The 72,089-nt window shown below is 44.2% G+C and overlaps 3 protein-coding genes across 5 annotated transcripts in view; 2 read left to right on the forward strand and 1 right to left on the reverse strand.

The window, feature by feature from the left end:
* The first annotated feature begins 4,116 nt into the window (after window positions 1–4,116).
* On the forward strand, window positions 4,117–23,559 carry wdr44 (WD repeat domain 44). Its single transcript, XM_083634337.1, has 20 exons — window positions 4,117–4,510; window positions 5,376–5,409; window positions 7,425–7,499; window positions 7,599–8,190; window positions 9,548–9,669; window positions 9,784–9,879; window positions 12,187–12,323; window positions 14,931–15,014; window positions 15,104–15,210; window positions 16,197–16,348; window positions 17,074–17,212; window positions 17,351–17,415; window positions 21,224–21,340; window positions 21,424–21,546; window positions 21,950–22,141; window positions 22,368–22,469; window positions 22,553–22,668; window positions 22,990–23,117; window positions 23,220–23,354; window positions 23,437–23,559. The coding sequence occupies exons 1-20, from the start codon at window positions 4,434–4,436 to the stop codon at window positions 23,523–23,525; spliced, it is 2,682 nt and encodes an 893-aa protein (XP_083490463.1). The 5' UTR covers window positions 4,117–4,433; the 3' UTR covers window positions 23,526–23,559.
* A 1,368-nt stretch (window positions 23,560–24,927) lies between these two features.
* On the reverse strand, window positions 24,928–44,140 carry LOC310774272 (U2 snRNP-associated SURP motif-containing protein). Of its 3 annotated transcripts, none has more exons than XM_083634318.1 (24): window positions 44,060–44,140; window positions 42,673–42,757; window positions 42,276–42,387; window positions 40,346–40,455; window positions 40,142–40,212; window positions 39,929–40,035; window positions 38,928–38,995; window positions 38,680–38,845; window positions 37,634–37,833; window positions 36,780–36,823; window positions 35,019–35,123; window positions 34,861–34,927; window positions 33,298–33,476; window positions 33,052–33,214; window positions 32,843–32,922; window positions 32,652–32,739; window positions 32,437–32,565; window positions 31,672–31,861; window positions 29,999–30,079; window positions 29,847–29,910; window positions 29,580–29,730; window positions 28,376–28,486; window positions 25,161–25,342; window positions 24,928–25,063 (listed from the first exon to the last, which is right to left on the reverse strand). In XM_083634318.1, the coding sequence occupies exons 2-24, from the start codon at window positions 42,748–42,750 to the stop codon at window positions 24,943–24,945; spliced, it is 2,667 nt and encodes an 888-aa protein (XP_083490444.1). In that variant the 5' UTR covers window positions 42,751–42,757; window positions 44,060–44,140; the 3' UTR covers window positions 24,928–24,942. The 3 variants fall into 3 exon arrangements, 2 of the variants coding, with proteins under 2 accessions (XP_083490444.1, XP_083490443.1); XM_083634317.1 differs by having other exon boundaries at window positions 29,580–29,754; XR_014552589.1 differs by lacking the exons at window positions 24,928–25,063; window positions 25,161–25,342 and having other exon boundaries at window positions 28,378–28,486; window positions 29,852–29,910.
* Window positions 44,141–49,931: 5,791 nt separating this feature from the next.
* The window catches only part of lrch2 (leucine-rich repeats and calponin homology (CH) domain containing 2), a gene marked incomplete at its 5' end in the record, with an annotated part of 78,641 nt that continues 56,483 nt past the window's right edge, over window positions 49,932–72,089 (forward strand). Inside the window, one exon of the mRNA XM_083642951.1 lies at window positions 49,932–50,169. Within this exon, the coding sequence (XP_083499077.1) occupies window positions 49,932–50,169 (238 nt within the window). The remainder of the gene's footprint in view (window positions 50,170–72,089) is intronic.

Here is a 72,089-nt window from a genome sequence, read left to right on the forward strand (position 1 = left end):
GGCCAGTGGTTCTCAACGTGGGGTTTGAGGGACCACCAGGGGTCCTTGAGGAGGTTCCAGAGGGTCCCAGCAAATTGATGATTTGTTAAACTTCAGCATTATTTCATTTACAGGAAGTTAACGGAATTGGAAAATGTAGAAGGACGACTGTTTTGATCCTAGTTTCACTGTTATCTCTAAACCTATACAGATAGTTTCACTGTTATCTCTAAACCTATACAGATACAGTAGATACTGTTATCTCTAAACCTATACAGATAGATACTGTTATCTCTAAACCTATACAGATAGATACTGTTATCTCTAAACCTATACAGTAGATACTGTTATCTCTAAACCTATACAGATAGATACTGTTATCTCTAAACCTATACAGATAGTTTCACTGTTATCTCTAAACCTATACAGATAGATACTGTTATCTCTAAACCTATACAGATAGTTTCACTGTTATCTCTAAACCTATACAGATACAGTAGATACTGTTATCTCTAAACCTATACAGATAGTTTCACTGTTATCTCTAAACCTATACAGATAGATACTGTTATCTCTAAACCTATACAGATAGTTTCACTGTTATCTCTAAACCTATACAGATACAGTAGATACTGTTATCTCTAAACCTATACAGATACAGTAGATACTGTTATCTCTAAACCTATACAGATACAGTAGATACTGTTATCTCTAAACCTATACAGATACAGTAGATACTGTTATCTCTAAACCTATACAGATAGATACTGTTATCTCTAAACCTATACAGATACAGTAGATACTGTTATCTCTAAACCTATACAGATAGATACTGTTATCTCTAAACCTATACAGATACAGTAGATACTGTTATCTCTAAACCTATACAGATAGATACTGTTATCTCTAAACCTATACAGATAGTTTCACTGTTATCTCTAAACCTATACAGATACAGTAGATACTGTTATCTCTAAACCTATACAGATAGATACTGTTATCTCTAAACCTATACAGATACAGTAGATACTGTTATCTCTAAACCTATACAGATAGATACTGTTATCTCTAAACCTATACAGATAGTTTCACTGTTATCTCTAAACCTATACAGATACAGTAGATACTGTTATCTCTAAACCTATACAGATAGATACTGTTATCTCTAAACCTATACAGATAGTTTCACTGTTATCTCTAAACCTATACAGATAGTTTCACTGTTATCTCTAAACCTATACAGATACAGTAGATACTGTTATCTCTAAACCTATACAGATAGTTTCACTGTTATCTCTAAACCTATACAGATACAGTAGATACTGTTATCTCTAAACCTATACAGATAGTTTCACTGTTATCTCTAAACCTATACAGATAGTTTCACTGTTATCTCTAAACCTATACAGATAGTTTCACTGTTATCTCTAAACCTATACAGATAGTTTCACTGTTATCTCTAAACCTATACAGATACAGTAGATACTGTTATCTCTAAACCTATACAGATAGTTTCACTGTTATCTCTAAACCTATACAGATAGTTTCACTGTTATCTCTAAACCTATACAGATACAGTAGATACTGTTATCTCTAAACCTATACAGATAGATACTGTTATCTCTAAACCTATACAGATAGATACTGTTATCTCTAAACCTATACAGATAGATGTTTGATTATTCAAATCACACTCTTGATTCTGTCCAGTCATGCCAAAATAAGATAGGCTAGCATAAACCCTGTTGGCACACACACACACACACACACACACACACACACACACACACACACACACACACACACACACACACACACACACACACACACACACACACACACACACACACACACACACACACACACACACACACACAAGTAATCTTGCATTTACAGACTTGTGGTTTGAGCCAAGGACGACAAAGAGCCGGAGATGTGAGAGGGAAAAGCAGGATGAAACGCATGGGGAGCGGTTCCTGCAAACACCCACTCAATCCTGGAGCTTATAGGCTGGGCCTGGGGAAGGCTCAAGGCTGTGCTTCAGGCAAGGGTTTGGCCCAGCAGCGTGCATGTTTCAGGCTGCATCACACCTATAGCTCATTTAGCACAGAGCTCATGAATTTAATGATTGACACACGTTAATTAATTTTTTGCCTAGAAGAGCCTCAGGGGCTTGCTGACTGACTGACTGACTGACTGACTGACTGACTGACTGATTGACTGACTGATTGTCTGTCTGTCTGACTGACTGACTGACTGACTCACTCACTCACTCACTCACTCACTCACTTACTGACTCCCCATTGTTGAAACACATGCGTGGGTGTTGAGCAGCAGCAGGCAGCTGAATGGAACATGTGACACAGGTGAGGGGTGTGCAGGATTAGTGGCTATGGACCTTACCATGCATTCCATTGCACTCGGAATTTCTGAAAAAATGACCTCTGACAGGAAAAAGTGCAATGGAACGGTCATTCAAGACGGAATTCCGAGTCGGAAACTTGGGCAGCATCCACCAAACCCGAGTTTGCCGAGATAGACACTCGGACATCACAATCAACATGACGGCACACGCAGTTACTTTTCAAAATTGTGAACTATATGAACATTATTGAACTATTTCATTCTAAGCTGTATGAATTGAACTTTGAGGTAGCTCTTATGTGAACTTGCACAACAGTGGACAGCAGTCTGGGTCTGGCTTAACTAGGCTTGCCTGGTCTTATTTATGTTCAATGCACTCTCTGCAAAAGGAGGGCGAGTTGGGCAACCATTCCACATTTCATATACAAAAAGGCTTGTGTTCACATTCATTGGCAATGTGTGTCGAATAATGATTAGGCACTGGTGTGTATCTGTATGACCTACATTTAGCATTTTTGGGGGTGACTTTTGGCATCATCAAATCTGACCCCAACAGTTAAGTTAAGTTAAGTTAAGTTAAGTTATCCCCATGGGGAAATTCATCCTCTGCATTTGACCCATCCTCTACTAGGAACCTTCCTAGAACTAGGAGCAGTGGGCAGCTGCAGTGCAGCGCCCGGGGACCAACTCCAGTTTTTTTGCCAGTGCCTTGGTCACAGGCACTGACAGGAGTATTAACCCTAACATACATGTCTTTGATGGTGGGAGGAAACCAGAGCACCCGGAGAAAACCCACACGAACACGGGGAGAACATGCAAACTCCACACAGAAAGGACCTGGGACGGACCGGGGTTCGAACCCGGGACCTTTTTGCTGTGAGGCAACAGTACTAACCACTGAGCCACCGTGCCGCCAACAGGGAGAGAAAACAACCACTCACAAAAAATATCATTCATTCTCCCAGTGCCAAATGCAAATTAATGTCATGAATAATTAGCTGCATGAAAATGATAAGAGTTAATGTTGTATAGATATCAGTGTAATATTATTAGATGAATATAACATAAATTCATTAAAATCCAATGTATATTGTTTTAATAATACAGTACATAGTGTCAATGAAAAAATGAGCAGTCATTTTCATGAAAAACTATTTTGTTTTTTTGTCGATAACATCTTTGTCCGATAAACCTACAATAAATTAGCTCTGATAAACTTTTAGATAAGTTATGTTTAGTGCCCATCATTACAGAGACAACCCTATAAATCTATCAAATTCTGGTGGGGTCCTGAAGTGCTGTGTGGACAAGAGAGTAGTAGGCTACACTAAAAAGAGTCTACCTGAAGATGATTTATTTGTTTCTCTGGCTCCATTGCACATATAACCGCAACAAAAACAGCAACAACAAAAATATATTCACCCCTTTACTCTTTTCTGTATCAAGAGAGTCTCTGGACCATTGATCTGGAGTCGGACCATACTGTTATAAAATACCTAGACATTCTTAAAGGTTCCAGTGTGTGGCAGTAATGAGCAAAGTGAATGAATGCCTGCCACCACAATTCACAACAGAAGCAGAAGACGCCCGTGCCCCGCCCTTTGACAGAGGCTGCTCTTTGGATGTACCTTTTTGTACCACTCGTTTGTTTACGAGGCGACTTCTCTCCTAGGGCAGTTACTGAGTCAGTTAGCTTTGCAGGCTAACCAGCTGTATGCTGTTTTAAATACGTGACTTTGAGAGTCTGGTTTCATGGAGGACACTGCGCTGTTATTCCCGAGGCTGTTAACGAGATTGATTTAACGCTAAAGGGCGTATAAAGCTGTAACGTTAGGTGGTGGCCAGATCAAATGAATAGCCTAGCTGTGGTAGGCTAGCTTACTTTAACGTTATGACGTGACGTTAGACAGGAAAGAGGTTTTTTGACGACGTGTAGCCTGGACCGAGGCTTTTTGACGATAGCATCATTTGATTGAAAACGCAGAAATTGGAGACAAGCGCATGTGTTTACTTTGCAGCGCTAGCAGGTTAGCCTGAGACAGCTAGCGGGCGACTCACTTGTATCTGTAGCTAGCTAAATTGACGTTAGCATGGCGTCAGACACAAGTGACACAGAGGAATTCTATGATGCTCCTGAGGACGTTAATTTCACTCCGTCACCCAAAGTGTAAGAAAACCTATTTTGGTCATTCAGGGCTGATAACGTTAGTTTGTGCCAGCTGTTATCTGTCAAACTAGCGTTAGCGAGCTAAGCTAGGTAACTTGGTAATCACACTGAGTGAGAACACAGGCTTACACACTTATTATTTTAGTAACTCTGTTTTGAAGACAAAGTGCCTAATCGGGTGTCTAGTCAGTATTGAAAATTGACATAGTGAGATCAAAAACAACTAAAATGTCAGAAAGTGACAGATTGTACTCTACATGCTGTTTGGCGTTAGAAGGGAAAGTCCACCTTAACACCCAAGTCACATGATGTTATTCCTATAGGATCTTGGACAGTTGGATAGGGTTTTTGCACAGGAACAGCTCTGTCCAAAGCTGGGACCGATGCCATGTTGTCAGCACTCTGTTGCTGTTGTTAACCAAAAAACACCTTCCCTGAGCAATGTTGTAATGTTTAAACGCGAGGAGGAAAATACGGTGATGTCATTTCGGGGGGCTAGCTAATTTAACAAGTCAAATCAAACGTTTCAATCATTATTGACTAACGTTATCAAAACTTCATAATATTATTTTTATGATCATGTACGATGCGTTTTTGGCTCAGAACATGCAGCACACTGCTGAGTCATCTTGGTAAATGCTCAAAAAACAATATAGTATGACTGTCAGGTCGGAGCACCTCCAGAAAGTCTTGACATAGAGATCTGAAACATTCAGTGTATTTTCATTTTGAGAGAAAGTAGTTCATTTTTACAAATATTAATTGAACTGCCAAAGGTAACAGCAATGAAATTAGCCATTGAATCTTTCATGTTAGAAGATGAGTTTTGTTGTATTCCTGAACTGTTTCCTTGTGTATTTCTTAGGTCACCTGCAAAGTTTGTCATTCCCCTGCCTCAGGTATGTTTATCTAAAACCAACCAACAAACAACCCATGGTTGTTTAATTCACTCCCTATTGGAACAGAATTTGCACCAAATAGCTGTGTTGGCTTTAGCTAGGGCATACAGAATCATGGAATTTTGTAATAAAAATTTAATCAAACATGGAATATTGCAGAATTATCCTTAATTTGGCTGAAATTGCTAAAAGTAGGCCTAATTATCAAAAGTAGACGTAATTATTGTAGTAACCTAAATGATTTCACAATTGTAAAATAAGCCTAGAGAAATCATTCAGTTTTCGATCGGGGTGTTTTGAGACGGGGGTCATTCTTGCGTGGGGCCCTTATGTCACCTCACAACTTCTTCTTTTTTCACTTTGAAAAACATGTTGAAGATGTCTGAGAGATCCAAGTCCTAAAAAACAAACCAAAATATATCGATCCTAACCCTTGAACTACAATTAAAATGGAAAAAACTGAATTTGGGAAAAAATAAAATGGGATTTGGAAAAAAACTAAACCGATTTGGCCCTACTTTAGCTTGACTGTTGCCAAGGCTCGAGTAAATGTTTAAAATAAAGTGCCCCACTATCTAGAGGTGACTGCAATGTTGATAGTCCTTGCAGTTGCACCTACCTTGACTCACTTCAAGGGAAGATATTAATGCCCTATGTGAAAAACATTCAAATGTATATATTTTTTTCTGACTGCGACAGCAAAGTTCTACCTGATCGGTTTTGTAGGTTTTCACTCACTATCTGCTCTCCAGAGGTGGCAGAGACACACAGACTTGGCGGTAGACCTATATAGAATTCTGTGGCTGGTCGGAACTGTTAAAAACATTACCCTGGAGTGGATGGGAGAGTATGCACATCTGAATTTAAAGCGAAAAAGTGAATTTTTATCAAGCCTCAAGCTCATCTTGTGCAGCATGCCCACACTTCCCCTTCCCCAGGAAGTGGCAGGGGCCGGTTGCACAAAACACCTTGAGTTAAGATTGTCCTTAAAGTCTGAGTTAAGGTTTCCATAAAATAAAATTGGTTGCACAAAACAGTCTTAAGTCTTCTCCATAAGGTGAAACATTTTAAGGAAACCATAAGGGGAAGATTTAAGGGTGTCTATCAAACACATTCTGCCATTTTTACAATGCAACACCTCAAACCGATTCTGAAATGAGTCCAGGACTGAACCTGGGTCTCACAACTGACACTATCCTCATACACCACATCTACTAAAAAATAAACTGGAAACACTGGTTTAGCAGTGAGAGGTAAAGGGAATCTTGGGATAGCTCTTCATGCTCCAGGGTCATTTTTGTTGACAGTTCAGCCCTCTGCTGCAAATCAAATCAGATGAGAAATGCTGAATGAGGAAAAAGTTGAGTGAAAAAAACTTCAAGTGCAGTGGAGTTTGGCAGTTTTGGGCAAAGGAAATCAAAGAAACAACCTTAACAATTACAATAATTTAACTTTTTTCTAATTATTATTAGGGGGGGGTTTCCCCCCCATTTTCTCCCCAATTGTTCTTGGCCAATTTCCCCCTGCTATCCCCGTCGCTGCTCCACCCTCTGCATGCGCAGTTGCCAGCCGTTTCTTTTCACCTGACAGCGGGGCGCTTCACCGGCAGGACATAGCACATGGTAGGATCACGCTATTCCCACCAGTTCCCTTCCGCCCCGAACAACCAGAGTTAGTGCAGCGACCAGGACACATACCCCTAATCCAGCTTCCCACCCGCAGACACAGTCAGTCGTGCCTGTATGGACACCCGACCAAGCCGGAGGTAACACAGGGGAGCGAACCTGCGACCCCCATGTTGGTAGGCAAGGAATCTCCCGCTACACTACCCGGACGCCACAATAATTGAACTACATTATTTATTCTTCAAATTGGCTTCCCTTGGTGTGGATGTGTTTCACAGTGGGCGTTACTAGCCTACTACAAAGTTGGCATGTCTACTGCTTTGTTGTGTTGTATATTTAGCTGGTTGAGGATCATATTTGTGAGGTTTGTTTTCTGAACATCTCTTGCAGAGGTCGGTGAACACTGTACAAGATGCCACCAGTGGACTAGCCACACCCGACACTCATCAAGATGATCCCCTTCAGGTACAGTTAGTACTGGCCCACACTAGTTGGGCGACTTATATCAGATTCTGTTCATTGTTAAATCGACTTAACTGTTATTTCCTGTTCCTCATACTGTAGATCATTGACAGCATCATTGAGGAGAGTGTTGGTGAGGTGGCTGAGCTGTTAGATCAGCTGCATGTTGATGTAAGGGCAGAGCCGGAGCTGAAGAGTGACAGTAATGCTCAGGAAGTTCCTGTGGAGCCTGTTGTGGAACCCCAGCTTGTCGAGAGGCCACAGGAACCAGAGGAAAGTGCAACGAGGAACGGAGCATGCTCTGTATCTGTCCCTGAACCCACACATATCCCAGGCCCATCAGCGGGGCCGCAAGAACACGTTCAGCCCCCAGACATCACCAGCACCCTAGGCCAGAGGCAGCCGGATCTGCCTCCTGCAGGTGCAGAGGTGGAGTATGAGCAGAGACCTGCAGACATCTTAGATCAGGTCCCCCTCATGGACAGGCCCGCTGACTCGGACTCCTCTGGGCCCACCAAACCCCCACGGCAATTCACAGTGGAACCAGACATTGTAGCCAGCACCAAGAAGCCCCCTCCCACACGACCACCCCCACCTGGTGGTGCTCCACCACCGAGGCCTCCTCCTCCCTTCAGACCCACTCTACCTCCTGGCAAGAAGTCTCAGGAGTCTCTCAGGCCAAGTGGACTTGAAGGTAGATAACACAGTATGCAGTCAAGGGCACGAAAGTTGATAAGCGTCATGTTGATCTTTTTCTTTTTTTCTTTTTTTGCGATGGAACTGAACAACCTTTAAAACAACAATAGAACCGTCTCTGTGTTAAAGGATTCGCTGTTGCAGGTTGGATGGCAATACAGTAGTTATTCTAAGTTCCAGTTTCATGAACATAAGCAAGGCAGTCTTGAAGGTTATGCTTTTGGTTTAGGTGCGGCAGGTAGCATGACTGAAACATTTTCATACATGCAACCAGCGAATAATCTGCCAGTATTAAACCCACGCTATGTCAGTCAGCTCAGTCTGTTGCTTACCGTGCCAAAATGTTAGAGAGCTGTTATTATAACTTGAATTGACCTGCCTCTGCCTTATTTAGACTTAGTACATGCTTTCCCACACATGGACCTTGGACATGGACCCACTGCTGAGGGAGAAAGCAAGTATTTGGGCCCTATGCTGGTATCTCCTGGGCATAGTCATTTGTGTCGTCTGACTACTCTCACATCCCTCACAGCGTACATCACAACCTCTTCTCTCACTTCTTTTCTATAGCAGTGGACTAGTTGATGTAGACTGCTAGCTCCGTGTTAAAGAATAGAGAAAAACACTGTCCAGTCCAGTGACCAATACACTAACCAATATGCTGTATGTCACCTGGTTTTGACCTGTGACTGTAGTGCCCCTCCCTTGGGCCAGTCAGTGTCATTTTGAAAATGTCAGAACACAGTGGTGAGATGCAGGATTCCCGTTAAGTTGAGTGTCTTGAGATACCAAACATACAAACAATACAAAATCAATCAAAAAACAAATAATATTATTAATAATAAAGTTTTGGTTGGCAGAATGCAAGTAGGAAATGCACTGTGCTTACATACTTGATATTGACTACAATGAGAGCAACCCACTGCACGGATATGGACAGGGAGGGAGGGATAAACTGGAAGGATTTTCACTCTATTCCCAAAAGCACTTGGCTGCACTACTGTTGTTTTTTGAGGGGGGGCGGGGGAACGCAAAAAATCTGTTCATAACACTAGAGAATGGCAGTGTGGCTGAATACAATCTCTTTGAAGAAAAGACAGAATCACATCCATTCCTGATTGTAGTTAGACTCTAACTACAATCAGGAATGGAACTGTAACTGTTAGAGAATTGTAGACTGTAAACACTTGAACTACTGGGATCTGCGCGAGTGGGTGTTAAATTCCTGAGTATCTATATATTATCGAGGGTGCCATGCCAAGGCCTGATGTCTTTTGACTAAAATCAGGTGTTTCTTAATGCACTTGTTTTGTTGTGATATTGTCCAGTGTCTTTACCCATTGCAATCAACGTAGATGAGCTGGAGCCATCCGGCCTGGTGTCTCCCACCAGCACAGTGAGGAGCATCACTAAGGAGCTGCAGCATTCCCTGGATCTGGCCAGTGCCACCAGCGGGGACAAGGTGGTGACAGCACAGGTCAGTGATGGCATCTAACTGCCCAACCAGAAGTCCATGTTGGGAGATCAGACTACGTAGCGTGTAGGACTTCTGTTCTTATCTGTCGTACCGGTGGTTGGTGTGTTTCCGTAGGAGAATGAGGAAGAGCAGGCCTCAACTGCCAGTGGTGGAGACACTCCAGGCGCCCAGCGACCTCGTTCAAACTCCGGTAGAGAACTGACAGACGAAGTAAGAGTCCCTGCATGTTTTAATTGTACTCTTTTATTGCCTTTATTCATCTTGAATCCAAACCATAACCCAGTGATTCCCAACCAGGGGTACTTGAGCAGCTTGCAGGGGGTACTTGGAAAGATTGGGGATTACAGTTTTTTTTAGAAAGAAAACACCAACAAAAAAATTGTACTTTCATAAGCCCATTGCTAAAATGGTACGCGCGCACTGCAACTAGTTACCCCCGGCAGGTGTCAACTGTTAGGCGGCGTGCACACCAAACGTGTGTGAACGCTTTGGAAATCATGTTTTTTTTTGTGTGCTTTGTTTTGTTTTCCCCTGCAGTCGCGTGCAGTACAGTTCAGGTACAGATACACAACGATCACACGGACAGTAGCCAGCTGGTTTTGTCCGTTTGATGTTGTTTACTGTGAACATGAAAGCCAGACAATGAATTCTTAGGTAATTGTCGCAGCAGCGATCCCCCTGAGAGGAGAAGAGGTAGGAGGAGTGAAAAGACGAGCAGCACCTTTTTCCTCCAAATGTTGAACTTTTTTCAGCTTGAGACGCCCAGAGCGCTCCTCCCCAAAAAAACACTAGACGCCACCAGCGCTTAAGCAGGGCAGGGGCATTCCTTGAAAGAGGAGCGCGCTAAGCGCGTCCTTACCGCGGGGACACACTGGTACGCAGAACTTGCGCGTATGCGTCGCGCAGTGCACCTCCGCACAGAAGCCGCTTAAAGTGTGTGCTGTTGTAGAGAGAAGGCGAGTCCTAGCTCTCTACTTGTTGCTCTGCAGGCAACGAGCCCCTAGAAGCCGCTCCCCCTCTGCAACTGCTCTTTCTCTCTTTTCACACTTCCAAAGGGGCAATCAACAACGTAAATAAACATTATTTCACTTTGAAATTGGTTTTATTTATGACGAATGTCCGGTTTCGGAGTTCCTGTCTGCCCTGATCTGATCTGTTCTGCTTGACAGAGTCGCTCACGGGCGCAGACGGCCGCGCAGGAAAATAGAAATCCAGGCTGAGTTGCGCGCCTTGAGTGTCCGCTGAGCTGAGCTGAGCTGCGCGCTGCGAGCAAATCGGTGTGGACTGACAGATCTCTTAACATGGTGTCCTAATGAAAACTGGCTGCGCACAAGGTCGCGAATGGTCGCGCCGCGCAGCTTACGTGCAGGAGTCGCGTGCTGTTTGTGTTTTCACCGTTACATAGAGAATGAATTGCAGAAAGATGCTGGCAGCTCAAATAAAGGCGTTGGGTCTGCAGGGCTGCTTACACTATTATGTTACTGATAAATGGCTCAAATGTAAATGTCCAGTTGCAGTCGCTCTGGATTCAGGTTTAGGGGAGCCCGGTGACCAACTCTCTAACCAGTGGTGGCCCAATGGGTTAGAGAAGCGAGCTTGTGACCGGAAGGTCGTCGGTTCAATCCCCGGGACAGGCAGGATAAATCTGGGTGGGGAAAGTGAAAAGGCAGTGCTTGACACTCTCCCTCTTTACCACCACCGAGGTGCCCTTGAGCAAGGCCCTGTGTATAATAATAATAAGATAATAATGAGATATAATAATAATAATAGTTATAAATGGGATCTGGGGCGGTGTGTCTCTGTCCCACTGATGACATCATCAGTGATGTCATAAATTCACAGTGATGATGTCATAAATTGTGACATCATCAGTGATGTTAGAGGCATTGAGACATCATCAGTGATGCACACATACACACGTGTGTGTGTGTGTGTGTGTACACGCACACAAATGAGACAGACAGACATGCACGCACAAACACACACAAGGACAGACACACACTAATGACATCAGTGATGATGTCATTAGTGATGATGTCGTCTGTGATGTCATCAGTGATGATGTCATCGTGATGTCATCAGTCTGAGGCTCACAAGAGAGAGGAGAGGGAGGATAGAGAATCCCCCCCAGCTTGGTGAGCTGCAGGGTCAGCTTGGTGAGCTGCAGGCTTGGTGAGCTGCAGGGTTAGCTTGGTGAGCTGGTGAGCTGCAGGGTCAGCTTGGTGAGCTGCAGGCTTGGTGAGCTGCAGGGTCAGCTTGGTGAGCTGGTGAGCTGCAGGGTCAGCTTGGTGAGCTGCAGGATGTAGGAATCGAGCGCACGAGATGCCTAGTACAACACATTTAGGAGAATAATCAACACGCACGAGTGAGGGGGGACTATTAGCATCATGACATACAGCTCAACAAGGCCAGGGTACATGAGACAAAACATGTTGGGAACCACTGCCATAATATCACTTACAGCTTTCTGTGCATCTGTGTCTAGGGATCATATTGTGATGTGTGCTCTTAAAACAGGAAATCCTGGCCAGTGTGATGATCAAGAATCTGGACACTGGGGAAGAGATCCCTCTAATCCAGGCTGAGGAGAAGCTTCCTGCTGGGATTAACCCCCTCACCCTGCACATCATGAGGAGAACCAAGGAGTATATTACGTGAGGGCAAAATGCTTTTTATGTCTTAGCCGCGCTATTCTATGAAAATAGTTGAATGTGTGTGTTTGAGTGCTCAACACAGATCATGTGTGTTTGAGTGCTCAACACAGATCATGTGTGTTTGAGTGCTCAACACAGATCATGTGTGTGTGAGTGCTCAACACAGATCATGTGTGTGTGAGTGCTCAACACAGATCATGTGTGTTTGAGTGCTCAACACAGATCATGTGTGTGTTTGAGTGCTCAACACAGATCATGTGTGTTTGAGTGCTCAACACAGATCATGTGTGCGTTTGAGTGCTCAACACAGATCATGTGTGTGTTTGAGTGCTCAACACAGATCATGTGTGTGTTTGAGTGCTCAACACAGATCATGTGTGCGTTTGAGTGCTCAACACAGATCATGTGTGTGTTTGAGTGCTCAACACAGATCATGTGTGTTTGAGTGCTCAACACAGATCATGTGTGTTTGAGTGCTCAACACAGATCATGTGTGCGTTTGAGTGCTCAACACAGATCATGTGTGTGTTTGAGTGCTCAACACAGATCATGTGTGTGTTTGAGTGCTCAACACAGATCATGTGTGTGTTTGAGTGCTCAACACAGATCATGTGTGTTTGAGTGCTCAACACAGATCATGTGTGCGTTTGAGTGCTCAACACAGATCATGTGTGCGTTTGAGTGCTCAACACAGATCATGTGTGCGTTTGAGTGCTCAACACAGATCATGTGTGCGTTTGAGTGCTCAACACAGATCATGTGTGCGTTTGAGTGCTCAACACAGATCATGTGTGTTTGAGTGCTCAACACAGATCATGTGTGTGTTTGAGTGCTCAACACAGATCATGTGTGTGTTTGAGTGCTCAACACAGATCATGTGTGTGTTTGAGTGCTCAACACAGATCATGTGTGCGTTTGAGTGCTCAACACAGATCATGTGTGTGTTTGAGTGCTCAACACAGATCATGTGTGTGTTTGAGTGCTCAACACAGATCATGTGTGCGTTTGAGTGCTCAACACAGATCATGTGTGTGTTTGAGTGCTCAACACAGATCATGTGTGTGTTTGAGTGCTCAACACAGATCATGTGTGCGTTTGAGTGCTCAACACAGATCATGTGTGTGTTTGAGTGCTCAACACAGATCATGTGTGCGTTTGAGTGCTCAACACAGATCATGTGTGCGTTTGAGTGCTCAACACAGATCATGTGTGTGTTTGAGTGCTCAACACAGATCATGTGTGTGTTTGAGTGCTCAACACAGATCATGTGTGTTTGAGTGCTCAACACAGATCATGTGTGTGTTTGAGTGCTCAACACAGATCATGTGTGTGTTTGAGTGCTCAACACAGATCATGTGTGTGTTTGAGTGCTCAACACAGATCATGTGTGTGTTTGAGTGCTCAACACAGATCATGTGTGCGTTTGAGTGCTCAACACAGATCATGTGTGCGTTTGAGTGCTCAACACAGATCATGTGTGCGTTTGAGTGCTCAACACAGATCATGTGTGCGTTTGAGTGCTCAACACAGATCATGTGTGTGTTTGAGTGCTCAACACAGATCATGTGTGTGTTTGAGTGCTCAACACAGATCATGTGTGCGTTTGAGTGCTCAACACAGATCATGTGTGTGTTTGAGTGCTCAACACAGATCATGTGTGTGTTTGAGTGCTCAACACAGATCATGTGTGTGTTTGAGTGCTCAACACAGATCATGTGTGTGTTTGAGTGCTCAACACAGATCATGTGTGTGTTTGAGTGCTCAACACAGATCATGTGTGTGTTTGAGTGCTCAACACAGATCATGTGTGTTTGAGTGCTCAACACAGATCATGTGTGTGTGAGTGCTCAACACAGATCATGTGTGTGTGAGTGCTCAACACAGATCATGTGTGTGTTTGAGTGCTCAACACAGATCATGTGTGTGTGTGAGTGCTCAACACAGATCATGTGTGCGTTTGAGTGCTCAACACAGATCATGTGTGTGTTTGAGTGCTCAACACAGATCATGTGTGTGTTTGAGTGCTCAACACAGATCATGTGTGCGTTTGAGTGCTCAACACAGATCATGTGTGTGTGAGTGCTCAACACAGATCATGTGTGTGTGAGTGCTCAACACAGATCATGTGTGTTTGAGTGCTCAACACAGATCATGTGTGTTTGAGTGCTCAACACAGATCATGTGTGTGTGAGTGCTCAACACAGATCATGTGTGTTTGAGTGCTCAACACAGATCATGTGTGTGTGAGTGCTCAACACAGATCATGTGTGTTTGAGTGCTCAACACAGATCATGTGTGTGTGAGTGCTCAACACAGATCATGTGTGTGTGAGTGCTCAACACAGATCATGTGTGTTTGAGTGCTCAACACAGATCATGTGTGTGTGAGTGCTCAACACAGATCATGTGTGTGTGAGTGCTCAACACAGATCATGTGTGTGTGAGTGCTCAACACAGATCATGTGTGTGTGAGTGCTCAACACAGATCATGTGCATTTGAGTGCTCAACACAGATCATGTGTGTTTGAGTGCTCAACACAGATCATGTAGAAACACAAATGGTACATTTTCCAGAGGAGGTTGATCTGTTGTTGTTCTTTCCTCTCAGGAATGATGCAGCACAGTCAGATGATGATGACAAGGCTCAGGCTCAGCTGTCAGACACAGATGGAGGAAAACTGAAACAGAAAACGTAAGGACGTGTTCTAAAATTGACCCACCACCACCATCACAATCTAGCATTGGATACAATCATTTTCTTGTCCCTTATTACTTCCCCAGGACCCAATTTAAAAAGTTCCTGGGCAAGTCTGTGAAGAGGGCCAAGCATTTTGCTGAGGAGTATGGAGAGAAGGCAGTCAACAAGGTGAAAAGTGTGCGTGATGAAGGTAAGATAAAGTGTCATTTACAGCATTTTTACAGATACTTGAATTCCAGGAAAATGCTTCAAATTGTACCGTGTATTTTTGATGCGTCAGAAAGTGCTTGAATTAAGAATAGAATACTTTTAAAGTACATTATGCAGTACATTGTAGGTTTATATTTTATGCAGCCATCCAGATCTACTTACAATAACTAGGCATCTTCTTGCGTGCTCGATGTCTAGGCTCGCCCCGTGCGCGGCCTCGCCCGTAGCTCGGCCGCTGCGCAGCCTCACCTGCCCTTGTCCACATACTCAATCTTCTAGATAGATTGCATAGTAAAAACTAGTGATAGGATGGTTGCTCTTTTTACAAGTGGAAGTAGAGGAAGATAAAGAGCTTAGTTAAGTGCAGGCAGTGGAAGAGATTTGGGTGAGGTGGCTTTTTTTAAATGTATCATTCTGGGCACTGAGGCCTGTATATAGGATACAGAGATGGTGTGAGATGTGCAGGAAGGAGTGGAATTGTGTTCAACTTTCCGCTGTCATAATCAGAAATACTAGTCAACTGAAATGAATAAATGACAGCACCAACAAGCCGTTTGTGGGTGCAGACGGTTCTGACCTCCTTTTCACTGTTCACTGCACTTTCAGCCCACGTGTTTCTCTGCTCGCCTCGTTGACTGCATGTTTCATGAAGTAGATGTATGTGTGGTAGTATTCTGTGATTAGTTGCAGACTTTTACAGATCAGCCAGTGTCTGTTGAATTGATATTATATATTCTACAAATATTTCTCAAAAATGTTGCCAGATTTTACAGAGTTGCTTTGAGGAATGCAAGTGACACAGGATGTTTCACAGTTGCATGTGTGGCAAACACAGAAAAATGAGGTGGTGAAAAGGTTTGCAAAATCAAGATTTGCAAACCTTTGACCTTCTCCATAATTGAAGGGCACTGTAACAAAGCTTTTGGTATCCTCTCACTGTGCTCTTTTTGGGGGTGGGTGGGTCAGTATTCCATACAGATCAGGACGATCCATCATCCAGTGACGATGAGGGCATGCCCTACACCAGGCAAGCCAAATTCAAGGCAGCGCACAGCTTCAAGGGCCCCTTTGACTTCGATCAGATTAAGGTTGTCCAGGACCTCAGTGGGGAGCACATGGTAAGAGGACCACTGTTTGCTATTTTGTTTGTTTGAATGATGTTTAAAGGAACATGTATATTGGGCCACTTTGGTGATTTTCAACCAGCTTTGTATCCAGGCTGGGAATTTTGTCATTTTAGGGGCATGGCCATCTGGCCTTCGAGGTCGAATTTGTTTTTAGGGCACAAGGCCACATGCCAGGGCACAAAGGCCATTGCTCTATTGACATCATGAAGAGCGATTTTTCTGAAATGTGTTCAAATGAGCCAATTACACCTCCTTTGCATAGTGCAGGCTACATTAAACTGAGACCACTGACGCTTTTAAAGCAACTGACAGTAGCAGGCTGCTAGCAGGGCACTGCCAAGGTGGCCTTAGGGATCTCAGGGCATCACGGCCAGAGGGAGGGGCAATGGAGGCCATGGCCTCATGGCCTCCATGTAATTCCCACCCTGTTTGTATCATTACAAAATCAGTCGTATATCAGAAAACTGTCAACTGTTTTGCAGACATTCATTTAGTTTGGCAGTTATTGAGAGTTGATTTGAGTTAACTTGTGGACCAGTGATGTCATTCATTTGAAATGACATCACTGGCCCACAACTGAATTGTCAATGTCAAACTAAATGAATGTCTGCAAAACAGTTTACAGTTTTCGGATATACGACTGATTTTGTAATGATACAAAGCTGGTTGACAATCGGCGGAGTGTTCCTTTTAACGAATCATTGTCTTGTCTTCAGGGGGCAGTTTGGACCATGAAGTTCTCTCACTGCGGGAGGCTGCTGGCAACCGCAGGGCAAGATAATGTGGTTCGCATCTGGGTCCTAAAAAATGCCTTTGACTACTTCAATAACATGAGGATGAAGTACAACACTGAAGGTAAACTCATCTGTCAACCTCTGTCACAAATGTGGACTATGTCTTTCTTTACTGTATCATGATTATCATTTAATTGTCTTAATGTATTTGCCAAATCTTTGGTGATGGTAATCATTCTTTTGGTTTGGGCTTATCCAGGTCGAGTTTCGCCTTCTCCTTCTCAGGAAAGTTTGTGCTCTTCTAAATCTGACACAGACCCTGGGGTGAGTGAAATTAGGAACCTTCTCATTTGTGGGTGGTCTAACGTCACCTGGAAAACCTTATTAAAGGGATAGTTCCGATTTCTTTTGACGTGGGGTGGTTACATGCAGTAGAATGCAGCCAGCGCGATCTCAGTTTGGAGAAGTGGAGACCGGGCACTCAGGGAAGTAGAGCTGTCTGCTGCTGTGAACAGGGTCCCGAGCAAAACCTTCATCAAATCCTTCCATACTGCTCACGTGGCGTAATCCAAGTCTCCACAAGCCCTGAGATGCCAAGTTGACTTGAAAAGACGTCATTTACATGCTTTTTTTTAGCTTAGATCTGCACTGTACCAGGCTACAGTAATCCGCTGGCCACCTTCTAGCAGCACCTGGCTACAGTGAAGATTTCAGCTAAAAACAAGGTGTAAATCGTCTTTTCAAGTCAATTTCTTTTAGGGCACAAGGCCACATGCACAGGGCACAAAGGCCATTGCTCTATTGACATCGTGTAGAGCGATTCTTCTGAAATGTCTGTTAAAATAATTCAATTACACCTCCTTTGCATAGTGCAGGCTAGATTAAACTGAGACCACTGATGCTTTTAAAGCAACTGACAGTAGCAGGGCACTGCCAAGGTGGCCTTACCGGCAATGTACACCAGGGGCCCTATCTTCCCCCTGGCCTTAGGCGCTAAACTCGCGTTAAACGCAAACAAAAACACGCTTTGCGCCTGACTCGGGAAGATAGCATCATGTTTTTAGGCCCCGAAATGCGCTTTACACCGAAGAGGCGTGGCGCAGTGCCAGAATAGGCCAGAATGGGCGTTTTGACCTTAAATACCGGCCTAACGCTATCTTCCCCCCTGGCGTTAATTTAGCGCTTAGCGCTTTTCAAAACCAGGTCTTATTCAGTGCGCCGGGGATATAGCCAGTAACCTAGGCCTATACTGCAAAAGTTAACTGTTGAAAATTCGATGTCTGGTTTTGTCACGAGTAGCATCCAGCTGAAGTCTCTCGCCATCAAGCAGACAGTGACAGAAGCATGTTTCTTTATGTGCGCCAAGGGGAAAATGATGGACTAAATTGGTGGGTACTGCGTGTGTAATTATGCAGCGGAGATGCAGGAGAGATGCAGATTCAGCGCGCCGGCCCCAGGGATGCACTCACTCTCTCTCCCCCCTCTCTCTCTCTCACTCCCTCTCTCTCGCATGTCAATTCAAATCAGATCTGAAATCACCAGAGAAGGACAGAACCATCACTATTTTGGGGAAAAGGCCACTAATTTATAGCCTATGTAGACATTAGGCAGGCACAAAGTTAAAAAAAAAAGTTGTTATACCGTAGTTTTGAGCCCCTGTCATTCAGAGGCTGTTGCATCATCCTACTGTACCTGTGCAGTGGGGGAGAAGAAAAGGTAGCGAGAGAAAACGATATTCTGCCCAAACCTTCACCAATCTAATCTCATCATGACACAAGGAGCATAATATGGAATAATATATATGGAGATAGATGGGGATGAAAGAGGGAGGGGGGGAAGCTCAGAGCGTTTTGGTTGGCCTTTTCTGACCGGAATTGGAGCATGAAAGGGAAGCTTGTGATTCGTTTACTGCAGTTCTCCAATGAGGACATTGTGAATAATTCTACGCTTAAATGGTGTGGTTTATCAGAATCAGAATCAGAAAGACTTTAATGATCCCCGGGGGGAAATTGGGACAAGTTGCAGTTGCTCGCACTCAGGCATGAATATCCACGTAACACAACACAGCATAACACAGTATCACACAGTATCTCCCTACACGTAAAAAACAGTCAATAAAATAAAATACAATGAAATAAAAGTAGAATAGAATAAAATAAAAAAGGTGCTTACTGGAATTAAATTAAATCAAATTGCACATTACGTGTGACGTAACTAAGGCACAGCTAACCTATCGGCTGACTCAGTCTCAGAGAGACTGAGTGTCTCCGAGGTGCTCTTCTTAGTGAGGCGTTAAAGAGTCCAATGGCCACAGGCAGGAATGATTTCCTGTGCCTCTCTGTGGTGCATCTGGGTGGGATCAGCCTCTCACTGAACGTGCTCCTGTGTTTGACCAGCACGCCGTGGAGTGGGTGAGAGTCATTGTTCATGATGGAGCGTAGCCTGGTCAGCGTTCTCTTCTCCGACACCGCTGTCAGAGAACTTAGCTCCAGGCCCACAGTGTCCCTGGCCTTACGGATCAGTTTGTTGAGTCTGTTGGCGTCCGCTGCCTTCAGCCTGCTGCCCCAGTACACAATAGCATACAGGAAGGCACTGGCCACCACCGACTCATAGAACATCCAGTTTATTGTCAATGTACACTCCAAGGTACTTGTAGTCCTCCACTATGTCAACACTGACCCTGTGGATTGAAACAGGGGTCACCGGTGCCTTGACCCTCCTCAGGTCCACCACCAGCTCCTTTGTCTTTGACACGTTGAGCTGCAGGTGGTTCTGCTCACACCATGTGACAAAGTTAGCCACCACAGACCGATACTCTTCTTCATCGCCATCTCTGATACATCCAACTATCGCGGAGTCGTCAGAGAACTTCTGAAGGTGGCAAGACTCTGTCTGGTAGGTGAAGTCCGTGGTGTAGATGGTGAAGAAGAAGGGAGAGAAGACCGTCCCCTGTGGAGCTCCCGTATTGCTGACCACTCTGTCTGACACACAGTTTTGCAAGCGCACATACTGTGGTCTGCCAGACAGGTAGTCCACAATCCAGGACACCAGGGGGGCATCCACCCACATCGCTGTCAGCTTCTCACCCAGTAGAGCCAGCCTGATGTGTTGAAAGCACTGGAGAAGTCGAAGAACATGACTCTCACAGTGCTGGCCGGGTTGTCAAGGTGGGCGTAGGCGCGGTTGGTCAGGTAGATGACCGCGTCCTCCACCCATCTGTTAAGTGGTTAACACATGGGTTTAGCGCCGAGGGGAAAATATGGATTGCGCTTGACCACGCCCACAATTTGCGCTGCGCCTGGCCTTAAACGCTATTTTAAGGCCAGGGGGGAGATAGGGCCCCAGATGCGTTCCGGCTGCGTTGTGGATCCGGTACAAACTGCTGGATGGACTCTCGCCCATGTTAATAGATGGCCGATACATGCGGTACAGAAAAATTATGCACCTGTTCTATTTTTGTCAGATCCCGCATACGTCTGACAGATGAGTATGGGTCTGTTCGCAGCCGTACCGGAGCTGTACCGCATCTGTTCCGGAGCTGCCTAACCTTTAGGGATCACGGCCAGCCGCCAGAGAGAGGGGCAACAGAGGGCCATGGCCTCCATGTAATTCCAACCCTGACTGCATGTACTAACTACACTGACTGCAAGTACGCCTACCTCATACAACCCAATGGTAAAAAAAAAAAAAAAAAGTAGGCAATATTCACATTTGAATGCATGAATAACCGGAACTAAAGGAGCTCCGGTCGGCAGCGGAAGAAAATCCCTTTCTGCTCCCTGCAAGCTCTGCCATTGGCTCCAACCGACCAGCTCTGACCATTTATGGATTTCCTTTCCGCTTTCTGTGTGTCCCTCTCAAATCCCTCCGTCGCTATGGAACAAAAACAATGCTAGCGGGTTGCTACCGGTTGCTACATGCTGAAAATGGTATGTTTTACTCCACACCAGTTGACTCGGTCACATTCACTCCATTTTGATTGGGGAAAGCGCAGCTTGCCGACAAATCTTCGATGCGAGTCGTAAGTCTTTCTCGAGAGATTACATACAACCCCACGTCAAAAAAAATCTCAACTATCCCTTTAAGATTATAGATTTTAATGTATTCCACCCCCCCCCCCCCCCCTGCCCAGGCGAGTTGCCCTCCAGAGGACCCGGACACAGAAGACAGGAACGCCCCCTTCCGTCAAGTCCCCTTCTGCAAGTACAAAGGTCACACGGCTGACCTGCTGGACTTGTCCTGGTCAAAGGTGATGTCTTGTCTCCACCGTCACACCTTTCAGATGCCTCCGACTCATCTTTTATTTCTAACTTTTTCCCCCTGTCCATATAGAACTTTTTCCTGCTCTCCTCTTCCATGGACAAAACGGTCAGATTGTGGCACATATCAAGGAGAGAGTGTCTCTGCTGCTTTCAGCACATTGATTTTGTCACAGCCATTGCTTTCCACCCCAGAGTAAGTTGAGTCACCTAGTATTTACTGCTTTTAAAGATCCCATGAAATGGCTTCTTTACTTCCTGGATTTGATGCGTTTTGCATTTGATGGATTTTGGGATCGGACATACCAGTAATGCAGTAAGGGATAATTCAAAAGTCTACTCTAAACCAATGGCATATGAGTCAGGGAGAGAATTGAATTTGATGGGAAGTGTGTGGAATTGTTCAAAAATCTTTTCTTTTTTTTTTGTTGTTGTTAGAAATACGTTTAGTAGGTCACCACTAACGATTCAGTGTTTTCCAGGAAGTAAAAGTGATCGGCATTCATTTCATGGGGATCATTTAACACAAGTCTTAAATAATATTTTTCTTTTGGCTTCACCACAATATTTAGAGTAACACAATGTCTCTCGTCTCCCAGGATGACAGGTACTTCCTCAGTGGTTCTCTGGATGGGAAGCTGCGGCTCTGGAACATTCCAGACAAGAAGGTGGCGCTGTGGAACGAGGTGGACGGCCAAACGCGCCTCATCACTGCTGCCAACTTCTGCCAAAATGGGAAGTACGCTGTCATTGGCACCTATGATGGCCGATGCATCTTTTATGACACAGAGGTACCCAGCCCAGCTACTTCCTCTTTTCTTTTTAACCGCAGTTCTGTTTTTGGTCTGTGTCATATCAGAGGTGACCAACCAAAATAAACAAGCCTTTCCTCTATTATGGGCGATGTGTTTATGCCTTAAATGTCACATGGCTTATTGTAAAAGTTCAATGTCAAACGATGTTGTGTAGATTGACCAATGATGGTGCTCAGTGGGGTTTTCTGTTTACATTCCTTAGCGTCTCAAGTACCACACCCAAATTCACGTCAGGTCCACCAGAGGTAGGAACAGAGTTGGACGCAAAATCACTGGCATTGAGCCGCTACCTGGAGAGAATAAGGTAAGGTTGAATCTGCTCTAATATCTTATCTTTTTGGTTTCTTTGTAACATCACAAATGTCAACATTTTCTTCTTCCCCTCAGATTTTGGTGACCTCCAACGATTCCCGCATTCGCCTGTATGACCTGAGGGACCTGTCTCTATCCATGAAATACAAAGGCTATGTGAACAGCAGCAGCCAGATCAAGGCTAGCTTCAGGTCAGTGTGTTGATGGCTAGGCCTGCGGGTATTGAGCATTTTGGGATGTGCTGGTTAGGATCTGTGGCGCCTCCAAATGTGGCTAGTGGAGATGTGAGGAGTCGCTCTGCCTCGGGTGTGCAGCCTTTTCCTCTCTTTGTAAGCTTAACACTTTGTGTTGTCATTCATTCTCCATGTTGAAGTTTTCATTGTAATTGGATTGTGTCATCATACAGTACTCCAAACTCTGTCTCACATCTATGAGTTTCTTTAGTGTTGGTGTCCACTATTAAACACGGGCAAACACAAAAACAGACTTCAAGTGTCACACTCTTTCTACAGCCATGACTACTCCTTCATTGTCAGCGGCTCAGAGGATAAGTACGTGTACATCTGGAGCACTTACCACGACTTGAGCAAATTCACCTCTGTGCGACGGGACCGCAATGACTTTTGGGAAGGGATTAAAGGTAATGTGTGTGGAGTGCTAATCAGTTTATTAACAAAAATAATAACCTGTCTTAATTTGTTCATTCCATGTGATTAAAGCTTTTTCTTTCTTTTTTTTTTAGCGCACAACGCAGTGGTCACCTCAGCCATTTTTGCACCGCACCCAGGCCTTATCGTTCCACAAGAGGCCGGGGCAGAGAAGCCTGACGCAGAGTGTAAGAGCCTGGACTCCACTGACTCTGAGACCATTCCCTCAGGTATGTTATGTTAACGAGCATCAAGTGTACATAATGTAGAAATATCAGTAGGCTGCAACTAAAAAAAGTGTGTTCTTTGCAGGAGCCCTAAAGACGGATCACACAGAGGTTTTACTCTCTGCTGACTTCACTGGCGCTATCAAGGTTTTCATCAATGTCAAAAAGTATTGAGCACTTCAGCGGCTTTTGGCTCTTGCCACATTCAGGCCCCGTTCGTCTGCGTTCAGCCCTACAGATGAAGAGCACCCGGTCAGTGGCCTCAAACTCAAACTACTACCTGCTGGCAAGTGCTCTGAGACTAGGAACTTTTCCCAGAGAACAGGGACCCCTAAAGGGTGGATGAAGTGGACTGTAAAAAGCAGACAAGATGTGGTTTTCCCCGTCACATTTCTATTTTTTATCTTTAATACTAAGCCAACTGTGAACTGTGTTTTGCATTAAAATAAGTTGCAAACCAGAGCCGGAGAAGCCAAGTCTGGTTTCAGCAGAAACTGAATCTGTTCACAAATGTGTAATTCACTGTTGGGATATTAAGACTTGGAGTTTGGAATCTACCTGTAACAGTATAACGTATTAGGACTGTGTGGAATCTTCCTGTAGGAGTACAACGGGCACCTTACCAGTTTCACTTGATCCCATGTCTCAGCAATTTCTGCAAGGAATAACACTCAGCAAGTGCAAGCCTTATGTCAATTACAAATCTTAATGTGTCTTAATTGTGCATAAAAGATGTAATCGTTTATCTTGAAAACAAGGATATTTGTTTGAAATATTTGTCATTTACCAAATAATCGTTTGTGCCTACAAAATCTTGCATTTCTAAATTTAGATTCTTTAACAGCTTTCCTCTCCAAGTGTATCGAACATTTCAGCTAATGACATTATCAAAAACAGGGATCTATATGTGGTTACTATTGATTAGGGCTGGGTATCGGAATTTTTTCAAAACCCAATACTGGCTCTTACGTACTTTTGATACCTTTTTCTTTGTTGAATGAAAGCACATTTCATTATATAAGAGTACTGTAAATCTACAGGTGTAACATGCACAGACTGTCTGCCTTTCTAAACAGAACCAGATCATGCTCTATCAATTCCCTCAATAAAAATGCACATAAACTATAAAAGCTTGTTGACACCTTTTTGATGCCTGAAAATCAATCGAGGCCAAAAATTGGTTTAGTACCAATAAGCCCTGATACCCGGCCCTATTAAAAACATCCTCCACTCCCAGACAGGTCTGGAAAAGTAACACTCGCCGCCATCACCAAGAGTGATTTATTACATCTCATAGACTTGCAGCAACATTCTGATTAGTCCTCATTTTAAAAACAAACAAAACAAAAAATATATAAGTAATTACAGTGTTCAAATGTCATGATACAAAAAAAATGTGCTGAGTTTTGCCTGGAGAATTTGGGACCAATGGGAAGTCGGAGAACAGAGAGTTGTCAGTTTTTCCGCAGAGCAATAGTGGGAGAGGGGACTGTGTCGCGCACACTGCGATGTTAAGCACTGGCTGAGCGGTCCATGGACGCCAACAGGCGGATTCAGCGCAAAAGTGAAACACGAGGTCCAGAGTTGAGGGTCAGCGTTTGCTCTTCTTTGCCTTCTTGTGGGAGCGATGTGGTGAGCGGGATCTGGACCGCCGTGCCTTACGGTCCGGTGATGGTGATCTGGACCGTTTGGAGCGTTTAGGAGACCGTGCCCTGTGTGTGAAACAAGTGTAACAGCATCAATGAGACAAACAGCTTGTGAGGAATAATACATTGGTACGGCTCAGAAAAAGACAATCATTGCACTTGCTTTAAAGGAGAGATGCTTCTGCATTTCTGGGTCTGTTCGTCGGCGTCTCTACTCCGTCCCCTTCTTTTGTCCCGGTCTTCACTTCTTTTGCTCCTCTCTCTGTCTTTTCTCTCCTCCTTTGACCTGTCTTTGGACTTTGAGGTGGATCTCTCGCTCTTTTCCTCATCGTCCTTCTCAAACTCCTAAGGTAGATGGGGTACAACATCCAGAAGAATTAACATATGGGCCTGTATCACTATTTGTCTTCTTTTTTCTTTTTTTTTACTGTGATGGTTAACTCACTTCTTGGTTCTCATTCAATGTGCTGTCATAGTTACTGTGATAAGAATATTCTTTATTTGAATGATTATAAATAAAAGTCCTCTATTGTGTTTGCTTTGGAGGCTCACCACTACTGAATAAATACTGGGGAAACTGGTCTCTTTATTTGATCATTAAAAGGATGCCCATTAGCTGACACCTAAGATTACTGGTAGTCTTCCTGGGGTCCAAGAACAATACACATTACATGACATACAACAATTAAATAGAATGCAAAAAAACATGTATCACATCAAAAGAAAAATGAAGGAAGAAGAAAAAGAAAAAGTTAAAAGCAAATCTAGAACCAGATAAAACAATGTAGCATCGTCCGCTAGACCTCTAACTAGCCATTAGACCAAAGTTTTAACTTACAATAAGAACATTTCCTTGTAATCTATAAAACAGACATAGAAAGCAGACGAGATGAAATATAGGATATACTGTAAATCAGGATGGTTTGTGTGAATGTAAGTAAAACCTAAGTTTCCTTTTAAAACATGCCTTTCCTTTGATAGAACGGACATCACTTGGAAGACTGTTCCACGACACTATAGCCCTGTATATTACAGCTGCCTTCATGTAGTTGGACTTTGGTCAGGGTAAAGTTATCAGCAGTGTTGGGACTAACGCGTTACATTAACTACGTTACTTTTCCGGTAATGAGTGCTGCAACTAATTACTTTGTCAAAATCAGTAACGCAGTTACAGTTATTGCGATTTAAACAGGCTCGTTACTCGTTACTTCACTTTTTGTTAAGTCGAACTGCACCGACATTTGCGCGTGAGCCCCTTAATCACTGTGAGTATTTCCAGGTAAAACGATTCTGTGCGGGACCTACAGCAGCGAGGGTAGAGAGGAAAATGCCTGGAGTCTGACGAGGAAGTGCGGCACTTCTATACTTTCTAATGTTACTGGACCAAATTGTGATAGTGAAACGGGTCATTTTGCGCGAGCTGTGTTGTGTACGGTAGCGGTGTTCACTTCACACCGCTCGGGCAGCTTGGCGAGTTGGCAGCATGGAGCCCTCTCCTCCTCGCTTCTCTACCAGGCTGTCTGTCACCAGTGCCCTGCTGCACCCAGGCAAGCACTCGTCTCTCACTCACAGATTCCCCTCGCGTTGGAGGGTGTTCACGATGTGTTTCGCGTTGTTTGGTCATGAAATGGAAAAGAAATGCCTGCAAGTCTGCTGCCTTTTGGAGATGAACTGCTATTAAAGGCAGCCGCGACGAGCGGCTGCTTTGGGGCTCTGCTGCTCACTGTCACTCCGCTGTTACAAAGGGTAACCACAGTGTTTATATTGTTCAGCCAGGATATTATAGACTACTACTGATACAGTTGTTAATTATACACTGCCAAAAGTGTACTGGCTACTTTTTGAAGGCAACAATAAATATGCCTCAATGCCTAAATGTTGTGTTTTCTTGTTCCACTACTTTTCGTCGTAGTGATAATGGGTATAATGGTCAAATTTGACAGTTGTCTTGTCCCACACTGTGCTACACCAACCCCAAAATAATGTGTGTGCATTAATAAGAGAATTGAGAGTTTAAAAAAAAGTAACAAGTTACTTTCCTAGTAACTAGTTACCTGGAAAGTAACAAGTAACTTAAAGTAACAAAGTTACTTTTCAGAGCAGTAACTAGTAACTGTAACTAAGTTACTAATTTAAAGTAACTTGCCCAACTGGTTATCAGTCCACCGCTTGCCCCTCTCGTAGTGTGTATGAATATTTGAACTATAAGTTTTGTTATTGTAAAGAAATGTAGGAGTCTGAGTTTGAATAACTCTATGAAGATATATGTAAGTTGGCCGATAGTCTTTGCTCAACACTAAAGGCCTAAACATGGTCGTCCGTCCGCCTCGAATTGGAGCCGTCTCGCCGTCGGGCGGCGCCAGCGAGCCCTACATGCTAGGACGTCACTACACCCTCCCTCCTCCTGTGGAAGCTCCGTGTGAAAATGGCGGAGATTGTGTGCCAGGCAGTCTGAATGAAATTGAATGTAACGTTCCCAATTCTATGTATTAAATTCTAAAAAACGACCCTCAACATTTGGCAAGGCTAAGCCACACAACTAGTTCGTTCTAATCTAACGTCATGCTTTGAAAGACGACTTTACGACGATGAGCCAAGGCAACGGCCAGTCACAACTCTCCTGCAGCTGACGTCACGCACGTATCGTCGGCGCCGAGTCACATTTTTGAGCAGCCCCCGTCAGCCGACGGCGCCCCCTCCCCGTAGGACGGCGCTCCACCCGCCGTCCTACGGGGAGGGCGGGGCGAGGCTCTGATGGACGACCATGTTTAGGCCTTTAGCCTTGTGAGACATGCATGCATATCGGCTACGCTAGACCTACTGTAGGGGAGCAGCCCAGGACTAGTCTGGCTGCCTTGTTTTGTGCTGCTACTTGTAACTTTTTAAGTCGACCATTGGTAGCAGATGACCACACCAGCAATAATCCAAATGAGATAGAACTAATGAACAAAGAATTTGGCGAAACAATAACGATGTAACAAACGATGCACACTTTCATGTCATGGCAACTGCTCTGCCCATCTTGGCAACTTGTTGATGTGATCAGACCAAGACAATGTACAGTCAAGCCAAAGTCCAAGAAGCTTCACTGTTTTTACTTGTTGTATAGTTTGACCCTCTATCTGTAAATTCACTTTAGGATTGTGTGATGATAATCTATAATTAGAACCGAAAATTATGCACACTGTTTTTGATATGTTAAGTATATGTTTATTTGTATTCATCCAGTTATATATAATGCTAAGCTCACTAGACAGAACTTGATTGAGCTCTGCACGTGTGCTGCACATATGTGCTTCTAAAACCCAATACAACAAGGGCATAACAAAACAACATGAATTCAACATTATACTTTTATGAAGCTGATCAGTAACCCACCTTTTGTAGCAGCTTGTTCCTGTAGTGCTCCACCTGTTGTTGCATGCTCATCCCAGACTTCCTGGGCCTCTTACCAGACTCCAACTCATCCTGAATCTTCATAACCTTCACCTGTGTCAGAGACAACACTGAATAACAATGCATATCTCCATCATTTCACAATTTGAATACTTGAAGCTGCTGCCACAGAGAATATCTCTCTAGATGGTTTTCACGGAATTGTGTTGCTCAGGAACAGTTTGGAACCTAGCTTATGTCCTGTCAGTTATTGTACCAGCAAACACTGAGCTGGGGTTCAATTTAGACCGTTTTTGATGTCAAGTTAAAACAGTCTATAGAGTCAGACTTAGGTTGGTATGGGTATTGACATGATACGACAACTAAAGCAATTGTTACATTGATTGTTACATCGCTACATGACTAATATTTGGTGCCAAAGATGTTTGAGATCATTAAAGTCACAAGGAAACGGCATTTCACTGGTGTCTTGCTTTTGTAATCCAGTGCTTTTCCAGTTGGGGCAGGATGTTGGAGTGGGACTTAACCCGAGGAGCCAATGTTCAAAAGTGACTGGGACCTGAGGACTGCAACCATGCTGTCTAGGGATGCACTGATATGAAAATACTAATAACCGATATTAACATTGCTGTTATGGCCAATAACTGACATTTACCGATGTCGATATGATCTGTATACACATTTCTATTATCAAATTTTGTACATACTGAAAAACACATGTAAACACTGAATTTCCTCTCAATGTGAAAGTTTTGGCTGATACCGATAACCGATATGAACATTGCAACATCAGGCCGATGCTAATATGTTAAAAGATGACTAACATCGGCCGAATACTGACATGACTGCCGATATATTGTGCATCCCTAATGCTGTCTTAGCAAAGGAAACATGGTCTTCTTACAGGTTTTGTATGATGGGAGGGGTAGAGGTTGGGCAAATCTCCCATGGTATTATTATTGATTAGAATGTGTATGTATGGCTCCTGGTATGCCATGATGTAATCACTAAATATGCAGAACTTCACAGTAAAATTAATTGGATTTTGATTTAAAAATTTGAGAACATTTGACAATTTTCTTGTACATTTATTGTTCAATAGGTGTACATTTTGATATGGAGAATTAGCTGACAAGGTGAAAAAGCCCTATTTTTTCCTGCGCTCTCCATTTCAGCGTGTACTTGCCTCCAGCTCTCTCAGCCTTTTCCTCTTGCCCTCAGACATTTGGAAACTTCTGAGTGAGCTCTGGAAATCTGCGCTGTCATATTTGGACGAACTGCTGGAGTCATCGCTGCTGTCACTCTCCGAAGCCGCGTCTCCGTCCTGGTGGTTTAAACTGTCGCCAGGAGGGGGAGGACAACTGTGAATCTGTATTATGTGTATATGGCTTTCACAGATGCAATAGAAATCTACATTGAAAACCAACCAGTGAAGGCTTCACATAGGCCTTACCTTACATTCACGTCGTCTTCACTGTCTTGCTCCACCACCATATCCCATTTAGACTCAGTCTTGGCTGGGAGACAAAAGGAGAAAGATGAGTAGGGTGAAAGTAGACAGTGATATGACTCAAGAGGTCAACATGATCTAGATGTTCACAATACCTTGGGGAAATGTCTCAGTATCACCCATCTGCTCCCATTTGGACAAAGGCACTCTGGAGAGAGCAACGCTGCCATCATCCACTAGGGGGAAAAAAACCCAATTATGGCCAAGATGATGAGATGCTTTAAAGGATGGGTTTTCCGTGGGGAATATGAATATATATTAAATCTCACGCCCCTAAGGTTTTCGAATCCGTTGAAATTCTTGAAATTGGAGCTTCACTCCCAGAGATATCAAGCATCTCTCACATATTTTTTGGGCCAGCCGACGCGTTTCGCGTCATCTGGCCTAAGTCCGCCTTGCGGAAGTCGTGCACCTATGAACTACAACTGTTGTTGGCCATGGTCCCGCCTCTAGAGGTCCTCCACGCCCCTTCAGAGGCCTTGACAAAAACCAAAAGGCAGCCATCTTTCCAACCGCCTAGCCTGCTGTAGCTAATATTAGCTTCCCATAGTTCCTTGCAAAGAGACCATTATCTCGGGAACGGAAGCACTAATCGACACGGGACTGGCGGCATTGGAAAGCTCGTCAAATTTTACATCTAGTAGTAGGTGGGTTGAAGTAACGAAATCAACGCTGAGCAATGTACCCGTTTTTACACATTTTTACAGAAAATAGTTACAACATCAGATGCGCGTAACTCCTACGAAAATGCCTTAAAATGCATGAATTTTTTTTTATGAAGACATCTCCCGACATATATACTTCAGTTTAAATGTGGTGCAATTTGGAGGCAATTTATTTTCGATTTATTTTCGATTTATTTCTTCTTCTCTCCATATATTATTGTCGAAGCCTTCTTCTTCTTCTTCTTTGAGTTTTATGGCGGTTGGCAAACATATATGTGCATTACCGCCACCTACTGGAGTTTGATATCAGCCAAATGCCTGAGGGGTGGGCATAAAAACGAAGGCCACGCGAGCCCAGTGCATTGTGGGAAATGTAGTATTTCGAGTCCCCGCACCCGCACCTCCCCCCCACCACCCCCCCCCACACACAGAGTGGATTTCGGTTGATATCTCTGTGAGTAAACCTCCAATTTCAAAAATTTCAACGGATTCGAAAACCTTAGGGGCGTGAGATTTAATATATATTCATATTCCCCACGGAAAACCCATCCTTTAAGTCTGGCCCTAAGTATCTTTTTTGCCTCCTTATGTATTTATTTATTTTTACCTTAATATAACAGCTATTAAATCATTTTGATGGTATACTGACTTCTAATAGAGATATGGCCCTTCTATCATTTCCACTCTGCATCTTGAATGCTTGTTCCCTGCAGCATGTCAATTTTGAGGCTGCGTCCTGGAGCCTGGCAAGTTGCCTGGAACTTTTAACTCCATTTCCTGCACAGCTCCTTCAAATTAATTTTTCCGCTGACAAACTAATAAGGTGCTTTCATTGTGAAGTACTTATAGGAAGTGAAGCGTGTTTTTGGCTTAATTAGCGGCGCGATTAAGCCACTTCATTCACTAAAACAAGTCGAGACAAAAAACATTTGGGGACATTTGTAAGTACGTGTAGCATTTAGGTGGGGGTGCAATTTCCCCAAATAGAAAAACTACATAACGGGACTCACGGACACTTCAGCGGGGCAGATAATGGCTGACTGACACTGGTAACTGGGGGAAATTGGGGTGACAGATGGTGTTTTGATGTATGATGGACTCACAGGGCATTCCATCAATGTCATCGATGGCGGCTCCCAACGGAATGCCATCTATGTCATCAACAGGGACACCGTCCAGAGGGTCCCAGCCCAAGGGGCAGCCATCCAGGTCGTCCAGAGGAGCTCTGTCCAAAGGCAGTCCATCTATGGGAATGCCATCCAGCGGCGCACCGTCCAGATCACAAGACACCTCCTGTGAGAGGAGAGACAAGTGCAGGTATGCTGGGAGTTGTTTATTCGATCAAATCAACAATACAGCAACAAGTCAAGTCAAGTCATGTCACTTTATTTGCCATTTACAGTAGGGACTGCATTGGAATTGGGGTGCTAGGAGCTTAAAAACATACATAACAAATCACAGGACAGCATATAAAAACATTTAGATACCGTGTAAAAGAATAAAAGGAATAAAAAGGTTAAAATTTTAAAAAGATAAAAAGAGACAAGTGCATATTGGATAGAGCCGAGTTCACCAGCTCAAGTTTTAAAGTGCAAGATAATTAAAGTGCACATGAATTAAGATAGATAAAGTGCCTATGCATAGAGGCAACATTGCATGTACAGTTAGGTATAAGACATCTTATACAAAGGAAAAGCAACAAAAAGTAAGGCATGGTCTACAGCTTGGCGGGTGTAGGATCTAGCGTTTGGTATTAAGGTCATTCAGACAAACATCCCATTAAGGTCATTCAGACAAACATCCCATTCGATCAAGTGCCCCTGGAAAAGGGGATGTCAATAGTACAGAAGAGATCAAATTAAGCTCACCTCCACCTTCTCTATCAGCTCCTCTCCCGCTTTGACATAGCCCAGAAAGATATTTTGAAGCTGGATTAGATAGGGCTCTGGGTATATGGCCCAGTCCTCCCAGGCCCTAAAACAACACATTACCTTTTGCTGTGGGGACAGAACAGGGTGAAAGTGTTATTCGTTTGTTAATACCCTTGTATGAGTCTGTGGTAATCGAAAGTAGGTAAGACTACCTTAAACTGTTCAGCCTGCAACCTGGCTTGTATGTTTCTGTGCGCTGCGTTGAGGTCTCCAAATATCTCAGGCAGCTTTGTTTCAAAGCTGCACAGACAGAGACAGAGACACTGAAGGAACGGCAGATGGCCAAGGAGCATAAATGAAATGGGAGCGATGTGTTATGCTGAATTGAGGGCAAGTCTCTTACTATTTACGATAATATGATGCACCGGCTACTTTGGCACAAGAGTTGTGCAAGATGTCTGACACAAGATACAATCTGGCAATCTGTAGGAATATTGGAGAAAAAGAATGAGTCATATCACCCACACATCATTTGCTTTACACACACATATTACATAATCGTGCAATGCTCATATAAAAGGCTGTAAAGAGGGACAATGTTTTTGAACTAACCTTCTTCTGTAGGGGCGTCTGAAGCAGGGCAAAGGATTCGCTGATGTGTCCCACTACTTCCTCCGCTGCGTCTGCTCGCTCAAGACAGAACAGCATGGCACTGCCAATATCCTCTCGCCGTGGAGTGAGCTCTTTCACCAACGTCCCCAGCCTCTGTTTGTGCCTGAATGGGTGCATGCAGAAGAATCAACAGTGGGTCTCTACACCCACAATGTCAATGTCACTACGCCCGTTAGATCAACTTACTCAGTCTTGAGCTGCCCTTTCTTCACCTCCTCCTCCTCCTCCCCCTGGGAAGCAGCAGCCTCCAGCTCTGCCAGATCCTCTTCTCCCTGGCTGTAAGGGTTTAGGGCAGGGGGTCTCCATAAGGAGCCTCTCCGGAACAAACGGAAGTCTGAGGTCCTCCACTCGGTCGGGGACTCGCCCTGCAGTGGGGGGTGAAGGACAGGAAATTGGAGAAAGGAGAAAGAAAAGCAGCGGCTCCCATAGAGATACACCATGGTCTCTTTATCATGGAGTAAAACCATCGAAATGGAAAGAGTTGGGCTAGTGAAATCACAATCACTTCAATGGTTGCAGATGAAATGGTCATACATTTCTAGTTAACAGAATTGGGGTGCTTTCTCACTGGGGACCTGGGACAGTTTCCGACCACACTTGTCCCCAAACTGACCCCAGGGCCGGTTCATTTCAAACTGACCCCAGGGCCGGTTCATTTCAAACTGACCCCAGGGCCGGTTCATTTCAAACTGACCCCAGGGCCGTATGGAGTGTAAACGTTGCGTGTCCGTGCCCGTAACAGCAACCCGTGACAGGGTCCACTTGAAAAGGTGGTCTTGGAACACTTGGGCGTGTCTGGGAATGGAACACTTGCGAATGTGAACGCCAACCGTATGGAACCACGTAGACAACACACGGGTGAGGATACACTCCAGGAACCACGTAGACAACACACGGGTGAGGATACACTCCAGGAACCACGTAGACAACACACGGGCGAGCATACACGCCAGGAACCACGTAGACAACACACGGGCGAGCATACACGCCAGGAACCACGTAGACAACACACAGGTGAGGATACACTCCAGGAACCACGTAGACAACACACAGGTGAGGATACACTCCAGGAACCACGTAGACAACACACAGGCTGAGGTGAGGATACACTCCAGGAACCACGTAGACAACACACAGGCTGAGGTGAGGATACACTCCAGGAACCACGTAGACAACACACAGGTGAGGATACACTCCAGGAACCACGTAGACAACACACAGGTGAGGATACACTCCAGGAACCACGTAGACAACACACAGGCGAGGATACACTCCAGGAACCACGTAGACAACACACAGGTGAGGATACACTCCAGGAACCACGTAGACAACACACGGGCGAGGATACACTCCAGGAACCACGTAGACAACACACGGGCGAGGATACACTCCAGGAACCACGTAGACAACACACGGGCGAGGATACACTCCAGGAACCAGAACCACGTAGACAACACACGGGCGAGCATACACTCCAGGAACCACGTAGACAACACACAGGCGAGCATACACTCCAGGCGTAGTGTAGTCTGCAAGTGTTCCATTCCCGAGCACGGAATAAATTTTGTAATGTAAAAGCTGACCAGCGGGGGAGAGAGGAGGGGACAATTGTACTCGGGCTCTGGACGAAAGCGTTCCCAGTGAGAAAACACGCTTAGAGTCAGTACGGTCCCAGTAATTCCAACTGATACACTGCAACCCCCCCCCAAAGGTTTTGCCATGAAGGAGACAGAGGAGAATGTGACTCACCTGGAGAATGGAGAATAGTTTCCAACGGTAGTACACATGATCTTGGCTTTTGTTGTCAAACAGAAACCTGAGATGATAAAGAGGCGGTCAAATTAGTATGTATCCCCACAAGGTTACTCAATAGACTAATAAATAACGAGGCACCAGGAGCACCTTACCTGTATTCTGGGTTGTTCTTCTCCTTGCTCATAATTATGGCTTCAAACATGGGTCCTTCACGCACCACAAACTCTATCATCCTGTGAATAAGGACTAATAGGTTCCTGTGTGGTGAGAGGAGAGTAGATGAGACCAGGGTTTGGGTCAATGCACACAGGGCCTGAGATCTCTCATACCTCCGTCACGCCGGACTAGTGACCTGTGACATTTGCAGGTACACCTGCTCAAATTGACCCTATAGTCAAGACAAGGGTTGAGGCCCAGGTGAAGCTCTGCTCAGTTCAGTGCTTAACCCATGTCACGCTGTATCTGGGGTCGTCGTGTCATGTCACCCACTGCATTGAGCAAATAGTGTGACATAAGGCACAAGGCAGTGAGTGTAACATAAGACACAAGGTACAGTGTGAATTGCCTTTGACACGGGAGGTGCCTGAATCAACATCCTATTCCCAGGTCCACATGTGCGTGAAAGAGGTAGAAGAAATCCCACTGCAGCACGGGGCAATATAATAATAATGTAATAATATCCGTTCATTGAAAGTTGAGTTTAAACCCCCAATCCAGAGTTTGGCTATAACGTATTAACATGTGAGCTCATTTCACCTCGGTTCTTAAAGAGTGTCACTTCTACGTCAAACCTATTGAACTCATTATAACTCAACATGCAGGTCCGTTTTCAGTGTCAAATTGGCAATGTAACAATTACAATGAATGGTCTTGATGAGATTTGTCTCATCAAAATACATGGTTCTAATTCAATTCCAAAGGCTAACAAACTTACATGTACCTTGACATGTCAACTTAAATAGCAAATTATGGTATTGCTTCCAAATGATGATTGGCACAAGACACATTTGGGCAGTGCTGTGAAATCAGCATTTTTTTTTTTTTACAGCCTCAACTCCTATTTGTTCCTATCGGTCACTCACTCAGCCAAATTAAATTCCTCAAGGTATAAGAAAAGGCCAGCAGCAGGTTAACACTTTTCAACTAGAATTCTGGATTGGGGCTTTAAGCCTGAAACCTCTCTAAACTAGAACTACAGCAATATACGTTCATGCAGTGTTGCTCATTATGTGTCGTCAGGTCTACCACTGCAATTTAACACTCATCATTCTCATTCTTCTCACCTGAACAAGTACCTAATTTGATTAGTGGCACTACCTGCAACAGTGACAGTACAACTTACTGGTGCTCACATCCAGTGGCATTTGGTTATTAATGAGATCTATCTGCCTTCTAGCTGTATCGGTCTGCAGTGTCTCAGCCAACCCACAGGAAACCCAGGCAGGGCGCAACTGATATTAAGACGCTGGCATAAATAAACGGCTCCAGTCTACTGCTATCCACTTTTCCAGAATGACAGTGCTTCATTATAATAGACAAAATGAGGTGTCTGTGTAAACTAGAAAGAGAAAATACACAAATTACGTCAATCTGAGGCCATGGGCACCTCTGAATTTCAAAATAAGAGCCCCCAGTCTTAAGCTACAGGTGTCACATAGGCTAACACTATGTACGTTGTCAAAATGTCCGCTGGCAATGGCTAGTGTTACACAACACACACTACAAACAGGATGGCAGAAGTTTGGGTTATGTGCTTGGTTAGCAGGTCCTATATGTGAAGTTGAGTGATAGCTCTTCTTAGGACTGGGGCTCCCTAACAATGTGATACAGGAACAGTGCAGCACGGCCTCTGTCCTACAACACGTGTGTGACAACAGCTGCTCAGTCGGAATAAGAACATAGAGTGTGTGTACCTTTCGGTTGGGATAACCACTTTGACTACGGCTTCGGACAGTGTCTGTTCGTGAAGTCAAACCAAATATTGCACATATTAAAAAGTGATTCTTTGTACAGATGAAACACTGCAGGATACATACAGCCTAGAAAACCACGATAGCAGTCAGTGTCATTCAAATGGGGGAGGGGTCACACAAAGCTATACTCATTGACTAAATCATGATTACACAGTGAACTACTATGTTACTGTAATTCAATCTGGGTCAGGATCTAATGTTCATCCTATAATATGGCACATTGGCACTACGCAGGTCAATTCTGCCAGCTGATCTATAACTGAATGAAGAAGCATGCTAAACATTACTATACTCAGTGTTCCCCCAATGTCTTATTATTATTACTTCTTTGAAACATCAGATCATTTTGCTTCTGGGACATGGATTCATTCTTGTTTTCAGTCCCACAATCATTCCCAGTACCTGTTGCAATGTAAAAGTGGCTATTTTACATCCACCATGATACAGTATATGGACAATACAATAACTGTGGCTCTCTTGTATTTGTTTTTCTAGTAGTGAGGGCAATTGTGAGGAGCCAATTCTGCTATATAATATACATATAAAGGAAACCCTCAAATAAATAACTCATTCTCCCACACTCGCAGACTGTAATCCCTAATTAAACTACAAATCGTGTCCTGTTCATTCCTTGAGCAATTCATGTATTACACCAACACTCAGCCCAGTTCACTCCACACCCATTACTTCTGGCGTGATATAAGAGGCTACAGTAAGTGAAACTTCACATGAACAAGAGAAGAAGAAGAACTTCACATGAATGCAAACAGCCCAGAGTACAGAGAGCACGTTACCTTGTCAAACTCCACCTTGGAGCGGCCCAGCGGCTTGGTGAAGTCGTTGCGGAAGATATCCCTTGGCTGGGCGTTGAAAGGCAGGCCGGATGGGGGTGGAGGCGTGGCCCGTACCCCCACCGGAATGTAGAGGGGCTGAGGCGGGATGCGAGCTGGTTTCCCCCATCCCAGCTTCATTTCAAAGCCCATTATCACTTTTCCTTCAGAAGAAACAGAATAATCCCACGAGTCAGAACAGAATTGAACCATGCTGTAATCTAGCACTGAGGAAACTGTTAACGAGTCAGAACAGAATTGAACCATGCTGTAATGTAGCACTGAGGAAACTGTTAATGAGTCAGAACAGAATTGAACCATGCTGTAATGTAGCACTGAGGAAACTGTTAACGAGTCAGAACAGAATTGAACCATGCTGTAATGTAGCACTGAGGAAACTGTTAACGAGTCAGAACAGAATTGAACCATGCTGTAATGTAGCACTGAGGAAACTGTTAATGAGTCAGAACAGAATTGAACCATGCTGTAATCTAGCACTGAGGAAACTGTTGGATACACCAGCTATTGGAGCCTTTAAATTTGGCATCTTTTTAAAGTGCTGCTGTACTTTTGTAGTACCTTGGGTTGTGTAACTTCCCGATCATGATATAACCCCAAAATCATTATTGTATACATTCCTATATATATTCATTATTGGTCAATGTATTATTATATTCCTTCCATCTTTATAAGTTTCCTCCAAACGGATTTCGGTGTTGCGCTTTTGTTCAAACTGAAAGGTTTCTTAAACATAAAGAATTGAGCAGCATGACTAGTTTTTTTATTATTATTATTATTTATTAATATGTTGTCATAATCTGCTTTGTTCGTATTCGTTTATGTGCTAGAAGTGAGAATTTTAGAGCTGCTTCACCATACAAAGGCAGTGAATGGAGAGAAAAATCCTCCAACGGTCTCTACCGGAGCAACAGATAAGAGAAGAATGGCTGATTTGAGGGTTATATGCTGTCTGCTAGCCAAATTCAACATGACTTAAGTGTCAACTGTACCGTCGAGTGCAGCCAAGGCTCTCTCAGCATCTCTCCTCGTCATGTAAGCCACAAAGGCTCTGTTTGTGGTCCGGCAGCGCTCCTCGTCTGTGCGGGGCCACATGATCTTCACGCTGGCCAGTGGACCATACTTACCAAACTCTTTGCAGAGAATCTCCTCGTTCATCTGAAAGGCCACGGACAAGAACACAATGTCAATCGCATATCTACGCTGCACTGAGCCAATCAATGGCGGTGAGTTCCTTTACCTTTGGGTTAATGCAGCCAAGGTAGAGGTTAGTGGTTGTTGGCACGGCTAGGTCATCATATAATAACGCTGTAGGGGAAGAAACGGGACTGAGGTTAGCACGGTAGCCAGTAGCCACATTGTCTCTCGAGCCAAGTTGCTTTTAGCATCGTCTTTGACACTCCACACTGATCACCTGCCCAAGGCCAAATAGCGTTTGCAAATATTGGTTCCGTTGCATTTATTTAGCTGTGGGGGAAATGTAAATAGACTGAAAGTTCATCATCTGAGATCTGACCTGACTGCTCAAGCCCCACTCCAATCTACAAAGGTAGATCTTTCTGGAATTTGTGCAATGATAGTCAACCATCTACATATAATAAATGTCTTTATCTCAGTGTAGTCAACAGTACAGAAAATATGGCATGTTACTTGACTGTTATACACCAACAATAGTCTCGCTAGCCAGCCTCTCTTCCCTTCCCTCAGAGAGTCTGGCGCTGCAGGTTTCCATTATGGGATTGCGGAAAAAAAATGCTCTGTTTGGGTAAACCAATCATCCTCGTCTTGGGCGGTGCTTAGCGTTAGTGCCCTTGGAAAATAGTTTCGGGGTGGAACTTGTGCCGAGCAGGCCTTCTTTATTGCACAATCCAAATTTTCTTCAAAACTTGCCATTTTCAGCGTGTAGCAACGAGTTAGCATGTAGGTTTCTGCCGTTAGCTTTCTACGCTAGCTAGTTAGCGTCGTTGTTTTCACATTCGGCGGCCGGGAGCATTACAGCGACACACGTGGGAGCTGATTGACATATGGTCGGAGCCAACGACAGAGCGTGTGACAGAGCTTGCAAGCGGGGGAGCGGATATCCTGCTGCCACCGAAACAGCCGCTCGAATGGGAGAGCAGCTTTAGAGCAGGGGCGGGCTGATCCCTGTTGCCTGTTTCCACGACGCCAGACTCTCTGAGGGAAGGGAAGAGAGGCTGGCTAGCGAGACTACACCAACAATAACATGTGACTCTTACTTACATGATCGTCCTAATAATGGTGTGTCCAGATCTCCATATCCCCCTCCTCCTCCTCCTCCAGGGTCATTGTTCTTTCTTTTGTGTCTTTCCTCACGCTCTTCCTGTATTCTGTAAGTGCCACACTCATTTTCAGATATAAAAACAAGTCTGTGCCAAAAAATAACACACATCTTAATTGAAGCACGATATCTGACACTTTGATGAAAGGCCTTACAGCTTAAGCTCTTCCTTAAAGAGTTCCAGGTTGCTCTTCTTCTTCTTTTCTTCTGTCTTTTTTTTAAACAGCTGTTAATCAAACAAGCAGTCATTATGGTGCTTAATGCATAGGACTCTATATGACAGTGTTAGCAGTACAAGCAGTCATTATGGTGCTTAATGCATAGGACTCTATATGACAGTGTTAGCAGAACAAACTTACCGGCTTTTTGCTGTCAGCAGACTGTACTGGGGAGACATGCTGGGGCGCAGGGACAAACTTCGAGGCGGGTCGATATAGCTTACTTTTCTTGACCTCTTCTGCTTCCTCCTCTGCAATAAGACCAGAAATGACTAAACATTAACAGTCCCAGTGTTATGAACATTTTACTAGCTTGTTAGCTTGTGGCTAGTAATTGCTAATAATAACAGTGCTTGTTTTCCTATCCTTTCTTTAGTCAGGCAGTAAGTAAACGCCATCAGTTATGGTTCCTTCAAAAGAATATTTCACTTGGGTGGAACATTTTCCCTTTTCAACATGTATTGTAGAAAAGGGTCCATAATGGCCCACCGCCAGGCCTGTTCTTGGGGCAGTCGATGCCCACGAGCCGGCGCGCCAACGACGTAATGATGATGACATCATCAATGATGACGTCAGAGTTCACCTGTGAGGTCATCGGCGACGTCAGGCGGTCTAGGCTGACTGTGATGGCAGACGGGACTTTACGGGGTCACCGATGATGTCATAGCATAGAGTTCACCTGTGAGGTCATCGGCGATGTCAGACATAACATTAAGGTGCTCTGTGACGCTGTATCCGGTATTCTTACTTCCTTCTCTCTATTCTACTTCATAATGTCTACCCTCACCACGACCAAATCCGAACCCGAGCTGAATCCTGGCTGTCTACAACCAGCCAGGTCACGAGTGGTATTCCTTCAACCGCGTCCGAGGACCGACATCTCTGTGGTTCTGATCGACCACGGCCCGTGAGCCCTCATCTACGATCCAGCACACTTCACGAGGCAAGCCCACAAGCTTCGCTACATGTATAGCATACCATACAGGTACAGGGGCAGGCAGTGTCATTAGCTGCCCTGGGGATTTGCATTTACCACCAGGATTCATTGATTTCAAAATCAGCAATTACAAAGAGGAAAAAATTATCTTTGTAATCCTGGACACGGAATTAAATAATACTGCTTGCATCTTCTTTTCCTTGCTTGAAGATGTTGTAGAAGCATGAGTTTTACGTCTGCCAAGGAGGTTACGTTTTCACCCTAGTTAATTTGCCTGTCTGTCTGTCTATCTGTCAGCAGAATATCTGAAAACCTTTGAAATACATTTCCATGAAATTTGGTGGACAGATAGGACTTGGACCAAGGAACAATTGATTCGATTTTGGTGGCGCTCCCTGATGTGAGATTCCTGCCATTAGCCAATTCTATTGTATTTTAGGCATAACTATTAAACTAAAGGAGATATAAAGGTGTTTCCAGTGTATGCTTGCAGGAAATCAATTGAACTTAAAAGAATAAGTGATAGGAATGTCTTTGAGTGAAACAGCAAGTTGGATAATTCAAAGTGACTAATGTAATCTTGACGATGGCTCCCCAGAGTGGAAGAGTTTTGTGCTTGACCATTAAATAGCTATGAGCTTAGGGAAATATTGATTTTGAACTCTCTCATTGGTGGGGAGTCAGCCTGATATTGTTTTAATAATTATTTTAAATTCTCCACAGGAGTCCTGCTAATTCAGTTTATATAATTATTGTAATTACCTCCACCAAGGAGGACATGTGTTTGCTGGCGTTTGTCTGTTTGTTTGTCAGAAGGATTACAGAAAAAGTACAGGCCCATGAAATTCCATAGAAGGTGTAGCATGGACCAAGGAAGAAGCCATTATATTTGGGAGCAGATCCGACTCATGAACAAGCACCAACAGACCAGCTCAAACCTTGGCGGAGGTCTGCGCTCTCCGAGTGCCCTTCTTCTAGTTGTTAATAATTGATTACTTTCTGCACATTTCAGGCAGAGAAAGTAAAATAACATAAAATATTCAGATATTGTCCAACATCAGCTGTACAAAATTGCTATGAAGGTGAACCCTTTTATAACACTATAGTGAAAGCCATGATATCCTGACTACTAACCTTTAGTTGCATTCACAATACCTCCGCGTACAAAGGTTTTCACCCCGCTTTTGTCACTGCTCTCAAACGATGCCAAGAATTCTTCGAAAACCTCCGCTGCTTTTTCTTGCTCCTGAAAAAGTCACATTAGAAATATATAAATGTCTGTAGGCGGCAATTATGCAGATTCTATCCCTTTCTTCAAAACAACTTAAATGAGTGATTACTGCTTGATATGTCTACATTTCAACAGACAAGGACAGGCATTCATTTTCTTTGCAAATAACATGCAACATAGCAGAAAATGTACAGTTTTAGACATCTTGGCTTATAGTACAAGGTCCAAACCAAACAGGAAATCATCACAAACAAAACGGCAATATGATGACCAATACTATACCATTCCCATTCCTCTCACCTTTTTCTTGAGCTGTTCTTGTTCCCTCTTTGTCAATGTTTTCACTGCACTGGGAGGTTTTCCCTTTCTATCTGCCATGTTCAAACTGCAGAAAGAAAACAGAGGGTTATTATTTTAAAAATACTCATATTTTACAAATGAATTTAGTAATTACTAGCTTTAAAAAAAAAAAAAAAAAGTGAGTTATTTTTAATTCAACTCAGACATCCGCAGTGGAAAAAATACATGTTTCTACTCAACTTTGAATTGTCATAATCCCATCACCAATGACAGTTTAAAATAAATTATACTTCAGGTTATTTGCTACCATCTTGCCTCTTGCCCATTTGTCCACCCTTGATGGCCAACGATGGGAAAATTAGACGACGGTTGAAAATAACTTGACTGCCTCTTTACCCTTCAGAATCAGAAGAAATCACCAGTCTATTTTTAATCAAAGTATCTGATTTCAGTTGATGTGAAGTGTAGCTGAGTGCACTAATGACAGTGTCACTTAAGTGATAATAAGCAAAATGATAATTATGATTTTTATATCATATCATAATTTTGAGTTCAGAATGATTACTCCTGATACATGCAATACTCCACAAACAAACCCACAAGCACAGTTTGGGTTGCCAACTTAATGGTGCAAAATCCCAGCAAAAAAAGAAAAGGCAAAACGACCCCCAGTAAATTGTCTGGAGGTGTGAGTGAAATCTGAAATCAGTAAAAGCTCCCAAAGCATTGTACTTTAGCGCAGTGCAATACAAAACTAGTCTCTAGTAAGATTCACACAGCAACCTAACACGAACCCAGATCAAGTGATTTACTGCTGAGGTCGAGACTCGCTCAGGATGTGATATAACGTTAGATCCACAACAGATGAGCACCATCCTATCAACATCAATTTGTTCATATGATTGTGAAAATAATCCCCTGGTTTTCCTGCAACCCTAAAACACGGAGGTACCATAAATTATGAGGTTTTCAGTCAGAATCCTTAACAAAATGTGTCATGTTTTCAGTCAATCTGAGAGGACTGGCAACGTTGGTTACAGGCCGAGTATGCTAACGTTAGCTAACGTTAAACTATCGTTGAAGTGCGGACAGATGACCAGCTAAGCCAATGTTAGCCTTCGGGGGAGTAAGGTTAATTCTAAGGTAAAGCTAGCTGCTTCTAATCCATCTTGCATGATAGTGATGGCAAATCTCACAAGCCATATAGATGAAAAACGAGCCCTATCGAAACGTTAGCATCTGCTAACTCGACTGGATTTCTTAGCATTGGAAAACCTCAACGTGCAACGTTTTGTTTCCTTTCCACAAAGCACCGACTGCGCAGGATAGTATTAAAACACGCCGCATGCACGGAGCTTCCTACCTTGGCTAAAGAGCTGTAACTTACAATGTATGTATATGCTATTGCTTCACAATTTCGCTTACGACGAAAATGGATTTTCATCACAACATGCTGTCAAGAGGCTAGATTTCCGATTGGAGGCGGACCCCAGCTTGGTCTGTAGGGGGCGTCAGTCTCTGTGCCTTGGCTGTGCTACTAAATATTCATGATTGTCTCATGGTATTCCTACTGGTGGTAAACCATGGGGATTTTGTAGAGTCCCACATTTTAACTATTCTACATTTTCTAAGTGTTGACGCTGGCTGAGAAACAAGCCTTTTATTATCACGAAGTCTGATTGATTTGACATTTGTGTACTACTTTGTTCTTCCCCAGATAAGTGACTTGATTTAGGCCAAGGGGCACATTAGTGATTGGTGACAATGGTGAGTCATTTTTAGGTCGTCAGACACTAAAAAAATGCTTTTTTTTATGGACACACCACCGACCAGGAAGTTATGCAAATATGAACCTCACCACCTGGGGGGTACAATACTGCATCATTCGTGGGCGAAGATATTTTTCTTTCTTCAGTCATGGAGGCGAGTGAATAGAGTTGTCATCTGTAGATGTTGTCATGCCTCATAACGGCCACTAGGGGTCAGGTAGGCCTAACCTTGGGGACAGTGAGTGAGTGAGTGAGTGAGTGAGTGAGTGAGTGAGTGAGTGAGTGAGTGAGTGAGTGAGTGAGTGAATGAGTGAGTGAGTGAGTGAGTGAGTGAGTGAGTGAGTGAGTGACTTTAGAGGCCCATGATGACTTTTACATCTAAAAAGCTGTTGCACAGCCAACCGACAAGCCAGTGATTTGCTATAGCCAGAAAAAGATCAATCTGGGCACCCAGAGTGTATCAGTCTGACGACTAATAATCAGACTGGGCACCCAGATTAAAAAAACAAATGTTTCAAGAAAATTGCATGACGTGTGACGACCCCACTCACTACGTCTGCCTTGCTGTTCTGCTGTGCTTTCTTTTACAGGTTGCTGCTGATAGTGATATATGCTGAGTGAAAGCCCACACACAGAATTCTACCCCGGCCCAGACATTTTGTTGCCAGCTCCATACTCTGGCAGCTCCAGCTCAGATGCAACTAAAGGTAACGACCCACTCTGCCGATCAGTAACCTGTAAAATAATGCACAGCATATGATTCCATATACATTTGTGGCAAATTCAATATATGAATACTTATAAATATTGAGTGTTTGCTTGAGTTAGTGTTTTATGTTTGCCATTATATCTCCCAGATATAAATTATTTTCAGCAGTAAACTAAAAGTAACAGGAAGAAAGCACAACAACTTTTAAGAGCCAACCACTTCTCCTCGATCTTCTGTTACAGTTGGTTAGGGTCACACATCATTCCCTCTTTGTAGGGGTGGGCGATATGGCATAAATATCATATCACAATTTTTTCAGGTAGGATCCACGATCTTATCACGATTCTTTTTCATATTGGTTTTTAAGACTATTTTGCAAGTTACTGAACAGTACAAGTACTGTACATCCAAACTAATTTCAGGGTTTGTATGGTTATGAAAAACCTGGAAGTGTCACAGAAATTTAAAATACTATTTCCAGGGTCTGGAAAAGTTATAGAAAAAAAAATCTTTGGATAGTTTTGGAAAAGTAATGGAAATTTGTTTAATAAATAATTTCATCATGTTCATTTTTACGCTGAGTTTACAATAATTCCTCCCAAACCTTTTCATCTTGGGACCCAAAAGATACATTTTGTGTCTCCCTGGGAGTCCCAGCCAGTCAAGTTAGTCATTTTACTGTTTCAAGGCCAAATAACTTACATATCTACGCCCTTGTTTGTTTCACAATAACAATTCAGCTGCACTTGTCTATAAGGTGTGTAGCAGCTGCTTGCTACCTTCTGACTTAAAGAAACCTCAAGTTTCATCAAAATAAGAAGCAGTGGTGTCTGATATATTACATGACATGCATGAATGAACAAATGGATCATGTATAGCACGCTCCTAGGCCAACAGGTGTAAAGTAGTAATGCCAGCATGTGATAATGTGCAGGGTTAGGTTTGTGAAAATCAGACCACTGGTGTGTGACATAGGTTACTGCATGTGACAGACGGTGTGTGACATAGGTTACTGCATGTGACAGATGGTGTGTGACATAGGTTACTGCATGTGACAGATGGTGTGTGACATAGGTTACTGCATGTGACAGATGGTGTGTGACATAGGTTACTGCATGTGACAGATGGTGTGTGACATAGGTTACTGCATGTGACAGACGGTGTGTGACATAGGTTACTGCATGTGACAGACGGTGTGTGACATAGGTTACTGCATGTGACAGACGGTGTGTGACATAGGTTACTGCATGTGACAGACGGTGTGTGACATAGGTTACTGCATGTGACAGATGGTGTGTGACATAGGTTACTGCATGTGACAGACGGTGTGTGACATAGGTTACTGCATGTGACAGATGGTGTGTGACATAGGTTACTGCATGTGACAGATGGTGTGTGACATAGGTTACTGCATGTGACAGACGGTGTGTGACATAGGTTACTGCATGTGACAGACGGTGTGTGACATAGGTTACTGCATGTGACAGATGGTGTGTGACATAGGTTACTGCATGTCACAGACGGTGTGTGACATAGGTTACTGCATGTGACAGATGGTGTGTGACATAGGTTACTGCATGTGACAGACGGTGTGTGACATAGGTTACTGCATGTGACAGATGGTGTGTGACATAGGTTACTGCATGTGACAGACGGTGTGTGACATAGGTTACTGCATGTGACAGATGGTGTGTGACAGGTTACTGCATGTGACAGATGGTGTGTGACATAGGTTACTGCATGTGACAGATGGTGTGTGACATAGGTTACTGCATGTGACAGACGGTGTGTGACATAGGTTACTGCATGTGACAGATGGTGTGTGACATAGGTTACTGCATGTGACAGATGGTGAGTGACATAGGTTACTGCATGTGACAGATGGTGTGTGACATAGGTTACTGCATGTGACAGATGGTGTGTGACATAGGTTACTGCATGTGACAGATGGTGTGTGACATAGGTTACTGCATGTGACAGATGGTGTGTGACATAGGTTACTGCATGTGACAGACGGTGCGTGACATAGGTTACTGCATGTGACAGATGGTGTGTGACATAGGTTACTGCATGTGACAGATGGTGAGTGACATAGGTTACTGCATGTGACAGATGGTGTGTGACATAGGTTACTGCATGTGACAGATGGTGTGTGACATAGGTTACTGCATGTGACAGATGGTGAGCTTGAACCATCAAACAACACAGTGCCCCCCCTTGGGCCAATGATTGTCAGTTAGATGCTGTAACCCAGTGGCAAGATTCATCATTCCCCATGTTTCTCCCAAATCAACCCAGCAGTGTCTGAGATATTGCACATGACAGATGTACTAATGGATGAATGAACAAACAAACAATTGAATCAACCGACAAAAGACAGGATGCATGTAGCAAGACCAATCCCTTCCAATACTTTTCCAAAAATGTTGAGTTTTCTCCAGGTTCAAATGGCCTTAGCCTATCGGAACTTACTGCATAATGAGCCAAGTGAATTTTGGTGGATATAATCCAATTGCACCCAAGGCCCATTGAAGGTGGATAGTGAACTAATCACCCAAATCAATTCAGAGATACATTTGGCTGATATGAAAGTATCAATAGGCTACGGAAGAATGTCCAATTTGCATACAATTGGCCTACTACAGAAGTGAAAATAAATGCCCATATAGCTTGTTTCTGTGCTTGTGTGCTTGGCTATATGTCTTGATTCAGTTTTTGTTCCTCTTGTAATAAGAATACTTTTGACCTGCAGAAGAACAATAACGCAGACGTGTGGTTGGCAGCCCCTCCCCAGGACCAGCTGTGTGCTATTATCAAGAAAGATTTCAAGTTAAAAATGCAATGTTTGAAATTTGTGAAAGAGAGAGCAATCAATTCTACAATGAATGTGGGGATAGTTAATGTTTTAACACTTGTGTTTGTTGTGTGTGTGTGTGTGTGTGTGTGTGTGTGTGTGTGTGTGTGTGTGTGTGTGTGTGTGTGTGTGTGTGTGTGTGTGTGCGTGCGCGCGTTTCCACATTTGATTGCGACATAAACACTGTACAGTCTAGGAGAACTAATATCTGGTAGGGTTCAACAAGAAACAGTGTCTGCACACTGCTGCTGAATATCTCTCAGTAGATTGATTTTAGACGTTTCAGTCTCACGACCTTCTTCTTCTTCTGAAGAAGGTTTCAGAAGAAGACCTTCTGAAGAAGAAGAAGGAGAAGAAGGTCGTGAGACCGAAATGTCAAAAATAAATCTACTGAGAGATATTCAGCAGCAGTGTGCGGACTCTACTTTTTATTCATTTGTGTCCTTTTTGTCCAGCACCTGCTCGTTTGAGTGGATGTGCGCGCTCTACTTTTGATCTCAACAAGAAACAGGCCATAGTGCATTACAGTATGGCACTCATATAGAAAATATGATACAGTAATGTTACCCATCATAGGAGCATCAATGCTATGTGCATTAAAGGAGGCCTTAGTCATCTGACAGTTAATTTGTTGATATGTGCTGGAATTTGCTTTAACTGTCTATTTCATTAACAAATCAGATGCCATTGTTGACAAAAAAGAATGGGGTTATGTTTTGCACAGTACACCTGGCTTGGCCATTTGTTGCACTGTAGTGCCCTTCAGACTCTTTATCTCAGTTTTGGCTTCAGATTATGTGACCTTGGAAATAGTTTGTGAAGTTGTGAGCGCCCTACGACTACGTACCCAGGCTTCCACACTACGACTACGTACCCAGGCTTCCACACTACGACTACGTACCCAGGCTTCCACACTACGACTACGTACCCAGGCTTCCACAAAGATCACACTTCAAATATCTGTGGTAGCCTGCATCAGTGGTTCCCAACCTTTTTTGTCTTATGTACCCCTTGAGCTGTTTTGCCAATAGAACCCCTCACTCATGCGTGTTGATGATTCTTTTAAATTAGTTCTATTCATGGTTACTAGAACGAATAATTAACATAATATGAAACTTCTAGTAGATCTCTCTAACACATCTGATTAGTAAATGGAAATAATTTGAATGACTCCCCTTTAATACAATTCTTCTGACAGTTTTCAATTGGAAAAAGTAATCAGTTTGACCAAGATGGGCCTATGAAATTATTTGGGATATTGATTTTTATCATTTTGGAAATAAATTGTTATCCCCATCTTTCCAAGTACCCCCTGCAAGCTGCTCAAGTAGCCTACCCCTAGCCCTAGGGGGTACACATACCCCTGGTTGGGAATCACTGGCCTACATAAGTGAGTTTACAGACATAGCTGTGTGACCCCTGGTGCTTTATAGATCTTTTAATCTCCTATAAGTAGGCTACAGGATTTTCTGTTGATCCATGTTTGATATTTGTATAGGGCTACGTCCTTCATTCACCCACTGATAGTCAGTGAGTCTAACTTATACAGTGCGTCTAAATTTGATGTTGTAGACTTTCTCATGGATAATATAATAACCATCACTGCCTGGCATTTGTGACCGATGCATTTTTATTTGGTGGTATATGCAGGGTATCATCAATAAGGGCCACCACCACCAGGGGCCGTGCTGCACTAGGGCCCCTGGTGGGGATGATGTGGTAGATGGGAGGAAGGGTAGGGTAGCCTAAAATGGCCACCGTACCCTGCCCATCATCATCATCATCATCATCATCATCACCACCACCAGTCCACCACACCACCACCACCACATCAGAAGCCCATCCCCTAGCGCCCTGTATGCGCATGGGCGGAGGAACTGCGCGCTAGCTGTGTTATTATTGTAAAGAGTAATTTCTTTTTACGAAAATGGCGTCGAGTCAGGGAGGAGGTGTGGGAGCTGTCACGGCGCTACAAAGCCACCACTACTCCGGTGGACCTCACTGGAGCCCGGGCATCAGCCTGCAGTACCAGCAGCACCACACGGCCCGCAGCCTGGACCGGGCTCTGGAGGATGCAGCGTGCTCCGGGCTGCTCAACCTGAGCGGGAGGAAGCTGAGAGAGTACCCGGGGATGAGCTACGATCTGACGGACACCACACAAGCAGGTGGGTTGGCTCTGGTTTGCACTACGACCAGAGTGCTGCTGCCTCGCATGCTTCATACAAGAATCAATGCACTCACGGATGTAAGATGTTGTATTAAGTATAATAAGTAATATTATGCTATTATTAATGCATTACACCCAGCTTGTATCGGCAGTATTGTGCACGGATTTTGCCTTTATATGCCGAGAGGCGTTTATGTCACACTAGGAGAATATAGTCCAGTGAACTGACGGAAATGGTCGGTTAACGTTAGATGTAAGCTGCTTGTAGTTATTGTCGGTATGTCCCCATTTCTCATCGCCAGTTTAGTGCACACGGGTGTCGACTGCTGTGTGTGCTTGTTTTGGTCGACGCTGATAGCTTTCTCTCGCCCCCTTGAGAGTCGCACCCAAGACAGGCGCTTTGCACAGCACCGACCTGCAGTTGATCTGGGCAGCTGGAGCAGAATATGAATGAATTTATGAATGACCAGCCGCAAAGTCCTAAATCGTTGAATGTGATTCTATGGGTGAACATGTGCTAAATATTAGACCCCCCCCCCCCCATATCTTCACCGAGACAATAGATGCATGCTGCTGGTGCTACTTGCAGCCCCCCGTCTACTCTGCCTGTAGTGCATGGTGGGCGCATATCTGTCAGGAAGAGAGGAAGAAATGGATCCGCTTTTGGTTTCCACATGTGTGTGGGTGTGTTGTATTTCTGTTTGTTGGCCTTGCGTTCGATAGTGTTTTCTCAAGAGGGAATAGGTAAACAATATTATATTTGTTGTGTTAAAATATCCAGTCACATCAGAGAGGAGCTGCTAGGCCCATTTTCACTATAGGCTGTGGCAGACTGGCGGGGGTAATTTATCAAATGATCGGTCTGTGATACACATGGGTCCTTATATTCTTTCACATCAGGACCCACCAGGCAGATATATGCATTCAGACAACAGACCCCAATTTGATCAGATTTCATCTAAATAATGAACCCTGTCTAAAAATGTATGCAGTTATGAAGGTTATGTAGATGGGGTGCTACTGCTAACAAGTGGGGAGAATACATTTGAATAATCTTTTCACTGTAATAATGTTTAGTGAGTGAAATAAAATTCACATGAAACCATTGCTCATTTTGCTAGTGACCCCCTGGATCCCCCTCATGGACCCCCCATAGGTCCATGGACCCTACTTTGGGAACCACTGCTTTAAAACATCTGTCAGAGCTCTGAAGTATAAAATCTGCTCTTCTGAAGTGTCCATATACCATATGGTGGCACTCTTTCTCATGTGCAGCCCGTGACAGGCCACTCGTTTGTCACAGAGCCCCCTCACCTCAGGGGATTTACATTTGCTGCTCTGTGATTTTGCTGCATGTTTAGACCTAGATAGGTGGTTGTTCATATAAAGCAGTAAAGCACATTAAGAGATGTAATTCAAAAATTGCACTGCCTTCATAAAATCCAGCTCAGTTTGGAATTCCATCAAATTGGCAGACTTTTGTCAATATGAAGCCGAGTCTGTCATTGGGAAAATGATGGAGGATGTCTGTCTGCTTTCTCCTGGGGAAATGCCTGTTTGTTATTTTCATGATTTGTTTCATGACTGGTAGCACATTTAAGATAAGCAACATTTGAACTGATGTGTGGAATAGTAGTACGCTTACTTAATACTTATAGTATACTAATAGTCGAAGTCTAATTTCTTACATTATAATAGACACATATTTGTGTTTGGTTCCAGCCACTGTGAACAGGCCTTGTACAGTCAGCATGTTTATTTAACCAAATTGACATAACAAACTTAGAGTGAGCAAAGTATTATTAACTGTTACTGAACTGTTACTATCGAGTAATCACTTAACACTAGTCCTCTCTCTCTCTCTCTCTCTCTCTCTCTCTCTCTCTCTCTCTCTCTCTCTCTCTCTCTCTCTCTCTCTCTCTGTCAGGGTTCCTGCCCACCGAAAAGCGATACAGGGCGATGTACTCGCCTTCGCCCTGCCAGCCCTGCCCCGCTGCTTCAGCTTGGTTGGCTGCCTTGCTGTATTTCCATCTTCAATTGATCTATTTTGATTGTGGCCCCTCCTCTCGTCTTGTCGCTCGCGATGTCCTGACGTCAGATATCCCAGCATGCTTTGCAAGGTGATGAGCGACGGGCGGCAGCGACGAGAGCAGGGGCCATTTTGAAATCCACCAATTGAAAACGGAAATACAGCTTGACAGGGCGAAGGCGAGCACATCGCCCTGATAGCTTTTTTGTGGGCAGGTTTTTTTATTTTTTTATTTTTATTATGTTTTATTATTATATTATTATATTTTATTATTATTTTAAGGAACTGATATTCTGGCACTAGCAGTCTCCATGTAGCACATTGTGTCTTCAGGTCTCTGCATGGGGATGTATAGTGATGGTCATAAATAGAGATGTGAGATTGCTAAGATGAATAATGCGCTTCTGTTGACCTCTTTCTTAACAGTTACTAATACACTAACTGTGACTGCATTTCCCCCCACATATCTTCAACTTTATGTCTTGAATAAAGACTTTACAAGAGGGAGGTCCTACTTTCCATTGTACAAAGAAAGATGAAAGCCCACGGTAGCAACAATCGCTACAGTCACAAGCCACAGCCTTACAAGCCAGGATACAGACATTTAATTTCTATCCAATCACTGTCTGTCACTAGGATTGAACACAACAGAAACCGTTCAGATAGAAGATCAGGAATCTAAGGAATAGGACCTTCTTTCAATCTCACAGTTTAGTGTTGTGTTTGGTATTGGAACATTTTGACAATTGCAGCCACTCACCGTGTGTAGCCTCTACCTGTCCTGCCCACTCACTGTGTGTAGCCTCTACCTGTCCTGCCCACTCACTGTGTGTAGCCTCTACCTGTCCTGCCTACTCACTGTGTGTAGCCTCTACCTGTCCTGCCCACTCACTGTGTGTAGCCTCTACCTGTCCTGCCTACTCACTGTGTGTAGCCTCTACCTGTCCTGCCCACTCACTGTGTGTAGCCTCTACCTGTCCTGCCTACTCACTGTGTGTAGCCTCTACCTGTCCTGCCCACTCACTGTGTGTAGCCTCTACCTGTCCTGCCTACTCACTGTGTGTAGCCTCTACCTGTCCTGCCTACTCACTGTGTGTAGCCTCTACCTGTCCTGCCCACTCACTGTGTGTAGCCTCTACCTGTCCTGCCTACTCACCGTGTGTAGCCTCTACCTGTCCTGCCCACTCACTGTGTGTAGCCTCTACCTGTCCTGCCTACTCACTGTGTGTAGCCTCTACCTGTCCTGCCCACTCACTGTGTGTAGCCTCTACCTGTCCTGCCTACTCACTGTGTGTAGCCTCTACCTGTCCTGCCCACTCACTGTGTGTAGCCTCTACCTGTCCTGCCTACTCACTGTGTGTAGCCTCTACCTGTCCTGCCCACTCACTGTGTGTAGCCTCTACCTGTCCTGCCCACTCACTGTGTGTAGCCTCTACCTGTCCTGCCCACTCACTGTGTGTAGCCTCTACCTGTCCTGCCCACTCACTGTGTGTAGCCTCTACCTGTCCTGCCCACTCATTGTGTGTAGCCTCTACCTGTCCTGCCCACTCACTGTGTGTAGCCTCTACCTGTCCTGCCCACTCACTGTGTGTAGCCTCTACCTGTCCTGCCCACTCACTGTGTGTAGCCTCTACCTGTCCTGCCTACTCACTGTGTGTAGCCTCTACCTGTCCTGCCTACTCACTGTGTGTAGCCTCTACCTGTCCTGCCCACTCACTGTGTGTAGCCTCTACCTGTCCTGCCTACTCACTGTGTGTAGCCTCTACCTGTCCTGCCCACTCACTGTGTGTAGCCTCTACCTGTCCTGCCTACTCACTGTGTGTAGCCTCTACCTGTCCTGCCTACTCACTGTGTGTAGCCTCTACCTGTCCTGCCCACTCACTGTGTGTAGCCTCTACCTGTCCTGCCCACTCACTGTGTGTAGCCTCTACCTGTCCTGCCCACTCACTGTGTGTAGCCTCTACCTGTCCTGCCTACTCACTGTGTGTAGCCTCTACCTGTCCTGCCTACTCACTGTGTGTAGCCTCTACCTGTCCTGCCCACTCACTGTGTGTAGCCTCTACCTGTCCTGCCCACTCACTGTGTGTAGCCTCTACCTGTCCTGCCCACTCACTGTGTGTAGCCTCTACCTGTCCTGCCTACTCACTGTGTGTAGCCTCTACCTGTCCTGCCCACTCACTGTGTGTAGCCTCTACCTGTCCTGCCTACTCACTGTGTGTAGCCTCTACCTGTCCTGCCCACTCACTGTGTGTAGCCTCTACCTGTCCTGCCCACTCACTGTGTGTAGCCTCTACCTGTCCTGCCCACTCACTGTGTGTAGCCTCTACCTGTCCTGCCCACTCACTGTGTGTAGCCTCTACCTGTCCTGCCTACTCACTGTGTGTAGCCTCTACCTGTCCTGCCCACTCACTGTGTGTAGCCTCTACCTGTCCTGCCCACTCACTGTGTGTAGCCTCTACCTGTCCTGCCTACTCACTGTGTGTAGCCTCTACCTGTCCTGCCCACTCACTGTGTGTAGCCTCTACCTGTCCTGCCTACTCACTGTGTGTAGCCTCTACCTGTCCTGCCCACTCACTGTGTGTAGCCTCTACCTGTCCTGCCTACTTAGGCCCTAAGTGGGCAGGACAGGTTAGAACTAGGGATGTTGACGGTTAACCGTTTAACCGCAGAGAACGTCTCTGACCGGTTAAGCATGTCGGTTAAACAGTTACCGTAATTTGCATATTAATTTGCTTGTTGCCAATCTAGCAACCGTTTTCCTCCTTCATAGGAAACAATGTTAACCTTAGTATATTAAAACATGGCACAAGGGTTAAGCTAGCATTATAGGAATTAAAACTCCTGCCAGCACGCCACTTCCTGGTCTCTCTCTCTCACTATCTGCCCCCCCCCCATCCCCCCCTGCTCTGAATTTGTTACAGACAGCTCAAATGTGCTTTCATTTCAGTATGAATTTAAACTAGGGATGCACCGATTGCGATTTTGTTGGCCGGTTCCGATTTCTGAATAGTCTGACTTGCCAATACAGATTTTTGCCGATTCCGATTTTCTTTCTAAGAACAATAATTGACAGCTTACAGAAACATTTTTGTTGCTTTGTTTGAAAATTAAGATTAATATAACAATTCTTATCATTTGCATCAAGTAGGACCATCTCACTCAAACACATCCCAAAATAAAAGTGTTCCAGGTTACTGGACAGAGCTTTTTTTGTGCAAATACAATGAATAAAAAATCAAATCAAATCCAGACCAGTAGCCTATATCCCACAGCTATCATGCATTTACTTTTCCAAAAGAAAACAGGTGTAACAGAACATCAAAATGTGATCCATGGACAAGGAGTTTATAGCCTGGCTCCACGCCCACTCCTCTTGAGTAGAAGGGGAAATAAGTTTCTGAGTTAACGACTCATTCTGAATATCAGGCGGAGTTTACACACAGCCCGAAATTTTCGTATGCGTTTTTTTTTATCTGACATCCGAAAAAAGATCGTCACGCACAGAAAACCTTGCACACTGAGTCCGATGCATTTATTTTTATGTTTGTCGTTCTATTTGCAATACGAAACAAATAGTCTCATGTATCCACGTGACAACATGACTGACAGGCAGCAGCGCCAGCGGTGATGTGGAATGGAGAAGGTAGCTGGCAGCAGGTCGGGGAATGGTTATCATACTAGACACAGGGCTCCATCAATGCTCACGTTCACCTCGCCACGCCGGCTGTGCGCGGTGGCCGGTTGCTGGAGCATCGCTTCCTGGGGAGAGAGTCACGTACCGATCGATCGGTGCATCTCTAATTTAAACACACCCATAGCGAAACAATCAGCTCATTAGCCCATGTTCTATCATTTGGTGTGTGGGGCTGAGGGCTGAATATAACGCTAACGTTACGAGCTGCCAGGCAGTGGAAAATCGGCATTGAGTTCCTCCGCCTGACGCCCGTGCAGACTACACTACGGCGACGTTTAAGCATGCTGGGATATCTGGCCACGAGATACAATACAAAATGAATGGGCCAAACGTCGCTCTAGTCTGCACGGGGTGTGAGCTTTTTACTTTCACTTACGTGTTTCAGTGTTTAGAGTGATCGCATATCGTGTTTCAAGAATTAAGCAACAAGCTGTGTCGATTCTACTTTAGAATATCCACACTTTAAAATGTGTAACGTAAGTTCTCTCCGGCATCATCGGGTCTGTCTCTCTGTCTCTCTGTCTCTCTGTCTCTCTGTCTCTCTGTCTCTCTGTCTCTCTGTCTCTCTGTCTCTCTGTCTCTCTGTCTCTCTGTCTCTCTGTCTCTCTGTCTCTCTCGGGCGTAATAATCCCACAACGGTCACGGCTTTCACAGGCTGTGTAAAAGGGGCTTGTCTCTCTGTCTGTGTAGCTTGACCCCCCCCCCCCCCGCTGCTGCCCCGCCTCCTCCTATACACACACAGAGATGCCTGTCTGTGCTCCGGCTGGACCCCGAGCCGGGAGCACAATTAAATATCACTATTGGACACATGAGTCTATGACATAATAAGACATAAGATTAATAATCAAATTCAAGCAGATTTGGTAGTGTAGGGAGGGAGCACTGCAGTACCGGACTCGTACACTAAAATAATGGTCGCAAATGCAGTCTGAAACCCTATGGAGCGCTGGAATGAAAGGCATGCGCCACTGTCTTAACACGTTCACTGCCATTGACGAGTTATCTCGGCTTACAGAATCCAACCGTTCACTGCCAAAGACGAGTTATCTCGGCTTAAATTTTTTTTTTTTTTTTTTGACGGTGGGACGTTGATCTAACCCTTTTACGTCTCCTACACCAGAATTGGAGGTATTGAATGTGTATAATCTATTTTACCGACCCACTGAGTGGCGACATGTCTCTCCACAGTAGAAAGAGGCGACCCAAAACTGGAGGGAAAAGCGCGAGGAAGCCGTTCTCATACTGTAAAATTGATGGCGAAAAAACTTTCACTTTCGCGCTGATGCACAGCGGTGGCAACGGTGGGGGGTTCCAAGAATAGATTGGATGCACACTTTGAAACACGCAGCATAAATATGACCAGAATCGCAAAAGCTTCATCAAAGCTCTCAACCAAAACTCCACGAAATGAGCGAGTCCACCCAGACTTCCTCAAAGAACGGCCGCGCAAACAGGCACAGCAGCAGCAGCAACTTCGTTGTGACACGCCCGCTGCAGAGCCAGGGAGGCAGGAGGAGAACACACACGGAGGGAGGAGTTGGAAGCAGAGGAGGGTTTCCTGCTGTTATGGAGGAAATTACTGTTCAAAACTATTGTTTAGATGTCTGACGTCTTACTGATGCCAAAAATGAATGGTTAAAGTGACTGTTCTATCGAATTTCACAAAAAGCCGTTTATCTCTGAATACGCTGAAACCATGCTGTATTCAACTGCTAATGCTTACATAACTACTAACTCTACAAACTAACTCTTTTAGACAGAGAAAGCACACATTCTATTAGTTCTTTTGAGATATTGTGTGTTCACAAAATCTTAGCAGAAAAGAATCCTCGGGTCTTGAAAGATGAGCCAGAATCCTCAAAAAAACCCTCTGGCAGAACCTACCTACAGTAAAAAAAAAAAAACGTCTGGCAGTGAATGTGTTAATATTTCACGTCTTTAATTTTTTTTTTACAGATTATTAAGCGATTAAGGGTGTCAGTTAATCGAAAGTAAAATTAACCGAAAATCCACATCCCTAGTTAGAACATTGATACCAATGCAGATGATAGTAATGCTGTCCCCAGCATTGGTTTTAGGGTTAATTTTTGTATTTGGAGAGTTCAGTACAGTTCATTCACACAATCTTTGTAAACACAATATACATGTAGCTACTACCCAGCCATAGATACACTTGTTAGAGGATTCATTTTTGTTTGACAATTAACAAATAACTTGTTTAATTGATCAGATTTGGCTCTGCAGGTCATTTGCAGACATGTTCTTCATGCTCATAGCATACAGTAAGAAGCTGTACGCCATTGGAATATATAGAACCAGAGCTTTCAATGGAGCATCAGCTTGTTATCCCATCATTAAACTGAGTGTTAACACTTTCAATCCCAGTGGTGGTTTCTGGAGTTTAATGGGATTTAATAGGATTTATGGAGCAGTCGTTGCACATGGCAGCAGGGTATCGCTGAATGGCGTCCTTCTGGCAAGTGACTAGATGTTTCCAGCTTGTAGAGATGGAGGAAGAGATATGGCCGCTCACATGAGGGTGTCTGTTTGCGCTGTGCTCCTGGCAGTTTGTCTTCATTGCTGTTTGTTTTCCCATGGGAATGTGCTGATCTCTGAGCCGATGCCCTGACCTTGGAGAGCGGGCTGAGGCAGACCTGGGCAGATGTTCAGGCTAAACCCTGGCCCCCGCCCCCCGAGGGGACAAACACATGAACACAGCAAGGTGCTTACATCATGCAACAGTCAAGACAACCGTTTGATTGGGAACAGGAGCAGCCAGTAAAAACCCATTGTGAACACAATGAAAAGTTTGTTAACCAAAACTTAACCATATGACAGTAGGTAGAAGATAAAGAAAATTGAGACACAGGGGGAAAAAAAGAGTAAAAAACAAACAAACAAAGATAATAGATTATTTCCTGGTTATGGTCTTATGAGGGTTAAGCAATTTATATTCGTCTTCATGTCCCAATGGTGAATAGCCTTATACATAACAACAAATGAGAATATTCTTAGTATTAACATGGAAACTGATGTTACTAATGTTAGTCAACTCGTATCACATGTGTTGCTGTGTTGCTATAACTTTATATGTGCTAGAGATCTCCCTGCCAGCCGATGTGGTGTGTATCTTATATGACTGAGTCTTAAGACTCAGTCATATAAGATACACAGTACACACCACAGTTATAAGACTCTTATAACTGTTGTGTGTATCTTATATGAATGAGTCTTATAACTGTGGTGTGTATCTTGTATGACTGAGTCTTATAACTGTGGTGTGTATCTTATATGACTGAGTCTTATAACTGTGGTGTGTATCTTATATGAATGAGTCTTATAACTGTGGTGTGTATCTTATATGACTGAGTCTTATAACTGTGGTGTGTATCTTATATGACTGAGTCTTATAACTGTGGTGTGTATCTTATATGACTGAGTCTTATAACTGTGGTGTGTATCTTATATGACTGAGTCTTATAACTGTGGTGTGTATCTTATATGACTGAGTCTTATAACTGTGGTGTGTATCTTATATGACTGAGTCTTATAACTGTGGTGTGTATCTTATATGACTGAGTCTTATAACTGTGGTGTGTATCTTATATGACTGAGTCTTATAACTGTGGTGTGTATCTTATATGACTGAGTCTTATAACTGTGGTGTGTATCTTATATGACTGAGTCTTATAACTGTGGTGTGTATCTTATATGACTGAGTCTTATAACTGTGGTGTGTATCTTATATGACTGAGTCTTATAACTGTGGTGTGTATCTTATATGAATGAGTCTTATAACTGTGGTGTGTATCTTATATGACTGAGTCTTATAACTGTGGTGTGTATCTTATATGACTGAGTCTTATAACTGTGGTGTGTATCTTATATGACAGAGTCTTATAACTGTGGTGTGTATCTTATATGACTGAGTCTTATAACTGTGGTGTGTATCTTATATGACTGAGTCTTATAACTGTGGTGTGTATCTTATATGACTGAGTCTTATAACTGTGGTGTGTATCTTATATGACTGAGTCTTATAACTGTGGTGTGTATCTTATATGAATGAGTCTTATAACTGTGGTGTGTATCTTATATGACTGAGTCTTATAACTGTGGTGTGTATCTTATATGACTGAGTCTTATAACTGTGGTGTGTATCTTATATGACAGAGTCTTATAACTGTGGTGTGTATCTTATATGACAGAGTCTTATAACTGTGGTGTGTATCTTATATGACTGAGTCTTATAACTGTGGTGTGTATCTTGTATGACTGAGTCTTATAACTGTGGTGTGTATCTTGTGTATGACAGAGTCTTATAACTGTGGTGTGTATCTTATATGAATGAGTCTTATAACTGTGGTGTGTATCTTATATGACTGAGTCTTATAACTGTGGTGTGTATCTTGTGTGACTGAGTCTTATAACTGGTGTGTATCTTATATGACTGAGTCTTATAACTGTGGTGTGTATCTTGTATGACAGAGTCTTATAACTGTGGTGTGTATCTTATATGACAGAGTCTTATAACTGTGGTGTGTATCTTATATGACTGAGTCTTATAACTGTGGTGTGTATCTTGTATGACTGAGTCTTATAACTGTGGTGTGTATCTTATATGACTGAGTCTTATAACTGTGGTGTGTATCTTATATGACTGAGTCTTATAACTGTGGTGTGTATCTTGTGTATGACTGAGTCTTATAACTGTGGGATTATATGTCAGTTACCTGTGTTAGAGTCTAGACCCCAGGAGGAGCAGCTGCTGTGGTAGCTCATGGGAATCCTACGGGTGTTTACTAGATTCAAACCCACATTGCTGGTTTTCTGAGTAAACAAGATGCCCCTATTTGTTGTTTATCTCTGCCAGGTGAAGCCGGGAGGAGATCATGTGTTTGGTTTGGTCATGTGTTTGGTTTGGTCCTGTGTGTGTGTGTGTGTGTGTGTGTGTGTGTGTGTGTGTGTGTGTGTGTGTGTGTGTGTGTGTGTGTGTGTGTGTGTGTGTGTGTGTGTGTGTGTGTGTGTGTGTGTGTGTGTGTGTGTGTGTGTGTGTGTGTGTGTGTGTGTGTGTGTGTGTGTGTGTGTGTGTGTGTGTGCGTGTGTGTGTGTGCGCGCGCATCTGACACAAACTAAGTTGTGCATGCTATTCTCTACTTTACTTTTCACACTACATGCAGGAGCTCAAAACATGTGGCTCATTGAGGAGACGTGTGCTATTACTTTGCTAAGAGATTTGTCGTGCGGTTTTCATGATATTTTCAATGAAAGGAAAATTCAGTTTTTTTACACCCTGGACCTTATTTCCAGCTTTAAATATGATGTTTAAGTCACCCTGACAACTTCACTTTGATTAGCATCAGCAGAAACGATAATCAGCTTGAACTGCGACCTCATTTATGTCTTGTAAATAGCTTATTTTCCGACACACAGCGGGTGCATATGCTTATTAAATGAGAGAGAGAACGAGATGAGAGCGATCTAACGTACCTCTGTGCTGCCGGTGTGGCACAGCCTGCTCTGTTTGCTGTCCGTCACATACAGTACTGTAGGTATTCCCGGGTGCTGCTTGCAATCCATATATGAATGCTAACCAAACTTGGTACAGGTGTGCAGGTATGTACTCGGATGTTCTAGGTTGCTAGCTTGCTAGCTAGCTAGCTAGCGTTGTTGTTGTTTCACAGCGGCGGAGGCAGTTGAGAGTGACACGCAGGGACCCGAAAGGGATTTCCCTTGGCTCTGACTGAAATGGTCAGAGTCAACGGCAGAGCTTATACCCACAGCCTGCTTCCAGTGAGTCAGACTAGTTATAGTATGAACTGTACAGTAGTGTGTACAGTGTAGTGTGTACTGTGTAGTGTGTACTGTGTAGTGTGTGCTGTGTAGTGTGTACTGTGTAGTGTGTACTGTGTGCTTTCACTTTGTATTCCCTCTTATTTTGTGACTGTCAAGAAGTTGAAGACTAAGCAGGATCTATCATCACACAAGTTTTTCCTCAATTTGCATTCTTTTTCTTTTTTTTCAATATTTTGTTTTTATTTTTCTATTTTTACGACAGACAAAAGCAAAACAAACTCAAACACACATATACACAAAAACAAAACAAAAACAAACAAAAACAACAATATAATTACAACATTACATCACTATATCATGCTACCAGCCACATAAGATACATAAATGCTTATAAGACATTCTGTACATGAAATCCTATGCAGGGAGTCCATGAGAAGTTAGCTGGGCGAGTTACTTGTTTCTAACCTCGTCAAAGTAGGCCAGGAACGGGTCCCAAATAGTTGAGAACTTTGTAAGTGAGTTAGTCCTCAGAAACCGGAGTCTCTCCAGTCCATACGCACAACCGAAACCATGTCCGCCATGCCACAGCTGAAAAGAAGGTGGAGAGTGGGATTTCCACTCCTTCAGAATGAGTTTCTTGGCGCCGATCGTCCCCTGCGTCAGAGACTGTTGCACAGCCGTAGGGAGGAGCAGAGAAGATTCAGAACAGCCGAAGATGGCAAGTTCCGCCGGCGGCTGAAGAGTTATGTTATAAGCCTTGGAGCACCAGTCAAATATTTTGGCCCAGAATCCAGATAGTGAAGGGCAAAACCAAAAAGCATGTGACAGTGTGCCCTCTGAACCTTGACACCTATCACATAGTGGTGAAACAGAGGGGTAGATCCTGTGCAACCTAGACTTGGAATAATGATGTCGATGAGTGACTTTAAATTGGTGTCTGCAGCTGGTGTCTGCTGTTGATTGAGCAGAGTTGGACCACAGACAGACTCCTGTCCCATATCATTTCGGACAATACAACACCAAGTTCCTCCTGCCATGCCTCTCTGATCCTCTCAGTGGAGGCCCCGATACAGCCATCACACAGAGGTACATAAATCTAGCTCAAATTGCATTCTTGTGTGTTCTTGTGTCCTCCATGACACACTTGATGCACTGGCGTAACGATGGACGGTGCAGTGAGCTGTCAATGGCCCATGAAGAGCGAGTCTCGCTTTGGGGAGACGTAACGTACTTACGGTTTCTGCTGCAGTCCCACTCCAAATAAACTTCCATGCTGTATTATGCAGTCAGCACTTGCCCTCATGTAGCTTACTAGTAGACTAGGCTAACAAATGCTATTAGCTTTAAGTTTAGTTTACTGGATTCAGTGGATTGGCGTCATCGTATGGGAAAATACGAACGTGTCTTCAGCGGAGTCTCATGTGAGGTTCTGGTGACATCATTGACCATATATGGAGTTGGAGCAAGAGAGGAGGAATATCCCTTCACGTAGCGTAGCCTGCCCTCTTGTTTAGGCGCTGACAGGGTTCTGCGCAGCCTCGACTTGGAGCCTTGCTGCCGACTAGCGGCGACAGCGAGACTGTGTGCATACTTGAACGTAACTCAGCACGTTGGCTCTGGTACACGTCCAAAACACTAGGTGGCTTGATTCAAGATTCAAGATTCAAGATTTATTAAGTGTCCCAAAAGGGCAATTTGGATTGCAAAAAGCGTAGTACAAAGTACATACATAAAAACAAATAAGACAATAAAAACATTATAAAAACAGTCTAGAGCCGCAGTTTAAAGTGCAACACAACAGTTAAAGTGCAAATGACAACAGTAGCAACGATCTAAAGTGCACAGTAGAGATATAAAGTGCATAGTTGCAGAATGCAGTGTGGCGAGTGACTGCCTTCACTCTCAGCAGCACATTTATATAACAAGAAAGAGCTACAATGTATCATTGTATTAAAGCACAAAGGAAAACCACAGTCCAGACCAAAGGGCAGACAAAGTATATAATACAGATAATACTGTACTGTACCCCTAAGAATAAATAAAGATAAAAGGATAAAATAAATAAAATAACAGCAACGGCAGATGGGGAGACATTACATTTGTACCCCAGCAGCGTTCAACGCTCTGATAGAGACAGGCACAAAGGAATTTCTGTATCTGTTCTTTTTAACTATGGGGGCACGAAGGCGGAGCCCGGAAGGAAGCAGCTCATATTGGAACCTCAGAGGGTGGGCATCATCTGATCGGATGGACACAGCTTTTTTCAGCACCTGTTTATTACAGATCTGGTCCAGGCTTCTGAACTGGGTTCCGGCTATTTTTGAAGCCACCTTCACTATTCTCCCCAGGGAGTTCTTGTCTTTTGTACAAAGATTACCATACCAGCAGATTATGGAAAAGGAAATGACAGACTCCACAAAAGCACTATAGAACATTTTCATCAGGGTTTTGTCGACCTGAAATTTGGCCAGCTTCCTAAGGCAGAAAAGGCGCTGCTGACCTTTCTTACACAGCATGTCGGTATTCAGATCAAACTTCAGCTTGCTGTCAATTACCGTACCCAGATATTTGTAGTCTGTAGTAGGGATGCACCGATCGATCGGCACGTGACCGGAAATGGCCGATTTTCACGTGATCGGCCTCGATCGGTGATCTGTTCCGGTCACTCTAAATAGCCGATTCTGTGAGCCGATTTTCACATGACGTGCGCGCACCCCAAAGGACCGAGACAGGCACCCAGCCCAGGCCAGCCACCACACCACACACGCCAGCATACCTTCCTCGTTGTGGATTTTTTTCACCGTCAGTGAAGTAGACAAAGCTCGCAGTTTGTCACACATGCAAGTCGAAAATAAGCCGTGGAGACAGAGATGCGGCCGAGTCCCGCTCGGCTGGAGTCCAGTCAGAGCGGCTCGCTTCACCTCACTGGCCCCTCTCTCTCTGCTCTCTCTCCCCGGGAAGCGGTGCTCCAGCAACCCGCCACCGCGCACAGCCGGCTTGGCGAGGTGAACGCGAGCATTGTGTCCAGTATGATAACCATTCCCCGACCTGCTTTTCCATTCCACATCAGCGCTGCTGCCTCAGCCTGTCAAGTCATGTTGTAACGTGACGTGGATACAGGAGATACTATTTGTTTCGTATTGCAAATAGAACGACATGAGAACGACGGACATAATAATAAAAATGCATCGGACTCACAAGTGTGCAACGTTTTCTGTGCGTGACGATATTTTTTCGGATGGCAGATAAAAATACGCATACCAAACTTCGGACTGTGTGTAAACTCCGCCTGATATTCAGACTGAAGATCGTTACTGTAACTCATAAACTCATTTCCCCTCTACTCAAGAGGACTGGTCTGGAGCCAGTCTATAAACTCCTTGTCCATGGATCATTTTGATGTTCTGTTGCACCTGTTTTCTTTTGGAAAAGTAAATGCATGATAGCTGTGGGATATAGGCTATTGGATTTAATTTAATTTTTGTATTCATTGTATTTGCACAAAAAAGCTCTGTCCAGTAGCCTAACCTGGAACACTTTTATTTTGAGTGTTTGAGTGAGAAGGTCCTACTTCATGCAAATGATAAGAATTGTTTATTTGTTTATTTGGATCCCCATTGTAAGAATTGTTCTATGAATCTTAATTTTTAAACAAAGTTACAAAAACGTTTGTGTAAGCTGTCAATTGTTGTTTTTAGAAAAAAAAATCGGAATCGGCAAAAATCGGTATCGGCAAGTCAGACTATTCAAAAATCGGAAATCGGAATCGGCCAAGAAAATGGCAATCGGTGCATCCCTAGTCTGTAGTAGTAGCTTGTGGTACACTTCTGTCCATTACATATGACGTTATCATGTCGTTTACCAAGAACTTGCAATCATGTCGGTGGTAGGACATTTTATTGTCTCTCCATTTCAAAACTCATTCCGGTGAGCCTGCAGAAGGCTTTGCTAGATGAGGGACAAGCACTGTTAAATCAGGAAATGGCATTTCCTCATTCCTCATAACAACTATGTCAGCGGATATGTGCGCGGCCCAAGGCAATGGCCAATCACAGCTCTCGTGCTGGTCACGTCACGTCCGTGTTGACGCCGCTGAGTCACATTTTTGAGGAGCTGCACGCCCCCCTCCGCCGAGCTGCGCCGATAGGACGGCCAGCTGCGGCGACCCCTTGACGCAGTCGGTGCTGGCGATTTCGCGTAAGCATAAAACCAGTTACCCTTTGGGGGTCCTGGCGCACAATAGACGGCTAACAATCTGCCTGATGGGAAAAAAATGAGTGAGTCCATATTTTCTATAACAATATAATTGTTAGGTAGGGCCCAGATCAAATATTTGCACTGGGGCCCATGGCAATGACGTTACGCCACTGAATTGATGTAATATCTAATGGCCAAAGTGCGATTCCAAATGAAAAGAAATGGCCTGCATTGGTAAATGGCCTGCATTTATAAAGCGCTTTACAATCAGTAGGTACATTCACCCATTCACACAGACATTCACACACCGATGGCGGCAAGCTACCATGCAGGGTGCTGGCACAGCATCGGGAGCAATTTGGGGTTCAGTATTTGGCCCAAGGACACTTCAACATGCAGACTGTAGGAGGAACCACACTGACCTCTTTTATCCAAAGCGATTAGTGGACGACCCGCTCTACCTCCTGAGCTACAGCCGCCCCAAATGAACATGGGGACAGGACAGTCTAAAGAACATGGGGACAGAGGACATGGGGACAGAGGACAGTCTAAAGAACATGGGGGACAGAGGACAGTAAAGAACATGGGGACAGAGGACAGTCTAAAGAACATGGGGACAGAGGACAGTCTAAAGAACATGGGGACAGGACAGTCTAAAGAACATGGGGGACAGAGGACAGTAAAGAACATGGGGACAGAGGACAGTAAAGAACATGGGGACAGAGGACAGTAAAGAACATGGGGACAGAGGACAGTAAAGAACATGGGGACAGAGGACAGTCTAAAGAACATGGGGACAGGACAGTCTAAAGAACATGGGGGACAGAGGACAGTAAAGAACATGGGGACAGAGGACAGTCTAAAGAACATGGGGGACAGAGGACAGTAAAGAACATGGGGACAGAGGACAGTAAAGAACATGGGGACAGAGGACAGTCTAAAGAACATGGGGACAGGACAGTCTAAAGAACATGGGGGACAGAGGACAGTAAAGAACATGGGGACAGAGGACAGTCTAAAGAACATGGGGACAGAGGACAGTAAAGAACATGGGGGACAGATGACAGTAAAGAACATGGGGACAGAGGACAGTCTAAAGAACATGGGGACAGAGGACAGTAAAGAACATGGGGGACAGAGGACAGTCTAAAGAACATGGGGACAGAGGACAGTAAAGAACATGGGGGACAGAGGACAGTAAAGAACATGGGGACAGAGGACAGTAAAGAACATGGGGACAGAGGACAGTAAAGAACATGGGGACAGAGGACAGTCTAAAGAACATGGGGACAGAGGACAGTCTAAAGAACATGGGGGACAGAGGACAGTAAAGAACATGGGGACAGAGGACAGTAAAGAACATGGGGGACAGAGGACAGTAAAGAACATGGGGACAGAGGACAGTAAAGAACATGGGGGACAGAGGACAGTAAAGAACATGGGGACAGAGGACAGTCTAAAGAACATGGGGGACAGAGGACAGTAAAGAACATGGGGACAGAGGACAGTAAAGAACATGGGGGACAGAGGACAGTAAAGAACATGGGGACAGAGGACAGTCTACGATCTGGGAAAGCTTACTTGCAAACCGAGGATGCATTTAATGGTGGCTTTACTGGCGAGATCTCACCATTTCACCCTGGACATGATTGTTCCAAGTCAACTCCTCCCCTCTGGCAGGCGCTACAGAGCACTGTATGCTACAGAGCACTGTATGCTACAGAGCACTGTATGCTACAGAGCACTGTATGCTACAGAGCACTGTACGCCAGATTAAAAAAACACAGGATAATAAGATGTAAATATCCCTTGTGCAAGCACTTACTAGAGAGTCTTTTGATGGTATCTGCAACACTGAAGTGGCTAATGATGGAATTTGACACAGAGGGGCGAGGGTTAAAAGAGTCATTGGAGTCATCAGGTGGTAGCCCCCCTTCACCGGCGTTTCGACGACAAAACCACTACACCTCTAGAGGGCTCGTCGGCAACACCTGGCGTCCCAGGTGTGCCCTCCTCTGCTTTCAACCCTCCCCTCTGTGTCGTCTCCCACAGTTTATCAGCAGCACCGGGCAACAGCTTCCGTGCCAACTCCAACTCCTCCATGACAGTGGTATTGATGCACTGCAAACTTTGGTTTACATCCCGTTGCTGTGCTTCACTCGACTGATTTGACCTTGCCTTCGCAGATGTATGACAGTCAGAAGGGTATAGTCAACGCGAGGCCTCTGTCCCTCCTCCCTCCAACACGGAAGCCTGTGGGCAACAGCCTCCGTGCCCGAGTCAGACTCCTCCATGACACCATTCTCCCTCAAACACCGAAGCTTGTGGCCCGCCGCTGCGATTCCTGTGGTGCTCTCTTGCACTGTGCTCGTGTTGCTCATAGTCGTTTCCGGTCCAAAGTCTATTACCGCGATATCAGCCGATGAGTCCTCTTCCGCCCCCACTCTCGCAGACTCCGGGGGTATTCTCTTATATTTACTTTTCGTAGCTAAAGCGGGTGTTTCCAACGTGCTGAAAAGCCTGGGAAACTACAGCCATGGGAAGCTAACCCATGCCTGTCCCGGTGGGGTCTGTTCCCTCCTGTCAGCTGTCTCGCCAAAACCACCAGACACAAGAACAGTTTATACCCACAGGCCATCACCCTGATTAACACTTCAAAATCTTTCACTTGAACACTTTCGCGGAACACTGGAACCACTTTACTTTGAACACTTTACCAGTTTGAGTTTGAACACTCAATGAGTCAATGTCCAGCAACCTGTAGCACCTACCCCATGTATATAATAGACAGTACACGTTTCACACGCTTATTATCGTATATTAGGAATTAGGGGTGTCAACGGTTACAACCTTTTCGTGTACAGTGGACCTTCTGGCAGCGTGTAACCGGTTAACCGGATGTTTTTTCTTTTACCAGATAAAGTTATCATCTGTAGCTTACACAGGCAGCAGATTGTTGTGTATGCTCCACGTCAGTGGGACTGGCCCTTTAAGAGTGTTATGACAGTGCTGTAAGTGGGGGTGTTAGCCTGAACGTTTGACTGTTGTCATCTTGAGCCTGCTAGAGACGTAGCAGCATGAGAGTTTAGCCTGTACGACTCACAGCCGTTGTTAATAAAACGTTAAACAGCACGTCGTGGTTCGCCAGTTCTTCAGACATAACATTGGCGACGAGGATGATGGGACTGACGTTCTCACCGCCAGGACGCAGACTGAAAATAACGTTAGCAGCTGTAGATAGCTTGATAGCTAACAGATAACACACGTACTGTGATAAAAAGCACAACACTCACCAGACATATTAACTCATTCACCGCCAAAGACGTCTTTGACGTGTTATCAGAAATAGCCATCCACGCCAAAGACGTGTTTGACGTGTTTTTGTTTTTATTAGTGCAGCGCTTAGTTCAAACACTTCCCCAGCCTGTGACACAGACACAGGTCCCTAGCCTCAAAGTCAAGCCGACAGCACATTATCAAACACATACCGCAGCTGTTGTTTGAAATAAGGAAGAAGGAGGAAAGGAGGAAAAACAGAGAAATGCGCTTCCTTGTAGAGAGGAGAAACGCCATTGAAACGCCCCTCGGCGCGCTGCACTGTTCGCCTTGCTGCAGGGCGAACCTGGATTGCCTAGTCAAACCCGTGACGAACATGATCGATCCGGTTCCAGCAGCGCCTGGTCCCAAAGCCAAGCCGGACCCGTTCCTGTGTCGTGTCGCAGCATTCGTCCCAGCCCGAACGAGAGGAGGAAAACGAGCAGAGGCAGAGGAGGCAAAACGCTGATGGGGAAGGAGGGGGAAGGAGGTGCGGGGGAAGGAGGTGCGATCTAGCAGCAGCTGTGGACAGAACTCTCTCTCTCTGTGTGTGTGTGTGTGTGTGTGTGTGTGTGTGTGTGTGTGTGTGTGTCTGTGTGTGTGTCTGTGTCTGTGTGTGTCTGTCTGTCTGTCTGTCTGTCTGTCTGTCTGCACACTCACTCACACTGAGCAAACTGTATTGTTGAATGTAAAAAAAGCACTTTATATATATATATATATATATATATATATATATTTTGTCATTTGTGTCATAATGAATAATATTTACATGTCTGATGTCAATACAGTTCAAAATAAAAGAATTGAGAGCGAGTTCTGCCTGAGATTGTGTGCTGTACATAAATGCCATTTTCTGCAATTTCTTTTCTCAGAGAGACCTTTTGGGTGAAAACAGGGTGTATATAAATGGCTATAAGTAGAGTACAGAACATGCTAAAAGCTCACTTTTTTTTCCTGGTGAACCCAGAGACGTACATCTTCATTTTGAGCTATTGCAAATCACTTTGGTGCTAATAGATAATTTACTGTGGGTCTTGAAAGATGACCAACAATTATGAAAATCTTTGGCCTGTGCTAAATATTGGCAGTCCTAAACTGGCCATGAATGAGTTAAGTGTCTAGCCAATCTCCTCCCACAATTGAGCCTTTCTGTCTCTGTTGTGTGATATTGACTGAAAACAAGCGCCTTTCTGAAGCCACTGCTGAGTTAACGTTATTTATTTCAATCTCCTCCCTCGCTGCTGGGATTACCGCACACCAGCGTACTGACAGGAATACGCTTAGTGGACACAGTGACACACACAGTTTATTTCTGATGAGAAATGAATGATTGCGAGTCCAGAACACAGTAAAACCATTGTCAAAACTTTATTTAAAAGGACACACACAAAAAGACGTGTAAACGGTTATTGATTTTTCCAAACGGATATGATTTAATATCCGTGTAGTACCCGTGTAGTACCCGTGTAGTCGTGTACACGGTCACATCCCTATACTAGAAATAGAGCAGGCTGCGTGCGCTCCTTTCTAGCCTACCGTGCGTCATCGTCTTCCTCCTTCCCCTCCTCCTCCTCATTGCTACGTGTGCCCGACTGGCCTCTGCAGTTGAGCAATTGTACAACTGTGTGCCGTCCTCTCCGATTATAGGTGTGAGATATTTGTATAATGTTTAAATACACCCCTGCCCTTTTTTTTTTTTAGCCTTTCTGGTGTGTGAGTACATTGAGAGCAACACAAACCGGAGTCAAATTCCTTGCATGTGTACATACTTGGCCAATAAAGCTGATTCTGATTCTGAGAACAAATGGGAGGCCTCAAGATTCATCACATCCACTCCAAACGTCTACAGACGCTATTACAGAGGCGATAGAAACAATCTTCATTGATCATGTTCACACCAAGCACACAACCCATCTCAAACCGTAAAGCTTCTCTGACCTCACACATTCTTCACAAGTTAATTCTCTCCAAAACAACTTGAGAAGAACTTTCTTCACAAGTATCAACTTGACATTCTTGGATTTGGTAACCGCAGAATGTAAACAAACGTCACTGCAAGTACATGTTGCAGAGCCACCTGTCATGGCTGCTCTCTGGCTCTGCCTGTTCAGTAAAGAAGCTCTGCTGTAGGACCACAAAACAAATGGGCTTTGTACGTGATTCATGTGTGTGTGCGTCCATTTAAGAGACACATTTGCAACATTACAACAACAACACATTGCATGATAGAATCTGTGGCTGTTCTTCTTGGTCGTCGCCGCTGTTAGTGTGTCCATAGATAGGAGAGTGTACACTAACACACTGAGAAACACAGCCTGCAAAGCCAAATTCCCCTTTGCCGTTTCCCCCTCCGGGCTCCTTGTCTCTGTGCCTCTGCATGTCTAGACAAGACACATGCATACCTGAGTGTCCTCACAGAGCTCTGATTTCTTTTATCACCTATTGTGAGACACTTGGATATTACAGTAAAACTAAATTACCTATAAAAACTATAGTCATTAAAGTCGAGCTGAACCCAAAAATGACTTTTCTTTTCTCTGAGTTCAAATACCTGGGTATGCAGTGCACCTATTTAATAATGTATGCAAACAAAATCACAACAATCTAATTTCTTTAGTTTTTCACACTTTTTCACATCAAAAGATCATTTTTCAAGATTTCATTGATAACAGTAATGTACAGTTTGCTGACGTCACCTAGTACTATCAAATTTCTACCCCATTTCAACCAATCATATCACGACATGCAGCTGTCAATCAAATCTTCATTTCAGGATAATTTTCTCTTCCAAATGAAGTCGAAAATGGCGCCTAGTGCCTGTCATCTGGCAGAATTCCTATCCCATAAACTAACTACTAACTTGGCCAATTGTTAGAAACATGAACAA

Source organism: Poromitra crassiceps (assembly GCF_964638095.1).
Source record: "Poromitra crassiceps genome assembly, chromosome: 1".
NCBI classification, from domain to species: domain Eukaryota; kingdom Metazoa; phylum Chordata; class Actinopteri; order Beryciformes; family Melamphaidae; genus Poromitra; species Poromitra crassiceps.

Bases quoted from the DNA above. Each gene is read 5' to 3' on its own strand.
- wdr44 (XM_083634337.1), top strand. From the start codon at position 4,434: ATGGCGTCAGACACAAGTGACACAGAGGAATTCTATGATGCTCCTGAG. The intron at 5,410-7,424 runs GTATGTTTATCT...CATCTCTTGCAG, and splicing joins TTGTCATTCCCCTGCCTCAG to AGGTCGGTGAACACTGTACA. The intron at 23,118-23,219 runs GTAATGTGTGTG...TTTTTTTTTTAG, and splicing joins CTTTTGGGAAGGGATTAAAG to CGCACAACGCAGTGGTCACC.
- LOC310774272 (XM_083634317.1), bottom strand. From the start codon at position 42,750: ATGGCAGATAGAAAGGGAAAACCTCCCAGTGCAGTGAAAACATTGACA. The intron at 37,834-38,679 runs GTACAGTTGACA...TTTCTTCTGAAG, and splicing joins AGCCTTGGCTGCACTCGACG to GAAAAGTGATAATGGGCTTT. The intron at 31,862-32,436 runs GTGAGCTTAATT...CTCCTCTCACAG, and splicing joins AGCTGATAGAGAAGGTGGAG to GAGGTGTCTTGTGATCTGGA.